Source organism: Chelonia mydas, chromosome 1 (genome assembly GCF_015237465.2).
Source record: "Chelonia mydas isolate rCheMyd1 chromosome 1, rCheMyd1.pri.v2, whole genome shotgun sequence".
Lineage (NCBI taxonomy): Eukaryota > Metazoa > Chordata > Testudines > Cheloniidae > Chelonia > Chelonia mydas.
Window position 1 is genome coordinate 102,831,230 of NC_057849.1, and position 72,089 is coordinate 102,903,318.

Genomic DNA, 72,089 nt, shown 5'->3' on the forward strand with positions numbered 1-72,089 from the left:
GAGGTTTAGGTTGGATATTAGGAAAAACGTTTTCACTAGGCGGGTGGTGAAGCACTGGAATGCGTTACCTAGGGAGGTGGTGGGATCTCCTTCCTTTGAAGTTTTTAAGGTCAGACTTGACAAAGCCCTGTCTGGGATGATTTAGTTGGGGATTGGTCCTGCTTTGGGCAGGGGGTTGGACTAGATGACCTCCTGAGGTCCCTTCCAACCCTGATATTTTATGATTCTATGATTCTATATGTACATCCATTGAAAATAGAAAAAGAAAGAACATTTAATACAGAAAATAGAAAGTTAGTAAAGACTATTTAACAGGGATTTGGAAATGAATGACTAATTATGTAGATTATCTGCCTGCCAGGCTTCTAAAACTTCATTCTCTTTTCCTGGCACAGTGACTATTCATTGTCATTATGAATGACTATAAATTATTACCACTATGAATAACAGTAAATAGTCATTGGGCCATGGAAAAAAAGTGAGAAGGACTCTATAGTTTGGTAGTTAAGGCACGCACGTAGGATGTGGGAGACCTCTGTTCAAGTTCCTGTGCCAGTGACTAGTTGTGAAAAGTGGAATAGCTTCAAAAAGAGAGAGATTGAGAAAGACACCCCCTCAGAATATCATAGAGTCCAGTAGTTATGACACTGTCCTGCAATATGAAAGATTCAAGTTTAAAACCCTTCTGCATATCAGCAGAGGTGGGAACTGAGCTCAGGTCTCCCACATCACAAGTGACTACCCTAATCACTGGAGAAAGGTTACAAGGGCAGCTCCTCCTCTGGCTGTGATGTGAATCTAGACTTTTAAAAATTCCCAAAACAAAACATTTGAGGTCAAATGGCATATTTCATTCAACCTAAAAGAGAATATTCATGGTTTTTTGTTTTTGTTTGTTTGTTTTTGTGGGGGAGGGGGTTGTGTGTGCACAATTTTTGGATTCATTTCAGCCTGAACAGATTTTTTTCCCCATTTTTATTTATACTGACAGCAAACCAAAAAAAAAAAAAAAATCAGTTATTCACCCAGGTCTAAGCATCAGACATTTTTCAGGTGGCTACAGATGCCTTAGAAGAGTTACACTGGGTGCATATTACCCTGAATTCTCAGTTCTTAAATTTTGCCCTTCTTTTTTCCACTGGAAAAAGGAAATAACATTTTAAAAGTGTTCCTTTCTCTTACAGACAGACACAGACAGACACACACACACACACACACACGTTCTCTCACTTTCTTCTTTTTTTCTACCTTTTTCCAGTGGAAAAAGATTTTATAAAATTAAGAAAAAGTGGGATTTCCCACCAAAATGACATGAAAAATTTGAAAAATGTCAACATTTATCAATTTTTGTTTCAAATTTCTTTAAAAATGAAACCATATGAAATATAATTTTTTTCCACAAAACAATGTTACCAAAACCTCCTTTATCAATGAAAAATAATTTCACAAAAACATTTCAACCAGCTTAATTCCCCTGAGCCTTACGGGAAAATTGATCTCAACATGTTTTCCATCTTTTAAAACCCAGCACCTTAAACTCTACAGTGTATAAGACACCAAATGAGTGACGTGTGGCAGTGGCCATGCTTTTGTGACAAATGTCAAATGCTTCTAATTAGGGAGTTGGGCAAGTTTAAGAAAACCTGCTGGGAAAGCAGATGATGCTAAAAAAGAGCTCTCTAAGTTCACCACTTCTACAAGGCAAAACTGGAAAAAGTAAAATCAATAGCGATACAAAATTGTTTAAATGGCTGCCAGTGGCCCAACTCTGTACAGTAGGCTCCAGGTAGCAGGTAGTAAACTAGCCATTTTACAGAGCCATTCTATAAATAATGAAAAAAGAATAACAACTCCAATATCTCCTGAAGAGTTTCTAAGCAATGGTTCTCAAAAAGAAAAGGAGTACTTGTGGCACCTTAGAGACTAACCAATTTATTTGAGCATAATTGGTTAGTCTCTAAGGTGCCACAAGTACTCCTTTTCTTTTTGCGAATACAGACTAACACGGCTGTTACTCTGAAACCTAAGCAATGGTTATAAGCAGAAAAATTGCTGGCAACAGCCGCGTATGATGCATGGAAAGCACATGAAAGAGGAAAGGTTTTATCTATATTGATTCCAAGCACACTCAAACATATTTTATACATTGTGTGAAAAACATACCTAGCATCTATATATCTATGCCCTAAATTTTGCTATTAACAAAGAAGAAGAAGAAGGACTTGTCTTCACTACCATGCTACTTTGGCACCACTGCATCAATGCTCTCTTGTCAAGGTAATTACTCCACCTCAATGAGAGGCAGAAGTAATGTGGGCAGGAAAGCATCTCTTACGTCACTCAGGGTGGGTGTGGTTTTTTCACAGCCTGAGTGACATAATTTACATCGATGTAAGCAGTAGTGTAGACAAGCCCTAAGAGAGAAGTCAGAAAGCCAGCACATGTGACAGTAAGGCAGTTAAAAATTAAGTTGAGAAGCTCAAAATCCATAATTTCTGTACACGTTTAAATTTTGGTTTATCGAACTGACCAGAAACACTTCATTTTGAGTCAGGTCAGTATTAAACTGAATTTTGTGATAGTGGTGCATTGCCTCATGAGAGTTGTAGTTCAGGAGCCTTATGCTCCCATTCTGCCCTATGAGCAGACTACATTTCCCATGGTGCTCATTCTGGGACGCTCTCCTAATGCTCCCTCTCCCCTTCCCTAGTCCAGGCACTCTCTGTGAGAGGGAAATCTATATTTCATTATGGAACATGTAGCCTTCCGGGAATCTTGGCTCATAGAGAAAATGCAGGCCTGAACTACAGCTCCCATAAGGCAAAGCACTGATAACAGAATGCAGTTTAGTTTTCAATCAGTTCAATAAAAAAAGTATTTCAGTTTAGGTCAAACTGAATTTAAAGATTTAATTTTGATTTTCCTGATGGTAAATCAATTTTTAAGGCAAATTTTCTGTGGCAAATTTTGATTTTGCTGAAATTGCATTTTCTCACAGAAAATCAGTTCAACATAAAAATTCCTGACCAGCTCTAACATGGGGTATGCAATTGATAAAAGAATCAGGCCCTGAACAAGTAAAGCACTTAATCACCTACACAACTTTAAGCATGTCAGTAGTCCCACGGATTTCAAAGGTAATTGAAGATATCAGCTAAGAGCTGGATTCTCTGCCTCTTTTTCCAATCTGTTAATTTTTTAAAAAAAGCTTAAATATAGTAAAATAGCATCAAGTTTCAAAATTTTGATCTTTTTCCAAATAATTCCAAAATTCATATCCGGGGTGTTGGTCTGGGCCCACTGATATTTGGTCTGGAGCCTTCAAACTAAGAGTTGATGAGTAAGTTAAATCCCTGCACAGCTACTTCAGCCAGTCTACCAATATCTAAGGGAGTATAAATAGATTTCAAATTGCACAAAATGAGCTCGAAGTCAGTATAAGTAGGTGTAAGGTAATATAGGGCAAAGGGTGTCTTCTTCCAGTCCCTTGGCGTGTAAATTCCACCAACGAAAGAGTGTGTGAGCTCTAAAAGATTTTAAATTAGAAATATATATAATTTACACATCACCTCTCAAGTTGCCTTTCTATAGTAATAAGTAACAATCCTAAGTTGGTATGACACACAGCCTCAGGGCATCATAAAAAGGATAATTTATATCAAGTTAAACTACCTTTAACACCTCTCCATATTTAGCCCCTGTACTACCAGAACTTTTCAGCATGCTGTGGGGAGCTTTAGGTACAAGACTACCATTCATGTTATGGGAGTTGCATGGTGTCATAAATATAAAGGGAAGGGTAAACACCTTTAAATCCCTCCTGGCTAGAGGAAAAACCCTTTCACCTGTAAAGGGTTAAGAAGCTAAGATAACCTCACTGGCACCTGACCAGAATGACCAATGAGGAGACAAGATACTTTCAACGCTTGAGGCGGGGGGGGGGGGGACACAAAGGATTCTCTCTGTCTGTGTGATGCTTTTGCCAGGACCAGAGCAGGAATGCAGGTCAGAACTCCTGTAAAATGTCAGTCAGCAATCTAGTTAGATATGCATTAGATTCTGTTTTGTTTAAATGGCTGATAAAATAAATTATGCTGAATGGAATGTATATTCCTGTTTTTGTGTCTTTTTGTAACTTAAGGTTTTGCCTAGAGGGATTCTTTATGTTTTGAATCTGATTACCCTGTAAGGTATTTACCATCCTGATTTTACAGAGGTGATTCTTTTACTTTTTCTTTAATTAAAATTCTTCTTTTAAGAACCTGATTGCTTTTTTCATTGTTCTTAAGATCCAAGGGTTTGGGTCTGTGTTCACCTATGCAAATTGGTGAGGATTTTTAAAATCAAGCCTTCCCCAGGAAAGGGGGTGTAGTGCTTGGGGGCGATACTTTGGGAGGGGGAGGAAAGACGTTTCCAAGTGGGCACTTCCCCTGTCTTTGTGTAACATTTTGGTGGTGGCAACTTTTAACCTAAGCTGGTAAGAATAAGCTTAGGGGGTCTTTCATGCAGGTCCCCACATCTGTACCCTAGAGTTCAGAGTGGGGAAGGAACCTTGACGCATGGTTTGACATGCACGGCGCATGTGGACTTAAACAACTTTCATTAATATTAACAGGGATCACATGTCCAAACTACAGTATACCAAAGTGAAAATTTCCCCTATTTAGTTTGGTGAAAAAGAAGAGAAGACGAGGGGGAAGCAAAAAGAAAAGGAAAAAAAAAAGCAAGTGCTGTTTTATCACTCAATTCATTTCTCTGCATTCAATCATTCTCTTCAGTAACTAGTTCAGCCCCAGGCTCACCTTACATGCACAAAAGAAAGGCAATCCCATTCAGAAGAGACCATGAGTTATTGATCTCATGCTGAATGTTACGTTCGGTTCAGCAGCACTGTCAGCTCCCTCACATGGAAAGCTTATGTTTCCCACCAACTCAGTTGCAGGATATTTAACTTGTTTGGAAATGGAGGGTCCAGGGGCATGGGTCAAGGGCAGAGGCATCTCAGCTTTCATCCTGGGACTTCAGGACACATTCTGGGTCATGATGAAGGGTAAACCTGCCAAGCATTAAGTGTCTGAGCTCTGAGGATCTTGTTCACCAGAGGGGCAGACAGTTCATGGCTGCTGTTCTTTCTCATATAGTCATTAGAAAATGAGTCATAAAGCCATAATTTGCAAATGTACATTAGATTTATTTTATCCATTCCCATTAATGAACAAGGTTTTTTTACTACCATGCTTTATGGTTCATTTATTTAGCTTAATGTCCTCATTTGCAGAAATATGCAGAGATTTGTTTTTAATCACTGAGAAGATTAAAGTCAAAACTTAAATTAAAAATGTAATTTTTTATAATCTGCTTCATTGTTAAAAGTACATACAGTGTTCCTTTATGTATGCTGATAATTATGCATTGTACTATTCTATGTGTAGACACCCTATAGTCTCAATTAAATGTTATAACTACTTAATGAAAGGCAACAGGGATTTCTCAATCAGTAATTATAACAATAACCCAGAATCAAAACTCTTGATCCACATTCAGAGTGCATAATAAGGTAAGAAATGAAATGGTTGGCCATTATGTCTCTAAGAGACCTTTTTTGTGACAAAAGAATAATTGTGACATGATGATAATTTCCCACAAATGATGCTGTAAAAGTATGAAGCCAGTCCCTGCCCCTCATACAATACTTCATTTTTCAGTTTCATCAGACCCCTGTTTTGTGGTGGTAGAGGTACCCTTCCTGTGTGAAAGAGGGAAACACACAATTTAAAAGAAGGGCAGTGATGGAGGGAAAAGAAATTTCTGAAATGATCACAGAAATAACATGCATTCAAGGAACAACAAGGAGAAAAACAATGAAAGTGGGAGTGCATATTTTACTGCCGCTCCAGGATTTCAGTAGCTGATGCATTTACAGAAAGTCTCTTACAGTCTTACTGTCTTTTACTACAATGCAAATTTATTCTGCCTGAGTAATAACTACCACAGTACTGTCATTCCCCAATTATATTGATATAGTCAGTCACACGCTGCTGAAATAAAGAGTCAGAAACAGGAAATATGATGTGGGTTTTTTTTTAATTCTTAAGTAGAGTTGGTAGAATTATTCACTGTGAATAATATTCATTAAAAATGTAGTCTTTTTCTGTTCTTTGCATAATCTATTCAGTAAATTTTTATAAACACATTTCATCCTATGTACTGGTCTCAGATTGTACACTTGTGATCAATCACATAACTTTCCTGGTATGTGATTGGTCACCTAAACTATATGAAGTTGTTTCTGTCCGGAATTAGATGACTAAAACTTTTCAGATAAGAGAATGAATGCTGAATAAATGAATAATTAAGAAGGCACCTCTACTGTGACTATTTAGATGAATACTAAATACATGAGCATTATCATGTAAAATTGTGAATACTAACAAAACAACAAAAAAACTATATGATCCCACAAAGTAGAGCAAGTCAAAATCCCTGATTGCGTCAATGAAAACTACGAGTCATTGCATTATTCAGTCTTATCTTAAGTACAAATTCTTCTACCAGTTCCATCAGATGAATCTGAGTAGAAATAAGGACTTGTTTCTTGTGACATGGAAATGTGGTTTCCATGCTCCAAATTCCATGCTCTCCCACCTGCTTACCATACCTATATAGTACACACAGTCAATCTACATGAAAACACACCCATATAATTGTTACCACTTCCTTCCCTACCCCAATGCCCACCTGTTTGTTTCATCCACCTTTTGTGTCTTTTCATTAATCAAGATTTAAACCTTTTACAATGGGGCCTGGCTTCTTATTACACGTTCGTATAGGATCCAGGATAACGGGGCCCCAGTCCCTGTCTAGGACATCAAGACACTACCATAACATAGAACAATAATATCAGCATTTACTTCAATGGCTCTCCAATTAAGGGGGTATTTTTAGCCAATCACACTTCAAAACCTTTTTCTACGATCTTGTCTAATTTCTTGAGATAAAAGTCATGTGAAGTGGAAAAGTTATTTTAGTCTCCTAAAATGCAGTATATGATATTCTATATCTGATAATATATTGTGCTACTATTCTATGAGTTAAATGTGACCCAACCTTCCATCACAAACAACTATTTTCCATAAAAAGAAAAGGAGGACTTGTGGCACCTTAGAGACTAACAAATTTATTAGAGCATAAGCTTTCGTGAGCTACAGCTAACTTCCAGATATTAACACTGGTCATTATGGTATTCTGTTCACATTTAAGTAAGGAGGAGCTAAGGAGTGAAGTCTGTGTTTTTCAGCTGAATTAAAGCATGTGAAAATATGGGACTAGCTAATGGTTAAACAATTTCAGAGAGAGAGAGAAAGGCGGGAGAGCAGATAGGAAACAACTCACAAAACCAGATCTACACAGATCTAAAGCAGCAGAGAAAACAGCCTTTGAAAGGATATCTTCCAACTCACCTGTGGGCAGTGATCAGCAGTCAATAGAGATAAAAGGCAGGATTTTTCTCTTAGTAATGAAACAATTATGTAACTAAAACAGGAAAAGAATGTCAGGGAGGATGTATAGTAAACACTCTTGTCTTCAAAAGGAAAAAATATGAGAGGAACATAAGAGGTGCAAAGAAAAGACTATGTGTTATCAGACCAAACCCTTAATACTGTGTGTTTTTTCTCCTGCCCCTGCTCCTATACTGAATCATTACTCTGGGATTAATTTAAATATTTACAAACTTTACTATCATCTTAATTCCTAGTGCCTTTTCTGAAGGCTGTAACTTTCTGATTCAGTCATTTAATTTAATTATGTCTATTTTTTTCAATTCATTGTTTTACTTGCTTTTTTGCTGTTTCTTGGAGCTTTGTTCTACTTGGAACCACCTACTATGTAAAGAAAGACTCTTTTAATTGTCTGTAGGCTAGTGCCCTTTTTAATTTCAGACTCTGACCTCTTGTGTTTCAGCTAGTTACTATCACAGATGGCTTGATGGAATCAGTTTGTTCATTCTATTCTCGGGATCAGTCAGTCATTTGATCTTTTACAGTGCCCTCCCTGTGAACATCTTTGGTCTCTTTAAAAAATCATAAAACTGAATGAAATTAAACCAAAATAAGTAACAAAAAGGCAATACCAAACATGCATCTTCAGAGCCAATTTAAATGTGGATAATGATGACTCACAAGTTAGCATCTAATCTGTGAATAATGTGAGTACCAGTGAGGTGCTAAGTCATATGGTTCTTCTGTTTCAAGGGACAGTCTTCAGCCCATAGATGTCAAGTGTATGTCAAGTAAAAGGTATTATCGTCTCATATGTGCTGTAGAGAACATGCTGAGCTTTGTAAGGAAGCAACAGAATCTTAAACCCAGTCAGTTGTTATGCTTCAATTGTAAGAAACTCATCACTACAGAGTTAATGCCTGGAGAGATCATGTTACAGAAATCATCCTAATCAAAGGAGAATCCATGAGTTGGTGGTAAAATGGTTTCAAGTTCTTACTTTGAATGACATGAACTGCAATTAGTTCTGATCAAAAATTGCCCCTTGAGAAGAAAACATGAAACCAAGAACACAATGAATGTTTGGATATATTTATGTGAATTCATATGCTCACACCTTGTGGGTTCAGTTTCCATGAACATTTGTGACTGGATTTTATTATCAAATATGTTTGCAGAAAGCATATTAAATATTGCACTAATATTCATGCAACGCAAATATGACATTTGCTGTCTATGAGCATTCATGCCATACACCACTGAGGTAACAGAAACAGTACTATTTCATGTATTTGACCATTCACGGCTATGCAACAAAGTTTAAACAATGAACAATAATCCATAGAGCTAAAACAATAAATATATAAAACTAATATATTCAAGAAAGGAATTGTTTGCTGACATTCTGCTACCCCAAAACATGAAATTAGCTGAATGAATAATTTATTATGAATTATTTCCTCAATTCTAACAACAGTCCTGTCTTGTCAGAATTCAGCCTGGGAAAATTACCTGGACTAATAGGATTTGATACACCTCATTGAATTCCCTTTTAGTTTCTTATTCCAACCCTCCCACCTTTTCCCCAGCTATAGAGGGTTAGACTGGGTCTTTTTGATCATTTGACTACACATTCTTAACAATTGTTAGATTGCCATCTGATAAACATTTCATTTTCTGCAAGATTTTAACAGTGACCCAGACACCAGAGTTGCACACAACAAATAACTGCATCACTAGTGTATTACTGACCAACAGAATACATTCACAGGCATATACACAAAACAGTGTTGTGTTATCAGTATAGGAGTGACTGTATTAACGTGATGATATAATAGTAGTTCTGGGGTGATTATTCTAATGCCTGTGGTATGCCCTCAAGCATACCCAGTGTGGACTAGATATTTTTAGACATTTAAGCACAATCATACTGGCTTACACAATCATTAAAAATATCTGTGACCTGTTTTGACGAAGCCGTATTTTGAGAACTTAATACAGACCAATACATTAATATTTCTTAAAGAAAACAACAGGAATAAAAAAGTTTACTGAAAATGAAGAAAATTATAGTTCACTACAAAAGCTAAACCCCCTCAGATTTCTTTCCTGATTTCCGACTTACACCAGCATCACTGCATCAAATTGTCATCCATATCTTAATTAACTCAACTTTGCCAAAATAAATTCTGTGTTTTATTTATTCACCCCCAGGGCAAAATCTCTCAGTGATATTAATGTTTACTGCAGCAGTGAGTGCCTAGAGACCACAGTCAGGACAGGGACTCCTCTGTGCTAGGTGCAGTACACACATGAAATACATACACATACTGAAGAGTTTGCTGGACTTATTTTCATACTGTACTGCAAATGTGGGAAGTTTTGAAATAGCACTGTCTGAAGAACATGTAAATACAAAAATGTCTCTGGCACAGCCACCTCAAGTGCATAGTTCCTATTTTTCCATTTACAAAGGCTCACTGATTAGTTATCCCAGTGCAGGTTTTTGCCATGGTTTAACGTCCTTTCTTGTAATTCTGCCAAATCAATGACACGACCAGCTTATAGATGCATTTTTGTGTGGTGCGATATAAAAAGGTGTTTCTGAAATCCACATTAATTATTTCCAATACTACCTCTTTGTTCACCAGTTCAGTAAATCTACTGTACTGAAAGAGCTCAAGCAAATTAATCATGTCCCTTACGAGTTATACACTATACTTTTAAATGACTCATAATCCTATCTCGTGTGCTTCCATCCAAAACAATTCTCCCAACTGTAGTCAGGCTTTTAAGTCAGTAGATCTGAATACTCCCTTGATCATTTCTTAAATACTTCAAGAAAAATACATTAAGCCACTTCTTTACTTCCTTACCCTTAATGAGTTATCAAAAATCTCTACCAGGGCTTTTCCGTTTCCCTGAATATTCCACAGTGCAATTTATCTGAGCTCAGTGCTTTGTCATCCTTTAATTATTCTAATTTTATAAGCATTTTATATGATCTGGAGCTCATAAAACTCCTGTTGTATTTCACTTTCCCAGCAAATATATTCCAGACTTTGGGTTATGCCCTACAGCTGCTCTCATGAACAGTGAGGCAAAGAATTCATTCATGCTAAATTACCTTCTAGAGATGTGCAGAGTTAGTCACACCACTCAAAAGAACTCCAACATTCATAAATCTGCCAGTTCTCCAAAATATGCTAAATTGCTGGATCAACTTCTTTGTCAATATATTTTGAAGTCATGGAAAAAGAAGTCAAACTTGATCCAAGGCTGGTTTTGAGTACAGATTCTAATGTTTTGCACGGCTCTACCTGTGGCTGTCAAACTTTAGCACAACCACTTTATCATGGCTATCTGTTCATTTTCCCTCATAACCAAGGTCCTATAAAACTGAATAAAAATTAAATAACCTCAGTGAGTCATGAGGAAGTTACTGGAGCAACTCTATTATCACCATTGCAAGTATCCAAATCTTCATCCCTCCAAAAACTCCATCCAGTATTTACTGTGGTGTTCCGTGCCTGGTAGGATTAGCCACTGGAGCCAGTGGCTATTGACCCTGCCATGTAACAGCATTAACAGCCTTTTGTAATCCCGACCCGTCTCAACTAATGGGAGCCAAGAAATGAAAATCAATCCCTTACTAGCACTCCTGTGTGTCACCTTCTTATTAATGGTGCTGGGACAGTTTTTGGAGTGGGGGAGCTGAGCTGCACATACACCCCTTATCCCTGTCCATGCCCCTCACCGCCCCCTACAGCTGGGGTCGGGTGGCCGGGACCCTGGGACCGGCGGCTGGGTGGGACCCTGCATGTGGGGCTTGCAGCGGGGACCCTGGGTAATGGGGGCATGGGGACACTGGGCGCAAAACCTGGGGGCTCTGCAGCAGCCCCCGCACTTCTACTTCCCGCACCTACGCCTCTTATTACCTCTCCTCCTGCCCACTGTCAAAATGGTAAATTTGCTAACAAATCTCCAACATGTACTCAGTCTTCTCCCTGCTTCTGAATCAACCTACAATCCTCCTCATTGTATATGACAGAACCACATTTTAATCTCAACTACTGAAATTTAAACAAACAAACACAAAGAAAAATCACAGGAAGGAAAAATCCATGGTTTTTACAACAATGTACTCAGATGGGCCATACCTGGAACATCCATACCTAAAGTGTCATGGAAAATACTTCTTCATAAGAGAGAGGACTTGTGCTACAGAGAAAAATAATTTATTAATTCCACCCCCTTTCACGCAGGAGATAATAAAATATTAGAAGCAAAGGGTAAATAAAAAGAAGATAATGGACCGTGCCAACATTTATTCCAAACTACAGAATAGGTAGAAACAATACAAGTGGCTTATAAAACAAAAAAGAGAGCCCACTGGGGGCCCAGGGGGGTGGGGGGGTGGGGAGAACTTGTTCTGGTGTTAGTTTTCCTGTGCTCAGTGCTCTGCCTGGTTTTCATACCTGGAGCTTTGCCTTAAACAAAACTAAAAGAAAGAATTAACATATTGCTTAATGACATACATAATTCACTATATACTAGTGAGGACAATTTATATAATCCTATTATTCTTATGGGACCATTAAAATGCTTATAAAGGAATAGAAGAATGGAGAGGGGAATTATTTCACATAAAAATAGCCCCAAACTTAAAAAGAAAAACCTTTGATGTAAGCTTTTGTGATATAATCAGCCTATTCATATGGTAGTGGACGGATTAGAGAGGAAAAGGTTAGCTTTTAAATATTAAATAACAGGGCTTTATATCAAGTGTGTGATCATGGGGTTCACACACTTTTAAAACCACACCTGCAATTTTTCCATGACTACAGGTGAGGCAAATACTGTTCAGCAGTAAGGCCAGCTAATTCCATGCTGAATCAGTTGCCCATACATTTAATGGTACTAAAGGTTTATTTGTACTGCTTAGCTGCAGAACCATGTGGGTAGAAGCAGGAGTCAGTTAAGTTGAGTGGGAGCCTGCAGCTCTCTCCCTACTCACCTTCTCTAAGGTTGCTGACTAGGTGGCCCAATTTTCCCTCTTTTCATCTCTCTAGCTGCAGCTATTTGCTATTCAAAGACTATGTCCTGTCTCTGCTAGCCTCATCTGTTGCCACCTGACAGAACCACTGTTCTGCCTGACTCCTTCTAGTGTTGCTGCCTGTATCTGGGTAAGAGACAGGTGGTAACATTCAGCTGGAGGAGGCAAAAAAGATACCAAAAGGGAATGCAATTTTTCCCCCTTGGTGCAAGGTACAGGCAATCCCCCTAACCAGGAGGAAGCAGAATAGGATGCAAAAGTAGAAAGTGGATGTGGCTCAGGATGGAAAAGGGAAGCTAAAGATGAAAAATAAGGGTAGGGAATGAAAACTACAGAGGGGCAAACTGTGATGGGAGAGAAGAGGAAACAAGCTGTGGAGCCTCTCCACCTGCCCTGAATTAATCCCCTCTCATCTATAAGACTATGGAAGAAAATATTACCATTCCCTCCAAAATCATGATTAACTCGCTGAAAGAAAATCTTTTCAAATTCTCCTCCCACCAAGGCGATCCTCAGTTACTTACTGAAAAAATGAAATAAAAAAGGCAAATAGTCATATTCTCCCAGGAGACAGAGTAAAGTAGAAAAGGGGATTTTAAAAAAAAGTATATAGAAGACAGTCAAACTTGAGAAAGTCCACAGAATCATAGGACTGGAAGGGACCTTGAGGGGTCATTTAGTCCAGTCCCCTGCACTTGTGGCAGGACTAACTATCTAGACCATCCCTGACAGGTGTTTGTCCAACCTGCTCTTAAAAATCTCCAATGATGGAGATTCCTCAACCTCCCAAGGCAATTTATTCCAATGCTTAACCACCCTGACAGTTAGGAAGTTTTTCCTAATGTCCAACCTTAACCTCCCTTACTGCACTTTAAGCCCATTGCTTCTTGTCCTCTCCTCAGAGGTTAAGAAAAACATTTTTTCTTCCTCCTCCTTCTAACAACTTTTTACATACTTGAAAACTGTTATCATGTCCCCTCTGAGTCTTCTCTTCTCCAGACTAAACAAACCCATTTTTTTCAATCCTCCCTCATAGGTCATGTTTTCTAGACCTTTAATCATTTTTGTTGCTCTCTCCAATTTGTTCACATCCTTCCTGAAATGTGGCACCCAGAACTGAACACAATACTCCAGTTGAGGCCTAATCAGAGTGGAAGAATTACTTCTTGGGTCTTGCTTACAAAACTCCTGCTAATAACAGCACAGAATGATATTTGCTTTTTTTTGCAAAAGCGTTACACTGTTGACTCATATTTAGCTTGTGGTCCACTATGACCCCCAGATCCCTTTCCGCAGTACTCGTTCCTAGGCAGGCATTTCTCAATTTGTATGTGTGCAACTGATTGTTTCTTTCTACATGGAGTGTTTTGCATTTGTTCTTATTGGATTTCATCCTTTTTACTTTAGACCATTTCTCCAGTTTGTCCAGATCATTTTGAATTTTAATCCTATCCTCCAAAGCACTTGCAGCCCCTTCCAGCTTGGTTTCATCTGCAAACTTTATAAGTGTACTCTGTATGCCATTATCTAAATAATTGATGAAGATATTGAACAGAACTGGAGCCAGATCTGATCCTTGCGGGACCCCACTCATTATGCCCTTCCAGCCTGATTGTGAACCACTGATAACTACTATATGGGAACAGTTTTCCAACCAGTTTTGCACCCACCTTATAGTAGCTCCCTCTAGGTTGAATTTCCCTAGTTTGTTTATGAGAAGGTCATGCAAGACAGTATCAAAAGCTTTACTAAAGTCAAGATATACCATGTCTACCGCTTTCCCCCCCATCCACAAGGCTTGTTACCCTGTCAAAGAAAGCTATCAGGTTGGTTTGACATGATTTGTTTTTGACATATCCATGCTGACTGTTACTTATTACCTTATTATTTTCTAGATGTTTGCAATTGATTGCTTACTTACGTGCTCCATTATCTTTCCAGGTACAGAAGTTAAGCTGACTGGTCTGTAATTTCCTGGGTTGTCCTTATTTCCCCTTGTATGAGCACTACATTTTCCCTTTTCCAGTCTTCTGTGCCATGCTGGCTGTTTTATTTTCCCAAAAGATGTCTGGGTAGTTGAAGTCCCCCATCACCACCAAGTCCTGTACTTTGAATGATTTTGTTTGTTGCTTTAAAAAAAGCCTCATCCACCTCTTCTTCCTGGTTTGGTGATCTGTAGTAAACTCCTACCATGTCATCACCCTTGTTTTTTAGCCCTTTTATCCTTACCCAGAGACTTTCAACAAGTCTGTTTCCTATTACACGTGTAACTCAAAATTCCACCTTCAGTGGAGTACACAATTTTACACAAGTATTTGTTTTCCTACCATGATGAAGAAAAAGGGAAAAGAAACATAATGAGAACACTGAAAGTCTTACAGTAGTTTGTTCCTCTTCAGAGTACATCTAGTTCAAGGGACTGGACTAGATAATCTGTTTAGCTCCCTTCCAGTCTTATATTTCTATTATTTCTATTCCCCCATTGCATTATTATTCATAAAGCACCATACACTGAGATGGGCCCAAGCTGAAAAGTTTGGGTCCAAGCCCAGTTTGAGAGTCTCCAATTTGGCAGGAGATGATCAGAGATGAATGGAAAGAAGAAATCTAGTCCATAAACACACACCACAATTTTTACAAACACACAATAGGCAGGATCCCTACACCAGGCAGATTACCATCTCAAAGCCCAACCCATAGCCTAATGAGATCAACTGGAGTTTTTCCATTGACTCCAATAGATTCTGTGTCAGTCCCTAATGAATGAACCACAAAGGTCACATTTCCCTCTGTAATTTGTTGACGAATGAATGGTTGGGGACCCACCCCCAACGACAATACGTGACAAAGCTGAATAAAGGGAAAATAAATTGACAAATGAAGTGGTAGGATGGAATCTCACTTGGTAAAATGAGTATTTCTTTTACTTTGTCCAAGAATTTGGCTTCTGTAAATTTTGTTATCAATGTCCATATAACTACCTTTTTTTTTTAAAGGTTCAAAGAAAATATAGGACCAAACCTACATTATTTTTCTGAAGATTCTTTTTGTTCTTATAAAGCTGGTCAGAAAATGGAATTTCCATCTCACAGGAATTTCCAACATTTGAAAATGGTTTATTCTTAATTGTGAGGAAAAGAAATTTCAAAATATTGCACGGAATGGAAGTGCTGAAATATTTCAATCTGGAAATGCTGAAATGACCTTATCAAAACATTTTGTTTCAATAACATCAAAACATAACAATATAAAATACAATATTAAAAAAAAATAATTACAAATTATACCATAATACAAAAGTAAAAAAGAAATGAGAAACTCAAAACAAAAGATATTCCATTTAATTTTCAATAGTTTCAAAAATTTTATAGAAAATGTTGAAATTGACACATTCTCACAAAACATTTCCATTTTGTTGAAACAGAATTATCCAATTGAAAAGTATTCCTTCAAGAAATGTACACCACTCCTAGTGACTTAACACTAGCAAATGGTGCTACAAATTCATTTTTGAACAACTGTGCCATAAGGATTCTCATTAGCTTTAATTTTTGTTTTTAAAATAACATTTAAAAAATAGAATAAGGCAAAATTATAGTGTATATAGTGTAGTAAGTAAGTAGTATAGTCATTAAATTGTTTATGAGCCCTCTAGTGGTACTCAGAGTGTTCTGTGTTTTTAGAAGCTGCAAGAAACCAGCATGTATGCAGCTAGTCCTTCCATATTTTTATATATTTAGTAAACACAATTATTTTGGACTCAGCTGTGCCCCTGTGGTTTCCTCATGTTGTTTTTATTTAGTAAAAAGCAAAAGGCATTAAAAAAACAGATTTTGTTTTTGTTATTTCAAACCACATCAAACATCCTATTACTCCTTTCTAGGACTCAGATTAGTTCACAGTTCTTCCCATAGTGCTCCCAGAGGGCAATAATTGACCAAAAATAAACATATTATTTATAACCACACTGTATACAGAGCATCATCACTGGTGATAGGCAGCACATCTTGCTTTGCATGGGATCTGAGTTCTAGTGCAAATCAAATGGGCCTTGGAACACAGCATGACCCTTTCAACTTTGTAGATGGAAGTCAGGTCTCCTCCTCCAGTAAAGGTGGCTGCCAAATTTCATGGTTTCCATTGGGGCTGAATCCAGGATGTTCTCAAGGAAGAAACATGTTCTGAGGGGCCAGGTGAAAGTGAAGCTGCAGGGCTGGGACTGTAGGGATTAACAGAGAGGAAAAGTGATTAAAAAACAGAACACGAAGCTACAGAGAAACAGAGGAATTTGGGAAGCAGGAAGAAGACTGATGGGAAATGTGGGGAGCAGAAGCCAGACTGAAGGGGGTTCAGAGAAATGTGGTGCAGCAGAGAAGGAGAATAAGATGGGTAGGAGACTGAGAAGGAATTGAGGGTCAAGGGAACAGAGAGAGTAGGTAAGAGACGGAGGACTTGTGGCACCTTAGAGACTAACCAATTTATTTGAGCATGAGCTTTCGTGAGCTACAAAGTGAGCTGTAGCTCACGAAAGCTCATGCTCAAATAAATTGGTTAGTCTCTAAGGTGCCACAAGTCCTCCTTTTTTTTTTGCGAATACAGACTAACACGGCTGTTACTCTGAAACCTGTCATTGGGTAAGAGACAGAAGACTGTGAGCGAGCATTGAGAAGGTTGAAAGTTGAGTACCTAGATATCCTGCCTAGACAGAGAGGGCGATAGAATGGCAGCTCACTACACTTGGAGGGATAAGAGAGGGAAAGATCCCCTTTAAAAAAATTTCCTTTGAAACTAGGGTGATCTCACAATTTCAAGATAATCATGCCTTTGACCCCTTCCTTGGTGTGCTGTACAAATGCCTATTCAGGTCTCAGGCCTTTAGTCTTCACCTGTCTGTGGGCAGGTACCAATGTCCCTCGTCTTTCCAGGTCAGGGTTTTAGGTTGCAGTTCCCTGCAGTTAACTGTGATTCTTCCCAGCAAGCAGATCTGAGTGAGTCCAGTCCCCAAGCTGTGCTCTCTCCAAGAGCTATGAACAATGTATTCCAGCAGTTATAAGTTAACACACAGCTCTTCCAAAGCAGAGTACATTTATACAGGATAAAAGCATACAGAGAAAACTTATAAATCAAAAAAAAAAAAAAAAAAAAAAGGGGAGGGGGGAGGATTTGTGCACACATTAAACATACCAGAAATAGCCCATCTTCTGCATGGGGCACTGGTAGGCCAAGTCCTTTCCATTTTTCAGCAAGACGTGGGGCTTCCCCTTGAACAAAAGGTCATGTCCATTTGCTAGATCAGAAAGAAGGCACTGAGAGGATTTAAATTCAACCTTTATATCCCCCAAACCTTTCCCTCTTAGCCCCTTAAAAACTGGTAAAACTCATTCATATTCCCCAGGTGGTCAGGCTTCAAAGGCTGGGTATCAACATAAGATTTTGCATTAACCTCAGAATTTAGCATTAATCACTCCCCTAGTGATTCCAGTCATTCTGCAGGAAACCCCACTCTCCAGTGGGCAAGGAACACACAAATTCACATCACCTATATTGGTTCAAAGGGGTATGAATATTGCACAGCTCATATTGTCAGGCCCAGGTCATTTTGATTGTTTTTGGTTTTGAGGTTTTCACACTTTAGAGATAAAATACTATATGGTTCCCACAGATAGTGCATGTGGTTGCAATATCTGTCACATGTGGATCTTAAATTTTCCCAGTAGTGAAAATATTTATGCCTCAGCAATGTACATTATAGAAATATCCTGCAGTTTCTTATCGCTATTGGTAGGTAATATATTTGATGTTACACCAATATGAATAAAGATTATTGTAGTATTTGATATTGTTTGAAATAAGAAACTTTGACTCCTCTCTATCCTTACATTTAAGATAATTATTAGAGCTGTCAATTAATCCAGTCAACTCAAGCAATTAACACAAAACAAATTAATTAGATTTAAAAAATAGACATGGTTAATTGCAGTTTTAATCATACTGTTAAACAGCAATAGAATACCAATTTAAATATTTTGAATGTTTCTCTACATTTTCAAATATATAGATTTCAGTTACAACACAGAATACAGTGTGCTCACTTTGTATTTTTATTACAAATATTTGCACTGTAAAAAACCCAAACAAAATACATTGTATTTCGGTTCACCTCATACAAGTACTGTTGTGCAATCTCTTTATCATGAAAGTGCAACTTACAAATATAGAAATTTGTTTTGTATATCTGCACTCAAAAATAAAACAAATGTAAAACTTTAGAGCTTACAAGTCCACTCAGTCTTACTTCTGGTTCAGCCAATCGCTAATGCAAACAAGTTTGTTTACATTTGAGGGACATACTGCTGTCTGCTTCTTATTTACAGTGTCACCTGAAAGTGAGAACAGGCATTTGCATGGCACTGTTGTAGCTGGCATTGCACGGTATTTACGTGCCAGATATGCTAAACATTTGTATGCTCCTGCATGCTTTGAATTCACTGTACATTTTGTATTCTGTGTTGTAATTGAAATCAAAATATTTGAAAATGTAGAAAAACATCCAAAAATATGTATACTAAATTTAAATTGGTATTCTATTATTGTTTAACTGTGTGATTAAAACTGTGATTAATCATGACTATTTTTTATTCTCATGAATAATTGTGATTATTTTTAAATTGTTTGACAGCCCTTATAATTATGAATATAACAATAACAACCAATATCATTTATGCAAATTTCAAAATTATGCTATACTCGAGACAAATAAGAGAAATCCTCTGCTCCAAAAAGCATACATAGCTAATGTTCTTGTCCATCATGCCCTCCTAGCTGATTGTCAGCAGAGTGTAAATCATACAGAAGAGAATGCAGGTTTGAAGCTTAAGGCCCAATTCTGATTCTATCCGCATTAGATGCAAAAGTGCCATTTACCTAGGCAAGAGCAGAATTGGGTCCTCCTCCTACAGTTAGATATAGGCACAATCCTATAGGACCTTACTCATATGAATAATCCTACTGAATTCAAAAGGAGTACTTGCAAAATTGAAAACATATCTCATAAGTAATAATTGTAGAATAGGTCATATTATTTTTTAAAAAAAATATTTTAAAATGTAGAGAGCTTGGAGTCTCGACACAGTGACGAATCTTGAAACACTAAGAAAGAACAGAAAGAGAAGAAGAACTTTTAAATCATTTCCCAGGATAATTGGAACATTCTGTATAAATATGATGCTCTTTTCTATTCTCACTACACTCTTAGAATTGTGCTGTAAGTGAATTCATTCAGATGCCAGTATCAGTTCTTGTTGTCGTCTTTGTCATGAGAATGAGATATCATATTTCTGAAGCCTGATCTATCATGTTCTAATTCTCTGCCAAATACAGTAGCATGAGAACAGAAAGTGGATAAGAGTAAATCCATTTTCATAAAAAAAGATTGTAAATGAGAAAAAATTGGCAAAATTAATCCATTCTGATGACAACTTTAGGACTGTAATGAGAACTGAAAATGGCACAAAATTCACCCAGTCCATGATAAAGATAATAATGAGAATAAGAAGTTCTATAAAAGGAGACAATTCTCATGAGACTTAAGATTCTATTGGTATGGCCTTCATCAGATGCCCTAATACAGAAGAGGATTCTTGAAGTTTTGTTGCCTTTTTTTAAAAAAAATAAAGGAGCAGCCACTTCAGTGTCTGCAAATTATGGTTTTCCAATATTTAGGGATCTGTCAGCATTTCCAGTATAAACCAATAATCCAGTGATATATGATGCATCCAAACATTTCCTACAGCATTACATTTCATACAGTAAGTGTCTATTTGGGAGAGATGTTTCCAGAAACTACAACCGAAAAATTGCCTAAATATGAGCAATTGGAATGCAAAAAGCAGCAGCAGCCATCAGAAGTTTCGAAGCATTGTTATACCTATATGATTTATAAAATCCCTGTTTTTCTTTTTGTAACGTGATGCCTTGCAGAACACTGAAAATATTGCGTTCAATCCTCATATGAGCCAGAACTGTGCTCTTTGCACCCAAGGACAGATGCAACATGACTTTATACCACCTCCCCAAACTTAGAACCAGCCATTGATCATGTGGGTCCCTGGGGCAAGCTGAGGTGATTTAAGGGATTGTCTAATGTGTACCAGTATGGAGAAGAGGGGAAGGGTTTATGTCATTGTAGTTCACTAGAACAGCACCAGAGCAGCACAAAAAGGGCTTAGCAAGGCTGGAGTCTGGCTCTAGACTTTAAAAACGTCTGGAAAAAACCCACAAACAAGCCCAAATAGAGGTTAAAAAAAATCAAGTGCAAAATAGATGGCAATATGTGTTATTCCTGGAAGTGTTAAAATTTAGGAGCCAAAGATTTAATGCACTTTCAGTTCTTACAAAATGCGTATGTGCATTCTTATTTGTAATGACAGTACAATGAACCAAGGCCCCATTGTGCTCAGCGTTGGAAGCAGGAGGAGACAAGAGTTGGAAGGGAGAGGAGTTGGAAGCAGCAGGAATGGGAGTGGAGAAGCCCAACACTAAACAAAAAGATGGTCCCTGGCCCAAGGAGTTTACAGTTTAAGTATAAGACAAGAGACAACAGATGAATACAGAAAAACAATGAGGAAAATGAGACAACATTGGTTAGCATGGCAGACTGTGGTGGTACACACCTGCAGCCTCACCGCGGTCAAGCTAGATGTGGGCATCACAGAAAAAGAGTTTTGAGGATGGTTTTGAAGAAGGATAAGGAGATAGATGTGCAGGTGCTTATGGGATATGCTATATATTCCTATTATATACTATATCCTGGGATATACTATACACACACACACTCCTACTATATATGAGGGACAGCATGAAGAAATCATGATGGTGCTTGCTTGAAAATTTAGCAAGTGGACAGTGGAGGCTGGCATCATGGGCCAAATGGAAACAGGAGTTGATGTCTCAATAGTAAATGTGAAATAACAGGTAGGGTGGGATAGGTTATGAAGGGCCTTAAAAGCAAAGGCAAGCAACTTTTGTCTGATGCAATGGAGAAGAGGGAGACAGTAGAGGGATTCAAAGAGAGGGATGACATGGGTGAAAATGATGGATTAGAAATATAATTTTATCAGCAGCAGAAAAGGGTGTTGCAGTAATTGACACAAGGATCATGAGAGCCTGAATTAGGGTTTTGGTTGTGTAGATAGATAGGAAAGCCTGTATCACAGAGATATCATGTAGAAAGAATTTTCAAGATTTAGATATAGCCTGGATGTGACAATCTGGAGAGAGGCCCAAGTAAAAAATGATGCCCAGGTTACAGGTCTGAGTGACAATCAGGATGATGGTGTTATCCAGAGACAGGGCATGAAGGAAAGGGAGCTGATGCGTGATCCTGTAAGAGACCAGATAATGTCCAGAGATGGGGAACTCAGAAACAGAGAGATCAGAGAAAGAGCAGTGCTTGGTGAAGACCAGCACAAGTGAATAGCCCTTTTGAAGACCAAGGCAAGTGAATGGTCCTTTCGGTATGTGGGAGAATTGAACCAGGACTGCTGGTCAAATGAAGACAAGAGGGTAAGGAATCATGGGCCTTCAGCATAGAAGCTAAAGTCAGAGAAGATGAATGTGAGAGATTATGAGGGGAAGAGAGAGAGAGAGCGAGATAGAGAGAGAGCCAGGAGTCGAAATCAGAGAGGAATGCCAATAGTGAGGAGTTGGGTAGACAGTAGATGACAGCAACGTGGAGGGGCAGAGGAGAGAACAGTTGGAAGGGGGAAGAGTTGGAAGCAGCAGGAATGGGAGAGGAGAAGCCCAACACCCGCACCCGGTCTTATCTAGGGCAGGGAGTGTGAGAAAAGAAGAGACCTCCAGAAGAGACAGCAGCTGCAGACAGTGTCAGATGAATGACTCCAGGTTTCCGTGAGATACGAATATGGATGGTTCTGATCTTTTTAGAAATGGAGTGGGTATTCTAGAAACAGCAAGAAAAGGGGAGGAAGAGGAGGGACATGAGGTTAGGAAGGGTGATATGAAAGGTGTGGGAAGAAGGCAGGGGGACTTAAAGTTGAGGCAAATGTCACCAGAAGAGAGGAGGCAAAGGAAGAAAACTTGCCAGTTTCTGGCCCAGTTCTTTTGGCCAGGGATTTATAAGGAGACAGCTAACTTTTGTGCTTCCTTCACCAACTACCAAAAGGTTATACCAAAGAGTATGGCACATGCACCCTTAGTTCCCCTGCCTTTAGAAGACACACCTTTCAAAAGGGTAGGATTTGACACTGGGACTTTTTTTTAAAAAAATATTTTCATTTCAGCTACCAAAAAGTGATGTAACTCTACTAGACATGCAAGTGTGATAGACTGAGAAACCTCCCTGCCACTAGGGAATTACAGTGGTCTTCACTTTCAGTCTTCACCAGTGAAAAGCACTCTGCTTTTTCAGTTTCCCACTGGAAGTCACCTCCTTTCTTCAGTGGACCCCGGGAAATTTCACATAGAGGAAAAAAGGGCCCCAATAATGTGACCTGTAGCACTATCGCATGTTGTCAACTTTCAATTGCTCTTATTCTTTACTGCAGATTTTTTGCTGGTACTCACAGCGCAGAAAGAACAAAAACTAAGAAAACTTGATAAAACAGAAATACTGGAAAGAGAGATTGAGAGAGAAAGGAATACATCCTGATTGTCTGAATGACCACTAAAGTTTTCTATTGGTTCCCTGCCAGCTGAATTAGCATAAAATACAAGTCATCCATTTATCTATGCCAGGACCCAGGGCAAACCAGGACCCAGAAATGTTAATCAATCATTAGATTATCAAAGTCAGAAAAAGAAATCCAACTACACTATTAAGAAAATGTCATACTTAGCCTAAATGATGCTTAAGGTACAGGATGAACCAGTAGCCAGAGGATAGGTAGATTAGATCCTACAGGCTGTAAATTACCTGCTAGAGCAAAATCTAAGGAAAATAAATCATATTCTCACTGTCCATGGAGATTGTGAAAATATCTTTAAAAAAAGGGGAAAGAGGCCTAAAAGGAGCGCAAGACTCAACTCCTATAGTTAGAAATGAAGAGGGAATATCTGGTAATTTAGAAACCATAATATGACACATATGAGGGACTATAGTAAGTATTCCAACTCTGTAGGGGTTGCACATTAATTACAAACATAAGAGCAGCCATACTGGGTCAGATCAATGATCCATCAAGCCCAGTATGCTGTCTTCCGACAGTGGTCAATGCCAGATGCTTCTGAGGGAATTAAGAGAACAGGAAAATCATCAAGTGATCATCCCCTGTTGTCCAATCCCAGCATCTGGCAATCTGAGGTTTAGGGACACCCAGGTCATGCATCCTTCACCTTCTTGGTTAATAGTCATTGATGGACCTATCTTCCATAAATGTATCTCATTCTTTTTGGAACCCAGTCATAATTTTGGCCTTCACAATATCTCCTGGCAATGAGTTTCACAGGTTGACTGTGTGTCATATGAAGAAGTACTTCCTTGTGTTTGTTTTAAACCTCTTGCCTGTTAATTTCAGAGGGTTAGCCCTGCTTCTTATGTTATATGAAGGGGTAAATAACACTCCCTTATTCACTTTCTCCTCTCCATTCATAATTTTATAGACCTGTAGCATATCCCTTCTTAGTCATCTCTTTTCTAAAATGAATAGTCTAAATCTTTTAAATCTCTCTTCATATGAAAGCTGTTCCATATCTCTAACCATTTATTTGCCCTTCTGTGTACCTTTTCCATTTCTAATATATCCTTTTTAAGACAGGGCAACCAGAACTACAAGCAGTATTCAAGGTGCAGCCATACCATGGATTTTTATAGTAGCATTATGATATTTACTGTTTTATTATCTATCCCTTTCTTTATGGTCCTTAACATTGTTAGTTTTTTCGACTGCCGCTGCACATTGAGCAGATGTTTTCAGAGAATTAACAACGACTCAAAGATCTGTTCCTTGAGTGGAAATAACTAATTTAGACCCTATCATTCTGTATGTATAGTTGGGATTATGTTTTCCAATGTGAATTACTTTGCAGTTATCAACATTGAATTTCATCTGCCATTTTGTTGCCCACTCACCAAGTTTTGTGAGATCCCTTTGTAACTCTTCATAGTTTGCTTTGGACGTAACCATCTTGAGTAAATTTTGCATCATCTACAAACTTTGCTTCCGTACTGTTTACCCCTTTTTCCACATTATTTATGAATATGTTGAACAGTATGGGTCCCAGTACAGCTCCCTGGGGAACACTACTGTTTACCTCTCTCCATTCTGAAAACTGACCATTTATTCCAACCCTTTGGTTCCTGTCTTTTAACCAGTTACTCATCCATGAGAGGACCTTTTCTCTTCTCCCTTGACTCCTTACTTTGCTTAAGAGCCTTGGTGAGAGACCTTGTCAAAGGCATTCTGAAAGGCCAAGTATATTATATTCACTGGCTCACTACTTGTCCACATGGTTGTTGATCCCCTCAAAGAATTCAAATGAATTGGTGAGGCATAATTTCCCTTTATAGAAGTCATGTGACTTCCCCAACACATTGTGCTCATCTGTGTGTGTGATAACTCTGTTCTTTACTATAGTTTCAATCTGTTTATCTGGTACTGAAATTAGGGTTACTGGCCTGGAATTGCAAAGATAGCCTCTGTACCCTTTTAAAAAAAATGGTATCACATTAGCTACCCTCCAGTCATCCAGTACAGGAGATGATTTAAGTGATAGGTTACACACCCTAGTTTGTAGTTTTGCAATTTCATATTTGAGTTCCTTCAGAACTCTTGGGTGAATACCATCTGTTCCTGATGACATATTACTGCTTAATTTATCAAATTTGCTCCAAAATCCCTTCTATTGACATCAGTCTGGGACAGTTCCTCAGATTTGTCACCTAAAAAGAATGGCTAGCTAGGGGAATCTCCTCATATCGTTTGCAGTGAAGACTAATGCAAAGAATTAATTCAGCTTTTCCACAGTGCTCCGTTAGTGGAAGCCCTGGATGATTGAGCTGCTGATTGTTTGGCAGGCTTCCTTATGTGCTTAAATAGATTTTTGCTGTTAATTTTTGTGTATTTTCTTAGTTGCTCTTCAAATTCTTTTTTGGCCTGCCTAATTATACTTTTACACTTGAATTGCCAGAATTTATGCTCCTTTCTATTTTCCTCAGTAGGATGTGACTTTGAAATTTAACTCTCGTTTTTACTCTCTTATTTAGCCATGGGGGCATTTTTTTTGGCCCTCTTCCTATTTTTTTTTAATTTGAGGTATACATTTAATTTGAGCCTCTGTTATGGTATTTTTTAAAAGTTTCCGAAAAGCTTGCAAGCATTTCACTCTTGTGACTATACCTTTTATTTTCCATTTAACTAGCTTCCTCATTTCTGTTTAGTTCCCCTTTTTTAAGTTAAATGCTATGTGGTGGTCTTCTTTTGCATTTTCCCCTCCTCCCCACAAGGATTTAATTACATTACAGTCACTATTACTAAGTTGTTCAGCTATATTCACCTCTTGGATCAGTTCCTGTGCTCCACTGTGGACTAATTCAAGAATTGCCTCTCTCCTTGTGGATTCCAGAACTAACTGCTCTAAGAAGCAGTCATTAAAGATATCTAGAAACTTTATCTCTGCATCCCATCCTGAGGTGACATGGATCTAGTGAATAAGGTGATAATTGAAATCCCCCATTATTATTGCATTTTCAATTTTTACAGCCTCTCTAATCTACCTGAGCATTTCAGTCACCATTATCATCATCCTAGTTAGATGGTTGGTGGTATATTCCTACTACTATATTCTTAATATTCCATCATGAATTTCTATTCATAGACATTTTATGATACAGATTGATTAATTTAAGATTTTTACTGTATTTGTCGCTATGCTTTCTTTCACATATAGTGACACTCCCCCACCAGCACAACCTACTCTGCCATATTCTGTACCCTGATTTTACCATGTTGCACTGATTATCATTCTTCTGCCAAGTTTCTGTTATGCCTATTATATCAATATCCTAATTTAATACCAGCCACTCAAGTTCACCCATCTTAGTATTTAAATTCACCCATGTTAGTAAGGGAGATAGCTTCTGTGGATAGAGATCCTGAGAGGAGGAACAGTACAAGTAGTCATCCCTGGGGAGAAAGCACAGGCTGGAGTTCAGGTAGTCAAGTATTTTGGAATTACTTTTTTTGTTTTTTAATAAAAACTGGACCCCAGGAGGGGTGACTCTTTAACCCACTTTTTACAGAGTATCTTTTGTTTGGAACTGAACTGGTGTTCTACTTCTAAATGTTTTACAGAAAAGGATGGCATGGCATCTGTTTCTCCTCTCACACTAGTATACATCAGGAGAAACTCAATGGAGTTTAGGTGAGAGGAGAATTAGATCTAAGGTCCCTGCTCTAAGAGTTTACAATCTAAATAGACAAAGAGCTGGGGGTGAAGAAAGAAAGAAAAGCAATATGATTGAATGGTGAAATGAACCAGCTTTTTATAGTTTCTTGTAACTGGACTTTTAATGCGTAATTTGTTCACTAGCTTAAGTTATTGGGGGAGTGAGCAAAGTGAGACATATTTCAAAGGTCTTTCCGAAGAGGTTCATTTTATGCAGAACTGATCAAAAAGCAAGACTTGTCAATTTATCCTGAATCAGGATAAAAAGTTGAAATATCTAAAACTTTCCATAGAAAGAGTTCAAAAATGTTGATCCAGAAGTGTCAAAACATTTTGTTTCAGGGTTGATGTTAATCTTGCATCTGTCTGAGCCTTGGTAGTGCCTCATGAGAGTTGTCGTTCCAGGTCTTTCATCCATCATTCTCCTCTCTGAACCTTGTCTGTGGCCAGAGTACATCTCCTATGATTTTCTAAGGCAGATCAGCCATAGGGAAAGACTATGGTACATAATGGGAGATATATTTGGGCCAGACAATATGGCTCATAGGAAAAATATGAATGGGCACTTGAAGGACCTGGAACTCCTGTGAAGCACCATGACAGTCCAGGCAGATGCTCAGATAAAAGAGTCAACCTGAAATGAAACGGCTTGATTTGGCTCAACCTGAAAAAAAATTAGTTTCATAGAATCAAAGAATATTAGGGTTGGAAGAGACCTCAAGAAGTCACCTAATCCAACCCCCTTCCCAAAGCAGGACCAACCCCAGCTGGGGCTTTGTCAAGCTGGGCCTTAAAAACTCCCAAGGATGGAGATTCCACCACCTCCCTAGCTAACCCATTCTAGTGCTTCACTGCCTTCCTAGTGAAATAGTTTTTCCTAATATCCAACCTAGACCTATCCCACTTGTTTCCATTTTCCCACATGTTTCCTTGTTTCCATTTTCCTGACTGAAAATTTTGATTAAACCCCATTTTTAAATGGAAAATTGTTTAATTTCAAAATGTTTTCATTGGACCTACTTTTAAAGAAAGGCTGGTGGATCTGGGAAGAAGGATAAAGGAGTTTGAGGCACAAGTGGTGTTCTCGTCCATCCTCTCCATGGAAGGAAAAGGCCGGGGTAGGGACCGTCAAATTGTGGAAGTCAACGAATGGCTACGCAGGTGGTGTCGGAGAGAAGGCTTTGGATTCTTTGACCATGGGATGGTGTTCCATGAAGGAGGAGTGCTGGGCATAGATGGGCTCCACCTAACGAAGAGAGGGAAGAGCATCCTTGCGAGCAGGCTGGCTAGCCTAGTGAGGAAGGCTTTAAACTAGGTTCACCGGGGGAAGGAGACCAAAGCCCTGAGGTAAGTGGGCAAGCAGGATACCAGGAGGAAGCACAGGCAGGAACGTCTGTGAGGGGAGGGCTCCTACCTCACACTGAGAATGAGGGGTGATCAGCAGGTTATCTAAAGTGCCTATATACAAATGCACAAAGCCTTGGAAACAAGCAGGGAGAACTGGAGGTCCTGGTGAAGGCAAGGAATTATGACGTGATTGGAATAACAGAGACTTGGTGGGATAACTCACATGACTAGAGTACTGTCATGGATGGTTATAAACTGTTCAGGAAGGACAGGCAGGGCAGAAAAGGTGGGGGAGTAGCACTGTATGTAAGGGAGCAGTATGACTGCTCAGAGCTCCGGTATGAAACTGCAGAAAAACCTGAGTGTCTCTGGATTAAGTTTAGAAGTGCGAGCAACAAGAGTGATGTAGTGGTCTATAGCAGACTCCCACCACCAGACCAGGGGGATGAGGTGGATGAGGCTTTCTTCCGGCAACTCGCAGAAACTACTAGATCACACGCCCTGGTTCTCATGGGCAACTTCAATCACCCTGATATCTGCTGGGAGAGCACTACAGCGGTGCACAGATAATCCAGGAAGTTTTTGGAAAATGTAGGGGACAATTTCCTGGTGCAAGTGCTGGAGGAGCCAACTAGCAGGAGAGCTTTTCTTGACCTGCTGCTCACAAACTGGGAAGAATTAGTAGGAGAAGCAAAAGTGGATGGGAATCTGGGAGGCAGTGACCATGAGTTGGTCGAGTTGAGGATCCTGACACAGGGAAGAAAGGTAAGCAGCAGAATATGGACCCTGAACTTCAGGAAAGCAGACTTCGACTCCCTCAGGGAACTGATGGGTAGGATCCCCTGGGGGACTAACATGAAGGGGACAGGAGTCCAGGAGAGCTGGCTGTATTTCAAAGAATCCCTATTGAGGTTACAGGGACAAACCATCCCGATGTGTCGAAAGAATAGTAAATATGGCAGGCGACCAGCTTGGCTTAACAGTGAAATCCTTGCGGATCTTAAACATAAAAAAGAAGCTTACAAGATGTGGAAGATTGGACAAATGACCAGGGAAGAGTATAAAAATGTTGCTCGGGCATGTAGGAATGAAATCAAGAGGGCCAAATCGCACCTGGAGCTGCAGCTAGCAAGAGATGTTAAGAGTAACAAGAAGGGTTTTTTTCAGGTATGTTGGCAACAAGAAGAAAGCCAAGGAAAGTGTGGGCCCCTTACTGAATGAGGGAGGCAACCTAGTGACAGAGGATGTGGAAAAAGATAATGTACTCAATGCTTTTTTTGCCTCTGTCTTCACGAACAAGATCAGCTCCCAGACTGCTGCGCTGGGCAACACAGCATGGGGAGTAGGTGGCCAGCCCTCTGTGGAGAAAGAAGTGGTTCGGGACTATTTAGAAAAGCTGGACGAGCACAAGTTTATGGGGCTGGTTGCGCTGCATCCGAGAGTGCTAAGGGAGTTGGCGGATGTGATTGCAGAGCCATTGGCCATTATCTTTGAAAACTCATGGCGATCGGGGGAAGTCCCGGACGACTGGAAAAAGGCTAATGTAGTGCCCATCTTTAAAAAAGGGAAGGAGGAGGATCCTGGGAACTACAGGCCAGTCAGCCTCACCTCAGTCCCCAGAAAAATCATGGAGCAGGTCCTCAAGGAATCAATCCTGAAGCACTTACACGAGAGGAAAGTGATCAGGAACAGTCAGCATGGATTCACCAAGGAAGGTCATGCCTGACTAATCTAATCGCCTTCTATGATGCGATTACTGGTTCTGTGGATGAAGGGAAAGCAGTGGATGTATTGTTTCTTGACTTTAGCAAAGCTTTTGACACGGTCTCCCACAGTATTCTTGTCAGCAAGTTAAAGAAGTATGGGCTGGATGAATGCACTATAAAGGTGGGTAGAAAGTTGGCTAGATTGTCAGGCTCAACGGGTAGTGATCAATGGCTCCATGTCTGGATGGCAGCCGGTATCAAGTGGAGTGCCCCAAGGGTCGGTACTGGGGCCAGTTTTGTTCAATATCTTCATAAATGATCTGGAGGATGGTGTGGATTGCACTCTCAGCAAATTTGCGGATGATACTAAACTAGGAGGAGTGGTAGATACGTTTGCAGGTAGGGATAGCATACAGAGGGACCTAGACAAATTGGAGGGTTGGGCCAAAAGAAATCTGATGAGGTTCAACAAGGATAAGTGCAGGGTCCTGCACTTAGGACGGAAGAATCCAATGCACCGCTACAGACTAGGGACCGAATGGCTAGGCAGCAGTTCTGCGGAAAAGGACCTAGGGGTGACAGTGGACGAGAAGCTGAATATGAGTCAACAGTGTGCCCTTGTTGCCAAGAAGGCCAGTGGCATTTTGGGATGTATAAGTAGGGGCATAGCCAGCAGATCGAGGGACGTGATCATTCTCCTCTATTCGACATTGGTGAGGCCTCATCTGGAGTACTGTGTCCAGTTTTGGGCCCCACACTACAAGAAGGATGTGGATAAATTGGAGAGAGTCCAGCGAAGGGCAACAAAAATGATTGGGGGACTGGAACACATGACTTATGAGGAGAGGCTGAGGGAACTGGGATTGTTTAGTCTGCAGAAGAGAAGAATGAGGGGGGATTTGATAGCTGCTTTCAACTACCTGAAAGGGGGTTCCAAAGAGGATGGTTCTAGACTATTCTCAGTGGTAGAAGATGACAGGACAAGGAGTAATGGTCTCAAGTTGCAGTGGGGGAGGTTTAGGTTGGATATTAGGAAAAACTTTTTCACTAGGAGGGTGGTAAAACACTGGAATGGGTTACCTAGGGAAGTGGTGGAATCTCCTTCCTTAGAAGTTTTTAAGGTCAGGCTTGATAAAGCCCTGGCTGGGATGATTTAATTGGGGATTGGTCCTGCTTTGAGCAGGGGGTTGGACTAGATGAGCTCCTGAGGTCCCTTCCAACCCTGATATTCTATGATTCTATGACTCTATGAAAAAGCTGTGGAAGCACGCAAGGGCTTGTCTACACAGTGCATTAATCCGCACCTGAGGGGTGTAAATTCTAGCTCATACTAGTGTGTCATGCACTAACTGGCCAGTATTGGGCCTCGTTGGCATGCACTAAAAATTCCATTGAGCACATGAATGTAGTCCTGTTTCAAACTGTTATATGCAGTAGGGAACTACTAGTGCATGCACTAGACACTCCTCTGGTGCAGACTAATGAACCGTGAAGACAAGCCCCTGATTATATCAGGAAGAATGTCTAAGGGGTATTATCTGCAGGGAAAGAAGCCTGGAAATGAGAGACTGAAAGGATGAGAAGGAGGTAATTCGTTATGCGATTTGAAGAAAGTGAAGGGAGAAAAGAGAGCTGTAGGCAGGGAAGGGAATTGAGAGCTGGGCTGGGGCGTGGTTGTGCAGAATCTTCAGGACAAGGGGATAAAATTTTAACCAGCTAGTGAAGGAAGACAGTAAAGTGATCTGAGGATGGACTGGATGTAATCAAAGCAATAGGCAAAACAGAAGATTTTTGTGGCATTTTAAGCAGATTGAATGGTGGGATTTAATGGTGTTATCTGGGATGCCAAAAAGAGAAAAATAATTGAGGAGAGAAGTAATCAGGCTCAGCCTGAAGAAGGGTAGTTAGTAGGCAAAGGAAAGGAAAGGACTGATATAGGATGAAGAGTAAGGATTTAGTAGAACTGGTCAAATGTTGACCCTTTGGAGTGGGGGATGGCAGAAATTTTTTTTCTTAACCAACAATGATTTTAAAAAACAAAGTATAGAATGTAAGTGATAGCGTGATGTAGAAAGAGAAGTCAAAACACTATGGTTTGAGCCCATGGGGCAGTAGAATTGCCTAAAATGATCAAAAGTGGGGAGGGTATAAGAGGAATTTAGTTTTCATCATGCTCAGTTTGAGCTGGTGGCAAGTCATCCAGGAAGAAATGTCAGAGAAACAGTAAGAGATGCAAATCTAAATGTGGAGGAAAAGATTAGGAGTTAAGTAGATTTGAGACTCAACAGTGTATAGGTCAGAGATGAAGCCATGCAATTGGATTAGATTGCCTGGGATAACATGTAGCAGAAAAGGGTCTTGAGGGTCACCAGCAAAGAGTGGAAAGGAGTCGAGGACAAAGCCCCAAAGATATTCTGAGGGAGTGGTGGAAGAGGTACGAAAGCATCAGGAAAGTACATTATTTGATGAAGAGGAAGAAGAGTAACCAAAACTATCTTGCTAAAATAGAAGAACTGACTGTATAATTATTGTGCACAGTTTGCAATAATCAAAGGCATTAATTAAAAAAGTTACAATATAGAGAAATGTTGGACCATGTTCAAACAGAAAAATAGGATAATGCCAAATTATCTGTAGCAATTAAAAAGATAATTGTATATATAGTGAACCCAGTTGAAAACCCTAATCAGTAATATCATGGTATCCTCTTCAAACATTCTCTACAATTCTCTGTAAAGTGTAGATACATAGGCTATGTATTTAATTATATCTGAGCAAGGGTAACTTAATATTAAGAGCTGGGTGGAATTGATTAATACACTTTTGTTAACATACAGGCAAAATCCTCCACAGATTTGCCTAATGATTTTGCAACCGAAATATTTCTAAGTTTATTAGAATAAAAATAGTTCATCAAATAAAAGGAAGTTTTTCTTCACTCAGCACACAGTCGACCTGTGGAACTCCTTGCCTGAGGAGGTTGTGAAGGCTAGGATTATAACAGGGTTTAAAAGAAAACTGGATAAATCCATGGACGTTAAGTCCATTAATGGTTATTAGCCAGAATGGATAAGGAATGGTGTCCCTAGCCTCTGTGTCAGAGGGTGGAGATGAATGGCAGGAGACAGATCACTAGATCATTACCTGTTAGGTTCACTCCCTCTGGGGCTCCTGGCATTGACCACTGTTGGCAGACAGATACTGGGCTGGATGGACCTTTGGTCTGACCCAGTATGGCCATTCTTATGTTCTTATATTCTAAGGGAGACTGAAAAGGATTATCACGGAAACATAAAAAATGTAGAGCAACATTTTTGTGCAAAGAAGGCCCCAAACTGACTTTAAAATGTTGCAGGTCATCACACCGCAGGGAAAAATGTACCATGCAAGACCAATAGTCTCTTAGGTCCACACCAATTTTGAGGACTTGGTGATCCTGGGCTGTGGCAGAGCAAAGACAATTTTCTGGATACACCAGGCAAAACTACATGTTGGAAAGACCAGAACTGGACTATCCAGCCTGTACGAGAGTTCATAGTCCAACTGCAAAGAAATATGGTTGGTAGAGGCTGAAATATATGAAATCCTACATCCACAATATTTTTGCATATAGAAATGCCCTCTTATTTGGACCTCACTCTAATCCCTGGGTTTGGTTTTTAGCTACTTTAAGTAAGTAGTCTTGAACACAAAAAACTCTGAAGAAACCTCATGGTTATTGTCATAAACTATGTGTGTGGGGGCAGGAACGGAGGATAATTTATTTAGTAAATGGAAGCATAGACTCCAAAGCATAATTATACAGCAAGAGGTCTATGGCCATGGAATACATTGGGCTCCGACTGTATCATGAGTCTAATTTTCTGGAGCAGAGTACCAAAAGTCTTGACTAGTGATCAGTCAACTTCAAGTGAGTCAGAGGCTCAGCTGAAATAAATGTACAGAATTTCAGATGGTTATCCAAAGCCCAACAAAACAACTTTACAGTGAAAAGTCAGACTCTAAATCTTGAAAGAACAGACTTTCTAATGAAATGTCCAGTGTTTGCTGGTTTCAGATTATCCAAAAAGTGGAAGAACAATGACTGTTCTCAGAATATGCATGCACCTTTGGTTTCAACTCAACACCATGAAATGCAGAAGTGAGCCAAATTATTAACAAACGTTATTCAAATTCCAAAACCACTTTAGTTTGGGCTCAAATTTATTTATTTTGGAGTTTTGGATGATGTTTTGGTTTGCTTCTTATTTAATCTCAACTGGTTCGCCCCAAACCACTTTATTATTGATACCACCCTTCCATATACACACACACACATGCACACACATATTTTAACTTTGAGCATATGCTTAAAAGTCCCATTGCATAAATATATTTCTGAATCAGGAACTACAACGTAAAAGTTCATAAATATGTTCTATCAGGTCATTATATAGCACTTTTAATAGTTCATAACTATGGGGCAAATTCTTCACTCACTTACTCCCATGCACCCCACTGACTAGGTTAACTTTGAGTAGGTCAATGTTTATGACGGTGCGTAGAATACAGACACTGCACAGCCAGCTAGCATTGCTATAAATAGTATGTAGACTGTGAGGCGCTACTCATGTGAGTAGAGTAGAGACACCCCAGAACCCTAGGGTATATATCCTACATGGCTCCCTATATGCCCAAGTAGCGCCTTCAACATCTACACTGCCAAAGCCTTTCACTACCGCATGTAACTACACATTGCACTGTGGACACAGCCTGCATTTCATTGTGACATGTAGCTACATGTATTCTACATGCTGCCTTAATGTTAAATTAAGTTAAGTTGAACTTGTTGTAAAAGTATAGTCCATATGACATTCACATTAAACCGAGTTCATCGTGATTTCAGTTCTTATAATACTAACAATTAATAAGCATTAGGTCATGATTTTAAATTGTAACAAAAATGAAAAGAAAGTGAACATGCATCAAAGAGAGAGAGAGAGAGAGACTGCAATACTAACTGACAAAAGTGTTGATGTACTGATATATTGTAGGTATTTCAGGTATGTGCATGATGTTATATACCATATGTTTTGCTGCTATCCTTCATACAAAATAATGGACAGTTTGACATAATCTTTGACATGCTCTGCTTATGTGTGTATTTCACATTTAAACATATTTGTCTGTTGATATACAAAATTCCTTAGTGAACGATAGTCCATATTTATTATTCGTTATGTCTACTGTATATTAGGGATGTAAAATCTGTTAATCTTACTTGTTCAAAGCTGATTTTTGAAAAAAGTTTTTGTTTTATCTAATTATCTAATAAATTAATACAACAAGAGAGCTCATTAAATTCAGAGCAAGGAAGAGGAAAAAGGTGTCACTAGAACTTAATTAGCAGGATACAAAGAAACCAATTAACACCTATGTCTCAAGAAGAGAAAAACTTTTTCGTGTGCCATAGTCAAAAAATAAATTCACAGCTGGTTACACATATTTAAGTGGCATGCAGCTAAATTTAATTCTTGTGTTGATATTAAGGTCAAAGGATCATGTAAGGGAAAAAACAACTTTCCTGGGCTAGCAATTGTGGTTCGATTTTATTACTATGAACACCGTCTGTTTAGGTATTCAGATTAACAGCAGTGTAGTTATGGAAAAATACGCTACAGAAATGGCTCAGAATGATATAATCTCTTTCTACCAGATGCACCACACTAATTTGTGCCAATAATAATTTTAAATATATAATTTGTAATTAGCACCTCTGCTAAGCAAACAGTTATTTTCTTTAAAAGATAATAAAGGAACTGCTAAAAGTAAGATCCTTCTTAAATATAGATGTTGCTATTTTTTCTCTATTTGGGGTTATGGCAACAAAGGTGCAAAGGCCATTGGATTTAAAGTAGCATAGTAAACCATATATAAGCATATAGGATGAAAATGATTTTTTAAATTATTATTATTTATGGGGACATTAATCAGTCGATTTAGGCTTCAAAATATAATTTCTTCAAACAATATGTCTACACAGCCACAGAGGCTCTTAGGGCTCAGGCTGCAGGGCTGTTTCATTGCTGTGTAGACTTCCAGGCTTGCGCTGGAGACCGAGCTCTGGGACCTTCCCACCTCGCAGTGTCCTACAGTCTGGGCTCCAGCCTGAGCCTTACACAGAAATGAAACAGCCCTGCAGCCCAAGCCCCATGAGACTGAGTCAGCTGGCATGGGCCAGCTGCAGGAGTCTAGTTGCCATGTAGACATACCCAAAGAAAGATAAATCTTGAGCAGCATTCCAGTATGTATATATGTGTTATGTTTATATAGTTATTAGAGTTAAATATTCTGCTCTTTGTTACTCCCATTAATCCCACTGAGATAGGGTTGCACTGGTGTAACTGAGGGTAGATTGGGGGGCCTGAGTATCTAAAGGGATTTACCAATTTTAAGAAAACACTAGATACATCTTAGGCAGTATCTCTACTCCAATCACAGAAAATTCCAATTAAATCAAACTTGTAAATTACCTGATAGCGTCAAGCAACATAAGCATGAAATGGGGTTGCACTGGCATAACTGAGGGTAGATTGGGAGAACGGTCAGTTTTTCAACAAAAAAATTGAACCAGAATTATTTGCCAATTTTTTTTCATGGAGAAAAAAAATGTCCCAATAAGCTCTACTTATATAATAAATTTCATTATATATATTTTTGTTAATGTTTGTTTTCTATCTGCATGGAATTTTCTATTTATTTCTCAGTTTTAAAATTTGAGCAATGTCCCTTAACCCTTGAGCTATGGGTTGTTGAAAAGAACTACATTTTTAACAGTCTGCATCTGAAACAGCAGAGGTTTAAAACATTGCATGAGCAAAAAATCATTAGGAATCAATGCCTTTACTTGGTTTAGTGGAGAGCTGTGCGGGATAAGTAAAATGGTTGAAAAGTCAATGTGCAGATTTTTTGCATCCTTCCCCTGAAGTTTGTTGAAGTCAAGGGCTGTCAAGCATGACAATCTGACAATGGAGTTCTAGATTCCGACTCTCCAAATGTATCCAAAAAGTTAAGAATAATTGAACAAATAATTGTTGCGTAAACAGTTCTATATCCTTGTGGTGCCAAAGAGGGCAATTTAAAACCAGAAGCCTACTGTGATGCTTCCCAAGAGTATCCAGGGTTCTGAGGCACCTCACTACCACCTATCTTTAATATGCAGAAGCTTTGTCTGTGCCTGATATGGTCAGCTCCCCAGTCCCATTGGCTGCAGGTTAGAGATAGGCACACTCCTGCCCTTCAGCCTTCTGGACATCTCTCTAGCATCTCCAGGTGCTATTCCACTGGATATTTGCAGGATTCACCAATTCACAGCTTCCAAAGAAGCAGCACATACCAGTTCCACTTCATATCACTGCTCCACTTAACTCACAACACTTTGATTTGTTTATAGTGAAATAAAATATAAGTTAGCATAGAGATTCAAGTAATAGCAAGTAAAAATATTGGAAACAAATAATTACATATAAAATAAAATCATAACACACCTTCTGGAGTCTAGACTTAATTAACAACATACTCTCATGTCTACTAGAGTAATGTTCACCCAAAATCCTTTTCAGCCAAGCTGATGTTACATTTCTTTCCTGAGACATGTGTGCTGTTAGCCTCATAGATTCCTACACCAAAAGGGATCATTTTGGTTATCTAGTCCTACCTCCTTCATAACAAAGGCCATAGAATGTCCTCCAAATACTTCCTAGAGCAGATCTTTTAGAAAAACATCCAATTTTGATTTAAAAATTGTCTGGGATGGAGAATTGACCTTGACCTTTGATAAATTGTTCCAATGGATAATTACACTCACTGTCAAAAATTTATGCTTTATTTTCAGTCTGAATTTGTCTAGCTTCAACTTCCAGCCATTGAATTGTGTTATATGCTTATTTGCTAGATTGAAGAGCCCATTATTAAATATTTGTTCCCCATGTAGATACTTATAGACTAATCAAGTCACTGCTAAACTTCTTTTTGTTAAATTAAAAAGATAGACTCAAATTACTCAGTTATACTACACTAGAATACAAGACCTGAGGCACAATCATGGCTGGTGCAGGTCAGCTGACTCGGACTTGCAGTGCTCAGGCTGTAGGGCTAAAAATTGCTGTGTAGATGTTCAGGCTCTGGCTGGAGCCCAAATTCTGGAACCCAAGCAGGGGGTTGGACTAGATGACCTCCTGATGTCTCTTCCAACCCTAATCTTCTCTGATTCTATGAGCCTCACAGGGGAAAGGGTCCCAGAGCCTGGATGCCAGCTTGAGTCTGAATGTCTACACAGCAATTTTACAGAATGCAGCCCAAATCCTGTGAGCCCAAGTCAGCTGACCCTGGCCAGCTGCGGGTGTTTAATGCTGTGTAAACATATCCTAAAAGGCATGTTTTCTAATCCTTTAATCTTTCTCATGACTCTTCTCTGAACTCGCTCCAATTTTTCAACAACCTTCTTGAATAATGGACACCAGAACTGGACACAGTATTTCAGCAGCGGTCACGCCAGTGCTAAATACAGAGGTAAAATAACTTCCCCACTTTTCCTCAAGATTCCATTGTTTATGCATACCAAGATCACACTAGCTCTTTTGACCCAGCATCACATTGGGAGTTCCTATTCAGCTGATTATCCATCATGACCACCATATATTTTTCAGAGTCACTGCTTTCCAGGACACAGCCCCCATTCTGTAAGTATTTCCTAGATTCTTTGTTCCTGGATGTTCCTTGCCCTCCTAGGTGAAGGATTCTGTGTCTCTCTTTGCACTTTATACCAGCCCAGTCCTGTGTCTTTTTTCATAAACACTGTTAGTTTCATCCTGTGGGTTTTCTCTCTCTCTCTCTCTCTTTTTTTTTTAGATTTTGAAATCTCTCAATTCTCACATGGCTCAATATGAAAATAATCATAGAGTATGAGACCTACAATAGCCAGATAGAGAGCATCTCCAAGTCAGATCACCTCCTGGTGACATGCCTTAACTTTAAGACCTTAAGAGCATAATTTTCAGTATAGATATAGGACTTGTTAAATATTGTCATTCATTTTTCAATGACTATGATGACTAGTGGGCTACTGGCTCTCAGTAGAGACCTCACATACCACCATTCCATGAAATAGTACGCAGATATCTAACCCAAGGTATCTGTATAAAACCATATGGCCCCCCTGTGCACTCTGCCAATTGGCACCAAGGGGTCCGTGGGTTACACCTACCCACCCCTTTCAAAGAGCAAGAAAGCACTCTGAGAACATCACTAATTACTCTGTAAAGGTACTGATTAGTTAGATCATTTAATTCAACATATATAATTAAAGAAACAGACTTTAAATATAAATATATATAAATGAATCTGTGACCCCCAAAGGCACGTAGCCAAATTGCCCTAGGCAACTGCAACCTGCTCCCATTCACTCTGAAGCTGGAAGAGATCAGAGATATTTTCTTCTGTTCTTGCTGTCCTTGGAGTACTGGACATGAATCAAGCCAGCATGAATCCAACTTCTTGCACAGCAGAATCTCTCCTATACACCGTCTTTTGTTGAAGGAGTCGCTTTTCTTTGGAGCACTTTATGTTGAGCGACATGGGTAGTGACTCACCCTCCCTAAACACACATACTCCATGGCACACAATACAAAGTACCCTACTTACAGAACTTTAAATTAAAACCAATAGTAATGCCACTTAAAATCAGTAGCCATTTCAGTGCTTTACATAAAGACATTGCTAACCATTGCAGTCAGGTCCTCTCTTCCTTCTCTAGGGAACACCGGCATTTTTTCCCTAGGATGCTTTTGGGAGCTTTCTTTGAGGAGGTTTTTAAGTCCAGATTGGAGCAGCACCTTTTCCTCACTACCAAGGTGAGGAACTTGAAACTTTCACTTTAGGGATATATTCACCTTATACTACTGAGTGCGTAGCTGATGGACTTTGGGGCAATTCAATGAGGGTTGGATTAATGACTTTGGGGATAAGTTAAATTGTTCTGTACCTATTATATTCTGCTGTAACCCTGCCTAAAGGTTGTGGCTAGAGTTTGGTATGTTTGACAAATGGAAATGTTTATTTCAAACTCAGTGAATTCAAACAGCTCAAGGGATTTTCTCAAACTTTCAGAAAGACTCAGGGCAAAAGGTTAATGTTTCAGAAAGGTAAAAAGTGTGTGAAAATGAAGTTTACTGAAAACTGTCTTGCAAAGTGCATTCTCCTAGGAGCTGGCTGTTAGTATATCTCCACTGTCCTCCTTTCTACACTGTTTTGCAGCATCTAAACTCATTAAAATGTATGAGCATTAGTATACTGAATAACTACTGAATGTCCTTCATGAAGCTTTCCTTTTTGTTGCCAGGTAGAATTCTATTCTTAAATATATTTACTGCACTAAGGAACTGGAGCACCTTTCAGAATTGTGCAAGGAAGACACAGAGCCCTGATTTTTGTTTAAATTAAGGCCTCCTGTATTCTGCTGTAGAAAAGTAAACAGGTCCTAGAGTAAATGAGAAGCTGGCCCATGGTCTCTATCTACTGAAATGTTGCTGTTTATCATCAATGTAAAGAATTGTCTTTTTGAATGTATTTTATGGCATTCCAGGCAGGCCAACCTAGAGATGGACAAGTACAAATAAAAAGGGAACAATAATTCTAAGAGTTCTCTGTGTTCACAAATTCAGTATTTTTCATATGCATTAAGAAACCTACATACTTATTCTGGATAGTTCAAGGTGAATTAAGAGATGCTTATTAACAATTCTCATAGCTGGAACTAAGAATACTGGCCAGCTTGTGAGTTTTCACATACTACATGCTCCATATAGGCTCTAGTCACTATATTTTGTGCAAGATTAAATTCAGCTGCATACATATAAAACATGTCTTGATATCATTCTACACAGGCAGGCAACAACATTTATGAGCCAAGTATATTTGTCTCTAAATAATTCTACAATACAGTAATCAGTTTTAGTTAATTTGATGTCACCCCTGGAGTTATACATCCACTGTTGAACAATACTTCTATAAAATATCACCAAAGATGAAGAATACTATCCCAATTATATGTGGAAGTTGAAGACACTCAGCATATAGTAGGGTCAGGACTCAAATGCAGATCTGTTTCCTTCAGTCCAGAATTCCTGATCTTTTGCCTGCTCAGCAATATACTGATCCTAATGTTCTCTGAACATCTAAACTAATCACAGAATATCAGGGTTGGAAGGGAACTCAGGAGGTCATCCAGTGAAAGCAGGACCAATCCCCAACTAAATCATCCCAGCCAGGACTTTGTCAAGCCTGACCTTAAAAACCTCTAAGGAAGGAGATTCCACCATCTCCCTAGGTAACCCATTCCAGTGTTTCACCACCCTCCTAATGAAAAAGTTTTTCCTAATATCCAACCTAATATCCAAGTAATGGCAACTTGAGACCATTACTCCTTGTTCTGTCATCTGCTAACACTGAGAATAGCCTAGATCCATTCTCTTTTGAACCCCCTTTCAGGTAGGAGAAAATAGCTATCAAATCCCCCCTCATTCTTCTCTTCTGCAGACTAAATAATCCCAGTTCCCACAGCCTCTCCTCATAAATCATGTGCTCAAGCCCCCTAATAGTTTTTGTTGCCCTCCGCTAGACTCTTTCCAATTTTTCCACATCCAGTCTTTGAACCCTGGTACAGTTTTATACAGTAAAAGATTGTTGACTCTTTGTGTTGGTGCACCACATATTTCTTATACTAAATATTGCCAGTGTCCCTTTACCATTCTGACACAGACAAATAACAAAAACAAAATATGGACATTCATCGGAACCCAGAATGTACACTGCTTGCTGAATGAGGAGTATAGAAACATGAGAAGTTGCACTGATTTCTCCATAATACATCTGCATCCTAACAAATGTCAACTAAAGTAATATCAGCAAGTCTTATTTTAGTAAGAGACAGGGAAATATTTTAAATTGCTTCTTCAACTAACAGTGCCAAATGCTTTAAGTACTTCTCAGGGATTATTCTTCTAGAGGTTGTAAACTGGAAAATAGAAGTGTTTTCTAACATCCAAGGGCTATCCCATATTTCCTCTTACAATGACATGGTCCAGTAGTTAGGGCACAGGACTCAGAAAACCTGGGATAAAATCTTGACCCATCAAAGTCAATGAGAGTTTTGCCATTGTTTTCAGCGAAGCCAGGATTCCACCCCAGTTTCTACTCCTGATTCTGCCACTGACCTACTGTGTAATGATAGCTAGAACACATCATCCTTATGCCCCATCAGAATCCTTGTATGTCTTTGTCTATTTGCTCTATAAGTTCTTCAGGACAGTGACTGTCTCTTACTTACTAACACAAAGGGGAACTTCTACTATTTGGGGCTTCAAGTCTTTACTGAAATATAATAATGATTGCCTCCAATGAGCCTTAGATGAGGCCCACAGTGCAAGACTCTTTGGAAGAGGGGCAAGGTTGATTGGGGATCCTCCTTTTGAAAGCAATTCCATGTCCTTGCGTATTTATTTGCAGGGTTTAATATATTCCTCCAAAGGAACTAAGAATTTTACTTGCCTCAATACAATAATCTTCAAGTGGTAGTGTAATGGGAATAGATTGCGTACAGCTACTATTACATTCCCTTTTCTTACACTTCAGCATAACCGTGCTGACACACAGGCCAGATTTCCACCTTCTCAGGATGTTTTGGAAAACATTATACAGAGTCAAACCCCAGGACTAATTTATTATCAATCTTGAATGTACTTGTTAGCAAAAGTTCCCAGTCATCTTCAAAGGGAGTATCACAGAGTTGCTTGCTAAACCAATCTTTATATACAAACACAAAACATTGTAAAGAGTATTCAATTATATTTCCTAAATAACTTAAAACAAAAGGCTATTATATAGTAAATCTACCAGTGTTTATTGCTATACCAGCTTCCTTGAATCTGGTATGGTTACCATGCACAAGTATAGAATGGAAGTTTGGTTTGCAGCTTCAGCATTACAGTGTAACATTCTGTATAGTATTTACTCTTGTATACTTTAGTGAATATATGTAAACATATTCTTTCCCCTCCAATCTTTCAGAAATTATTCCTCAGTTTATAGTATGTGTCATAAATATAAAGGGAAGGGTAAACATCTTTAAATCCCTCCTGGCCAGATTTACCTTTTACCTGTAAAGGGTTAAGAAGCTAAAATAACCTTGCTGGCACCTGACCAAAATGACCAATGAGGAGACAAGATACTTTCAAAGCTGGAGGGCAGGGGGGAAACAAAGGGTTCTCTCTGTCTGTGTGATGCTTTTGCCGGGACCAGAGCAGGAATGCAAGTCAGAACTCCTGTAAAAAGTTAGTAAGCAATCTAGTTAGATATGCATTAGATTCTGTTTTGTTTAAATGGCTGATAAAATAAGTTGTGCTGAATGGAATGTATATTCCTGTTTTTGTATCTTTTTGTAACTTAAGGTTTTGCCTAGAGGGATTCTCTGTTTTGAATCTGATTACCCTGTAAGGTATTTACCATCCTGATTTTACAGAGGTGATTCTTTTACTTTTTCTTTAATTAAAATTCTTCTTTTAAGAACCTGATTGTTTTTCATTGTTCTTAAGATTCAAGGGTTTGGGTCTGTGTTCACCTATGCAAATTGGTGAGGGTTTTTATCAAGCCTTCCCCAGGAAAGGGGGAGTAGTGCTTGGGGGGATATTTTTTCGGGGGGAGACGTTTCCAAGTGGGCACTTCCCCTGTTCTTTGTGTAACACTTTGGTGGTGGCAGTGTTTAACCTAAGCTGGTAAGAATAAGCTTAGGGGGTCTTTCATGCAGGTCCCCACAACTGTACGCTACAGTTCAGAGTGGGGAAGGAACCGTGACAATATGGCTAAAGTACTGTGTGTGCTACTTGGATTTCTTCAGAGGCTGCAAAGGAAATTACATAGCTTCTCAGTCAAAAAACTAAAAAGCTTGTCTTATCTGCCAACAAAAGTCTGGTAGCTCCTTATAGATAGCAGCATTCAGTCCATTGGTTAATAGATGCCTTGTTTCCTTAGCTTGTACTCAGATAAGAAATCTGCAGCTCAGTGTTACAGGTTTAGAGACCTCAGCCCTGTCAGACACATCTCATGGTCTTATGTTGATTAGCTATGTTCATTATGCTTTCTGTAACTCTTGTGTTATTATTTATAAACTCACCCACCCCTCACCATTGGCTCAAGTCACAGGCTGTAAATGTATAAGACATACAAAACTGCCTGCTTACAAGGGTTATTTTCTATATAACCTCAAGAAAAGTGAATCTGTGTCTTTTCATAAGTCCATACCTCCTCCCAAGGGCTTTTCTTCTTTACTTTAGAATAAAATAAAATATTGCTCTATAAAATACGCAGGTTACAGGAGCACCACCTGCATCTAAAGAGGTTACATTTTATTTTATTTTATGTATAACTATTACACTATACAATGCACTACATAAGGTGCCAACTAAACTTCACAACAAATCTGTCTAAATATTAACCATTCACTTCCAACTTCATACAAATGGTGTTCTCATTTCTTTGAATCCATATAATCAATTTTTTTTTTTGGCTGATAACTCATGCAGGCCTCAATACCAGTGCTTTATGCTGGTCAGAAACCTACTTTTCCATTTTTGTAGAATCATGAACTTGAGAACTTTGATGGGAGATAAACTGGGCTTTATCATTGTACAGAGGCCTTCTGGTGACAAAAGAGGAGGCTGTTTCCTCTTGCCTATTCCAATTACTTTACTGATGTCCAAGTCCCTACACATGTTGGCCTACAGTTACAAGCTTAATTGTGTCATAAGGGCCCATATCTAAAATAGTTATTTGTTGAGCATTGTCAGTGTACACAATGCTGTACAAAAGCACAGAAGAGATAACCTCTGTCCCAAGGAGTTTACAATACAGACCTTAACTCTTCCCTAAAAAAATTAAATTGTGATGAGCATAGCATTCCTTCACACATTTGGTTGTTTTCCTTTTCCCCATTAAAGGGTGCTGAGTGTTCTTGTTTGGATGACTGATACACGTCCTTCTAGGTTTGCATAATCGATAAATAATAGAATTTTTAAAAGCTGAAAATTCATCTGTCAAATTTATACACACAGAGAGTCTTAAATGTTAATGCTACAGTGATCAAAGACTTCTTTCTTCCCCTTTCCCTAAATCTGAAACCATTGCATGATATTTGGGAGGGATAAAACACAAAAAAAATGGTTAGGTACAAAACATAAAGGGGAAAATCAGGGCATAAAAGAATCAGATTTATAGTAGCCTCATTACTTTGATTTAATACATTCAAAAAATTAAATGAATTTATTGAAGTAAGACTGAACAATGTACTTTATTATTTCTTGCTGGCTTACTGCCAACCGCTTTGGGGAAAAAAATGAAACTCTTGAGCTTTCAATGCCTACTACTATAATACTCCTATTTATTAAATAATGGCGTCCAAAATGATGAAAGGATTGATTGATTGACTCCACCCACCCACATGCACACTGCCACCAATATTTCTACTTCTTTTGGGGGGGTAAATTTATAGGCTGCCACTCCCAGGCTCAGCTTTCTGAAGTACAGGCCTAGCTTTATCAGATAGCCTTGAAGGAAAAGAAGTCTCCTTCTAAAAATGGAAGATGGGTTTCTTGGTGTCTCACTTTTCAGTTAAGAGATATTCATAATCTCCCAGGAAAGATAACTATTGGATACAATAATAACTTATGGACATAGTTAAATGGCAGTCTAGTAATTTGTTAGTGAAAGACCTGATGATGAAACAAACAAAACCAAACTCCGCTCTCCTCCCTGCCCCAAGTGACTGTTAATTTGGGATAAGAAAAGTTGTTCTCAGGAAATTACACTATGACTTACATCGTGTGGCCATTCTAAACTCATGACTGGTTGTCCCAACCTATTCAATTGTCATACTCCGTTTCTCAAGAAGAAGTATGAGAATTTAGTGCTTCCTTACCTCAAACTGTCTCTAGTAACTTCTATCCATCTCTCACTTTGAAGAGAAAAATTAATCAAGAGGGTTTTTCCCCTCCAACATAGACATATATCCCAATGTATTCCTCAGAATGTGTGATAGTCCCAGAGAGTGATAACTATTATGAAAGGTTAAGTATTATAAGAAACTAAGTGCTATGATCTGAACGGATTAGCATTTCTTAATACATAATTAAATTGTTACAGAAATGTTAATAATTAAACAAAAAATATGCCTCAAGTAATAATATCTATATCTTTGTACTGCAGTTCTACATCCTCAGACCATGTTTTGTTAAATCTTACCTTCAGTTCTTGAAAGGATTTGTTTATACAGATTAATGCTACACTTGGCTTCTTCATTAAGGGGAGCTATAGCTGCATAGTTATTCTCAACACAGCACGAGATATAAACAAGTTCAATAGGCACATGTGAAATTCTTTTTGTGATAGGTGATGGACTTTATCATTTCTCTCTTCAGAAATCAGTGATTAATGTCAGTAGCATGATCAAGCACGAGTCTATCCAGTTTTTAATAATAAAAGCATCATCTTCCAGATGTAGTTATCCTGTTACTATGCTCCACCAACATCCCTTCAGTTTCTAAAGACTTTGGAATAATTTGTTTTCTCTAAACTAATTTGTATCTTGTCAAAGTGAGATTGCAGTTTTACAACTACCCAGGGAATAACTGATCCCCTTCCATAAATAACAGAGTCATCCGCATAAATACGTACAAAAAAGTCCCTGTAGACTTTAAATATATTATATATGGATAGAAAAATATAGATGCAATTAAAAAAGTGAGTTATGCAAGAGGCAGGCTTCACTTGATATATCTCATCCTTTCCAACACTAATGTTTCTATACCAGCATGTAGACAAAGTTATATAAGCTCTTAGATCTGAGATTATTACAGAATTAGTAAGAGCAGCATTTTTGAAAAATCCCCCAAACTCCTTACTGATCAAAATCTACAAGTAAGGGGTTTGAGGGAATTTTTAAAATCCTTCTCTCTAATTGATCCCCAAACAAATAATCTCAGGATGGCCACCCAGGAAACCAGTACATCTGAAAAGGGTGTTTTCAATATTAGTAAAGTACTCTTCTGGTTGTTAAAATGTTGTTTCTGAAAATGCTGCCCTCCTAAATTATTGAGCCCAAGAATACAGTGCTTTGGCAAAAGGCAGGATGTCACAGCTACAATAAAGCAACAATGGTTCATGTAGTGAATTTAAATCTTTAGAAATGTTCCACAAGTGGGAGTGTCTATTCTTTGAGACTGGTCTTGCATACTGGAAGGATATGGAAGTGGCAGTTTGTATAAAACTTAGCCTCCCCACCAAAATCCCTACAAAGCACAGGGCAGAGAAGAGGATGAATGGACAGGAGGGGGTGGTCCACTCTCAGGCCTCTAGATAGAAGTAGGAAAGGGACTGAAAATGTTATCAAGATGACTCCACATCTTCCTTGGCTCCTGAAGGAGACAAGGTGGAAAATGTCTCCCTGAGTCTGGATCCCAGCATGGAGTTGAGAAAGGAAGTGGAGCACAAAGAAAAGGAGGATCTCTCTATCTCTCTGCAGGCACCAAGATGGAGAACATTCCGGAGGGTATCCCCCAGCTCCTGAAACCTGGCATGGAGCTGATAAGAGGGGATTGGAAAACTTCCCTCACTTGTGAGAGAGATGAATGGGGAGACAATGGAATCCAGGAAATTCAATGAGAGCTCAGGAAGAGGAAACAGGTTGTTCCTCACTGGAGCCGAAGGACACAAAGAATAGGTCGTCCTCTGGGTCACTCACATTACAGTGTATGTGGCAGAAGCAGTCGAGGGTAGAAGGTCTGGTGTTCTCACTAGATGGAGGGACAGGAGGAGACAAGATGAGCAGTACCAGGAAAGAGTGGGGGATGGTATGCTCTCACACCCTTTCAGGGAACCAGAAGACTCAGCAAGAATAGGGAGAAAGGCAGATGGCTTGCCTAAAGCTAGCACACGATGGGTCTCAGTGCCTAAATGAATGTCCGCAGATGTCTCCTATCAGGCTAACATCCACTCCCCTGAAGTTTGATTCAGTCATAATCAGCAGCAGAAGAGAGAAAAAACAAAATTGGAATGTTAAAACAAAAAACAAGCCACCACCCTGGAAAGCTTTTGAAGGGGAACTCAGAACAAAATCTGACATTAGAAACTCTCTCTCTGAGATTTGGTTTAAGTGGGGATTTTTTGGCTGATGACAAGCCTTTAAATTCAACTCCAAACGCCCAATGAATTGAGGTAGATCAGGAGAAGGCCAGCACTCCTTTTTAATAAAAAGCATACAGATTCCTAGATATCCATAGCAAACTTCAGTAGTAGGAAGCATTTGTGGTTTTACTGAACAGACTTACCAATTTGTCCAGAATGGTAAAAGTGACTGTCAAGGTGAGAAAGCAAGCAACATTGTAAATGTCAAACAGTAGAAAAGCCCTGGATTCCAGTTCCCTGACTTAAAGCCATGCTTCAAGCAAGTACTGTTCAGACCCGCTTTCCTCCTTTGGGCAGAATATGGAGATTTGTGATTTCATTGTTAAACTCCACTAGTAGTATTAGGTAAAAAAACAAAAACAAAACAAAACAAAAAAAACATAATCAAGAGGCACAATTTGAGGGCCTGACCCAACGCCCATTGAAGTTAATGAGAATTTTTCCATTTATTTCTATGAGGTTTGGGTCAGGCCATGAGAGATCAATTATTGCAACACTAGTGGTTATATTGCAACACTAGTGGTTATAAATTCTGTGCAGAGTTTCAGTGTGGACTGCAGTGGTGCCTAACACTGGGACTTAGGCATCTTTGTGGGTCACAGTGAGACTGATTTGATAGTTGAGTGGCTAAAGCCCTTTCCTGAGAGATGGGAAACCAATGTTCAGATCCCTTCTCCTCATCAGGCAGGAGGAGAAATTCGACCAGTGGTCTTACCCATCCTTGTTGAGTGTTCTAACTGCTGGGTTAAAGATTGTAAAGGAGGAATTCTTCCTTCCCTACCACCCCAGCTGTTTTGTGTGGAGTCAGGTCTTCACTGCCACTGTTCTTGCAAGAAATGGCTTAAGCACCTGACTCCAGAAGAGAATTCCCAGCTGTGGATAGAAATTGGAAATAATCTAAGTCTGGGCTGGAGGGAGGTGCCGAACACCCTAAGAGGGGCAAAGCTTAGAACACACCCCTCTCTTCAGCATCTGCTGCTGGCTGACTTAGACAGCTCTCTGCCTAGCATCCTGGCTTTTGTAGATCCCATTCTTCAGTGCCTATCTCTCCACGTACATTGTTCAGGGAGCCTCGGTGCCTAATTCAGGGTTCGTGGATTGCCCAGGGTGGCTAGGTGTCTAAGAATTGGTGTTGCAATTCCTAAATCCCTTTGTAGTTTTTCCCCTTATAGCTTACAAAAGAAGAACTGTTGGAATGATACTAACAGTAGAGGCAAGCGTTTGAAATATCACACAGACAGTTTATTTGTGAAAGTGAACCAGCCTCAACCTGAGATGCTAAGAGAGAAACCCCCAAGATATCACTAACCAACCATTTAATGGGCAAGAGCAGGCACAGGGAGGAAAGGGAGACTGGAACCAACTCCCCTGGAACCTCTACGAGAGTTAGAATCTATTGAAAGGATAGAAGAGATGAGTAATTATGAGCAGTAAGCTAGTGACCACGCCCATCTGGACACATGCTCAAGCATGGATCAATATGAACAACCATTTCTTCTTCAATGAATGATGGAGTGACTGGTAAAACTGTAAGAATACCATTTCTGAATACATTTCCACCAGCTAACACTGGGCTGGGTGAATTCAGTATGGACTTCACTGTAGAGGACAGAGAAAGTAGGTGAAAAGTTTCAAGGTGATGTTTCACTGAAGAAGATTAAAACCCAAACAAAAAATCAAAGGTAGCTGTGATCTGAGACATCTCACTTACCAGCAAACAGCCAATATTACTAGACCAGTTATTGAACCATAATACCACTCAGAAGCTGGGAATGAGTGACAGGGGATGGATCACTTGATGATTACCTGTTCCGTTCATTCCCTCTGGGGCACCTTGCACTGGCCACTGTCGGAAGACAGGATACTGGGCCAGATGGACCTTTGGTCTGACCTAGTAGGGCCATTCTTATGTTTTTATGTTCTTATGTTCAGTTACACTAGTAAATAACTTTCAAGAATAACCCTAACATTAGTGGTTTTTGGCAGCTGAAAGGAAATGTCTTTCATGGAAGGAAACACTGACCAAGGCTTACTCGTCCCCGCGTGACTCTCTTTTAAAAATATCCAGTGTTTGCTTTACTGGCACTGGGAGGACCTCCCTAACAAATTTAAGCCATGACTGATCTTGATTGACTTTGTTTCTATTGTGGGGAAAGATCAGAAGAAGAAAGAGAGAGGCAAACACAAAAAGTACTTGGAGCAACATACGCTCATTAGAGAATGATAGAGGTTCTACGAAAGACAATATGACTCAGGACAGAATGATCTTTCTTTTTATGAACCACAGTGTATCACAATGTAAGCCTACATTTTTAGCTTTACATTTTTATCCTTCTATTTATAACAAAGATTTGCCTAAATCATGACATTTGAATCTGAACTTCCCCCAAATCTGATTTTATTTAGGTCTGCATCTGAATCCAAACTTTTCCAGATTTGAGGAGTGTGGGGAGAGGGAAGGCAGAAAGTTTCAGGAGTTCTGGTTTGGGCCACAAGGTATTTTCTGGCAGAGATAAAAATAAAATTCAGATCTCTAATGTAGCAGCCCTTCCCCATGGACTTCACCTTGAGATGGCAGGAAGGCTTTCATGCCTGCATGATCCTGAGAACTATGCAGGCAGGAGCATAACTCCTGGTAGGATCACCCATGCCAGACAAGTTGAAGGGAGAAGTCTGACTTAAGGCAGTCTGGTTGGTAGTGGGCTAACTTCCCACTTCTGTAAAAAAAAAAAAAAGTTGTTTTGGAATGGCAGTACTGCTCAGTTCAACAAACTCAATCCAACTCGATTCAAACAGATTTAGAAGAGAGATGGCAACACAAAATGGGCACACTCTCAAGGAAACTATTCCGCTCATGAATTTGCAGTCTCTTAAATACATTACCAAAATTGGTACATGGAATATGCAGACACTATATGAGCCTGGTAAAACAATCCAAGTATTGCCAGTAACATACACAGAGATTGTGTGGGTCTGACACTGTGAAGCCCAAAAGCCTGATCCATGGGCACCAGTTTCAAAAAGAATTATAACAATATGATTTCCATTGAAGTTCCAGAAAGTATCTATAATTCAGTATTATGCGGCAACAAATTAATGTAGCCAAGCAGCCAAACACACTTTTGCAATTCTAAAGCCAATCTGGAGAAACAGAAATCAAACCTTCCAAACTATACTTTGAATACTTAAAACCATTATAAAGTCCAACTTACTATACAGTGCTGAAAATTGAATACTTATTAAGAACTTACTGTCTAAATTCCAAGCTTTCATAAGCTACCTTAGACAAATCCTCAATATCAGACGGCCAGAAAAAAATCACAGAGAACTCTGGAGGAGGACAAAACAGAAACCAATAGGACAGGAAATTATGGCACAAAAATGGAGATGGCTACAACATAAATGGAGGAGAAAACTGAACAACATAATAAGGCAGGCAATGGACTGGAACTTCCACATCAAGAGACAATGACAAAGGATTGACAAATGACAAGGATAACATGGAAACGTGCAATAAAAGCAGAATTGAAAGCAATCAGAATAACTTGGGAAGAAGCTAAGACTGCAGAAGGGGACTGGCAAAGATGGAAGGCAGTGCTGAAGGGAAGACATTGGCATGAAATAAAGAGAGAGGACATAGCAGAGCCAATTTTCATATAATTTGCCATACTTCCTTTCAAACTGAAGGTGCCAAATGTATGTTTCACTGTGCTTAACAACAAAACTTAGGTCTTTTATAGTGCTTTTCATCAGTAGATCTCAAAGCACTTCACAATCTTTAATGTATTTATTCTCCCAACATCCATGTTAGGAAGAGAAGTAGTATTATCACCACCATTTTACAGATGGGGAACTGAGGCACAGAGAGACTAAGTGGCTCATCCAAGGTCCCACTGAAAGTCTGCATCAGAGCAGGGAATTGAACCAAGGTCTCTGGATAGTAACCTAGCCACTAGACCAGCTGTCCAGTTTCACTTCCCTAAGGGTCTGTAAATGTTAGTCCACATTTCCAGCCAGCCCAGTCCATTCTACCATTGCCTAGCAGCTCTAGTGATTATAGTTCCACCATTTTTAAAAGTTTGCTCTGCTACCTTAGCTTCTTTTAACAATCCCCTCCTCATGTAAATTATGAATAGAGTACATGACCAACTTCTGCCCTCAGTTGCACCCAAAGAACTACTATTGAAGTCAGTGCAGTTACAGGAGTGTAACTGAGGACAGAATCTGTTCCACAAGTATGTATGAACATGGATGAATGCAGAAAAAAATTAGTCTTCCTACATACTATGAATGAAGTTAAAAGTCAAACAAACTGAGGCACAGTTAAAGATATGTTTTTTTCTAGAGAATTCCTCATCAGAAATTGCATAAATTTGATTTGGAATTATGCCAGTTCCTACTGTTACCACTTTACCCAAAGACTATAAATGAATATATAAACTGGACAAGTCATATATTCTCTGATAACATTGTGCCTGCAGGATGCTAGTGAAAAGTGGCAGAAGCTTCATTAGATTAATTTGGCATTGTCATGTTATGTTAATTATCCTGATCATTGAGTATTTAAATTAAAATGAAGACATTAAAAGGTAACTAATTACTGAGAAGGCTATTTCTGAAGATGAATTATGAGAGGGTTTAAACAAAGAGAGCATAAAACAATGGGTTTCAATTGTCCAACATTTTGTCAGTGTGTTTATTTCTAGTGATCACATTGGAAAAATCAGTATGATTTTGTTTTTCAGAAAATGTGAAAAATGTAAAGCCTCACTCAGCTAATTGCATCTTTTACTGCATTTTATCAAATATAATGGCATTATTCATAAAAAATAACTTCTGACTCATCTGTACATTAGCAAGCTTAAGTAGAGGTCACAGTCCATAATGCAGCTGATTGATAATAATGAATTTCTAAGTAAAAGATGAAAGTAACAAATATTAGAAGCTCACTGATAATGAATTACAAAAACTGCACTTCATACAAAGCATAAAAGCATATCTTATATTATAAGATTTCAAAACAAAAAATTATAACCATTCAAGGCAACTCTTCTTGAAGAAACTAACAGATAGACAATCTTATTGTTTTATGATAAAGTATTGTTCTCATGACAAATTATTCCCAGGTATCTGGACAAATGTTATTGCCTTCCTTTTATTATTCTTTCAATCTCATCTGCTCCAGTCCTCCCACAAAAGTACAACTTATGAAAGTTACCCTAATTTTCCAGCTCCATTAGAAGAGATGTTTTACACTGCTTTGGTGGAAAGAGGTTATAACTGATTAATACAGTTCATGCTTCCATTCCCACTGCCACTGATGGAAAACAAGTGTGTGAATTTCACAATCAAATGCACATGGTCTACAGCAACCAGCCTGGTAAGCATGCCCTTGAAGCTCATTCTCAATCCCAGCTCTTCCCCACAGCAATTTGCTGCAACAGTACACTGCCAGACCAAGCTAGCAAGAATAAGAATCGCAAAGGATTGAACAGCAGAGTACTAGGACTTTAGTTTGGAAACTCTGATATTGGGAACATTGACTTTCCACTTCACACTTCATATGTTTTGCTGAGTTCACAAGAAGCTACAGAAATTTGTACTGAATATTAATTGCAAAAGTTTATACATCTCTGTGCTGACTGCGTCAAATATACTTGCCAAGATATTCTGCCCTGGAGAAGGTGTTTTTTGTGTCAGAGGAGCTTTGCTAGCAGAGGATTCCTGGGAGACAGGCTAAACCAGTGCATCTTCTGGCTGTCACATCCCTGTCCCATCCTAGATTCCCTGTCCCTTTAGGACAGGACCAGACAATTCCAGACCCTCCCAGCTAAACAAGGTTTGCAAATAGTGTGTATTGTGTCTTCACTAGGATTTTCTGGCCATGCAAGCTAAATAGTCAATTAGTCTCATGGTTTACCATGCAGGTTGGTAATTAGAAGCTGTAATTTATTTCACTTGGGATGAAAAACACCAACAAATATATACGTTATTCAAATCTTAGAAGGGTTAGGCAAAAATCAGTGGAATCATTTCATACTGGAGAAAAGCAAAAGTCTTCCTGAGAGAGCCTAACATATGTCATAATGGGGGGGAGGGTTGTTTTTTTTTTGGGGGGTGGCGGCAGGTGGGGTCTGCTTCTTTTTAGCACAAACAAAAAAAACCCACATTATGAAGACCCTTCTCCTTAGTAATTTAAATATGGGCTATACTTAAACCAAAAGTAGCTATATGACAGCAATTACTTTTCATAAAGCTGTATTGCATCAGGAATCCAACCATTCATAGGAAACAAAACCAACTAACTTTAGCAGTCTTGAAATGAAAGAATTGATCTGGCAGAATCTAACAGTCTCATAGGTAAATAATAGAGGGGTTTTTGTTTGTTTGTTTTTTAAGAAAGGCCTCGCTGCACACGTGATTGGCAGGGAACACACGTTTTCTTTGTGTTCTTTTTTTTCATTCTTCTGCTGCTGTTAGCTAAGTGTAGGAGCCTGAGATGTAAAAAATAATTAGCAAATTTGCAGTCTTTTAGAGATCCACTACCTCTTCATACTTCTCAAGGTATGAAGTTTCCAAAAAACTTATTTTTTCAGCACTGCTGGTAACTCAGAATTACTTAGAAGTTAATTTTCTGATGAAGAAATACAAGCTTTATGTTCAGTCTTGCAATACATTTTGATATGAGTGTTACCCAGTAATACTAAATGAAATTTGTCATGCATCCTTAACCACATGGATTTTGGTTTACTTTTGCAGCAGGTAGACTAGTGTTTAAAAAGAAAACAGAGCCCTGGACTCATGAGAGGCATAAGTGACTCTGTTCTCTGGAATAGCTGGCCCATACTGTTCTCTACAAATGGCTACATATAATCATATTCTAACTGGTAGCAAATGTAGACCAACAACTGAGTTTTGTACATGTCTGGTTCTATAACATGAGAATCCCACAGAAGCCAAACATTTGCTTACTTGAATAGGTAAAACCTGCAGACTGATGGTGATTCATTTGAGGTTCACTATGGATTTGTTACCAAATGATCACAATAGTGCAAGTCACACAATAGCACTTCTGGGTCCCTATTGACCAAGCCTGCCCCCATGCGATTGGGAGAACCATGCTAATGACTTTATTCTTGTTGCTAACATACCTGAAGAAACCATTCTTGTTACTCTTAATATCTCTTGCTAGCTGCAACTCCAAGTTGTGATTTGGCCTTCCTGATTTCACTCCTGCATGCCTGAGCATTATTTTTATACTCCACCCTGGTCATTTGTCCAATCTTCCACTTCTTGTAAGCTTCTTTTTTCCGTTTAAGATCAGCAAGGATTTCATTGTTAAGCCAAGCTGGTTGCCTGCCATATTTACTATTCTTTCTACACATCGGGATGGTTTGTCCCTGTAACATCAATAAGGATTCTTTAAAATACAGCCAGCTCTCTTGGACTCCTTTCCCCCTCATGTTATTCTCCTCATGTTATAATCCACAAAGCTCCTGCTCAGAGAGATGCCTAAACTCACCCAGAACCTAAGATTTTGCAATACAAGTTCCCTTGGTGACTATGTTTCTGCCTCTGAACAAGTGCAGTGCAGTGCCGTGCCAGGTATTCATATGCCAGTCTCCTTTTTTAGCCCCAGAGCAATTCATGAACCAGAGTAGATAGGCATTCAGCCACCTAAGTTGCATGCGAGGCCCAATCTGGTAGGCATGCTTGGGGCCACCTATCTCCACACAAAGCAGCTTGGGCAGGGGAAGGAAGGGGACTTCCCTCATAACCTTTAGCCAAGTGGTCAGGACACTCACCTGGAATATGGTGGCTGGGGCTGCTCTACTCCCATGTGTGGGTTTCCTGTTGACTAGGGTGACCAGATGTCCCGATTTTAAAGAGACAGTCCCGATATTTGAGGCTTTCTTTTATATAGAAGCCTATTACCCCCCACCCCCGTCCCGATTTTTCACACTTGCTGTCTGGTACTGTTGACTCAGAGCCGACCCCACTTGGTCACATGGTGCCACCAGGCCTCTTTCCTGCACGGCAGTTGGTGAACCCAAGCTAGTCAAGTGATCTCAGAGGCCTGGTGAGCTGTGCTGTGAGCTGTGCCATGTGAGGAGAGGCAGGAGCAACAGCTGGGTGCTGCAGGGAGGGTTTGCTGCTTTCCAGGAGGGGACACTGAAGGTAAGGAGGGGGGCCTGCCCGGGAGGTTCCATGACTTGAGCTGTTTGGGGGGTGGGCAAACCTTTAAATTGTGCCCCCCCGGCCCCCATCAACAGTTACATGTCACCTCTGCGACCTAGGCAGCCTAACGCTTATCTTCCCCTGGTTTGTGGTTACTAGCAGATATAGGTGCCTCCCTGCAGCCCAAACTTAGGCACGAAACTGCAAAAGCAAGACCTCTCTCAGCAGCATCTCCCATTGGCTAGAGTAGGCAGTTTCCCACCTAGTGTTCTGGCTGTGTGGATCTCATTCTAGGTGCCCTCTCTCCCCATTCATTGTATAGGAGCCTAGGTGTCTAACTCAGACTTTGTGGATGTCTGTGTTGTTCCTGTGATTTTCTAGGTGCTGAAAAGCTAGGCATTACAATAGCTAAGTCCCCTGATTAATTCCAGGCCTTACCTCCCATTGAAATCAATAGGAGTTAAGCTCCTAATCACCTTTGAGGATCTAGGCCAGAGCTTATAGCACCTATACTCCACTAGAATTGCTCTTTCCAAGATCTCCAATTACTTTTATTTGGCCAGTTCTAATAGACTCCCTCAGTTCTCATCATCCTCTATCATCTTTGAAACAGATGAGACAGTATAATGCTTTAGAACTGTAAAAAAGGAAATCCCTGGTGAGGTTTCATCTCTCACTTACACACTTTTTAGCTGGAGTGCTAGAGGCAGCTATAGTCTAAGTTGCGTAAGCATTTACATTGTACAATCCAGACTTTAATTGTGTTTACCTTCCAAAATTTACTCTTTCAGAGCTAAAATTCCCTAGGCCTGGTCTGTGGTCAAGGATAATTTTTTCTGGAAAGCGTGAACAACAACAACAAGACAACAAGGTGCGCTGGGAATAAGATCAGGGTTCAATATTTAGAAAACTGGCAGGCTTCTTTTGTCTCTGGGGTGGTCCCGCTTTCCTCCAGATCTTATAGCTCCATGTATCTAGATTTAGGAATGTTTTCTCCAGTGTTGTTCCAGTGTTGCTCCAGTGTTGTGATGTCTTCTGCAGTTTCCACGATATGCTATGCATCCGATGAAGTAAGCTGTAGCTCACGAAAGCTCATGCTCAAATAAACTGGTTAGTCTCTAAGGTGCCACAAGTACTCCTTTTCTTTTTATTCTTCTATTACCCCATGTTTGATTTACTGTTGGTCTATGCAGTGTGTTATATGTTATATACATAGCAATCAATCAACCAATCCTTTGAAGTCTACAAGGTCTACAGGGAAGGCCCCTAATTTGGTGCATAACATTTACTAATAGAATGAAAACTAATTTTACTTTACTTCTTTCTTTCTAAATAAAATCTCTATCCCTTTTCCTTGCATTGCTAGGCTTGGAAGCAAAAACTAATCACTAAGGTCAAATGCTTGTCACTATTTTGTTTCCTAGACATCACGTGTTATTCACAAGAAAGATATGTGGGAACAACAATTTCTACAATGTTTAGATTCTCATCTGAATTATAAGCTCACCAATGGGCCCCAGTAGCTCTGTTCTAGATCAGAACACAAAACATAGTAACTGGTTCTGATACTGTAACATTTTATTAAAGTCATCAAAATTTGAGGGGGAAAGAACTTGGATAATAAGTTTTGATTTTTGTTCCATCTCTGTACTTCATGTCTGATAACTTATTTAAATAACGAATCTGAATCATATATGCACCAACAAGTTAGATTTCAACTTTCTTAGATAGTTTTAATGATGTATGTAAAGGAGTTTTGGAATCAACCGAGCAGAAATCCCATATTCTTCTGCTTTGACATGTAAAACATCCTTTAAATAAAACTGTATCTGTTACATTGACAGACACAGCTAAATGGACACTTTTCTAGATACAGTACAATCAGCGCTTTGGTGAGCATAAAGCCTGCTCCTTTTCATCTCCAGCAAATGATACAACAAGTGAGCAATTAAGTCTTCCAAGTACTGCTAAAAAGTCACAGATCAAAACAAAAATAAGTAAATAAAAACCAGCCCCTAGAAATGAATGTATTGTCTCCCACTTAACTCAGACATTCCTTTGAATATTACAGAGTGAACCTTGTTCACTCTCACAAGAGAATGGTTCTTCTATCTAACAAGCATGTTAGGCTCTTGTATTCTGCTTACCGTCTCTGGCAAAGCTGGAGAGTGAATGATTCCTGCTGTAACACAAGTTCAATTATGCTCTTTGTAGTTTGGCACTAATATTTCTAACTGGAGCTCAAAAGTTTGGGAGAGTGGGTTCGTAGGTGTATTCTTGATTTTAAAGTAGTAATAGAAGATGAAAGAAGCCCTCATATTTCCAAGTAAATATTTTTAGATCTATGAAGTAGGCCATTTGGTCATCACTCCAGTTTAGCTGGATTAACTTTTTTAGGTCTCATTTGTGTCTATGTCCTTAGCAGGTTGTTACACTGCCTCTAGAGCAGACAGGAAGGCAGACTGTTACTAAAAGTCACAATCTGCCTTCCTGATCCCCCTGTGTCAGGCCTATACCTATAACAGCTTATATATGCCCAGGGGCATCAATGTAGCTATGCTAGTCAGTAGATGGGGAGGGAGACAGAGCCCTGGTTCCATCCATTCCTCACCCTATGTTTTTGTAAGGAGGTGATGGAGTGGCTACATAGAGACTGCTCTTCTCACTGTACTGCTACCCACAATATGGATAGCCAGCAAATGGAATCTGAGGGCACCTTACTTCGCCGTAGCCCTTTTCACCATGGCTCCCAATGGGCTCTTAAGGTTACACAACAATGGCGTGGGAAGAATAGGTCCAAGAATCAAAAGCCATGGAGTGGAGGAGAGTGACGACAGAGCTGGACAAAAGTTTCTTAATGAAACCCACATCCAGGTGAAAATTGCCTGGTTTGGGAATTTGTTATAAAAACTTTCAGCTCTGCACAGGCTTGCCAAAAGATTTGTCAAGGTTCACAAACCTTTCAGTGAACTTTGGCTGAATCTTAAGTGAGCCAGGACACTTAATGTTTTTGAATGGAAACACTGTGGTTTCACAGCATTTTGACCTGCAATGGGGCAAAACTTGGCAGTTTAGGCTGAGTTGGGCTTGAAATTTTGTGGTTTGTTTCATCTCAAATCTCAAAGGAAAACACTGGAGATGTCAGATCACATGAACTGAAACTTTTAAAGGTTCACAAAACTCACTGTACCAACACTGCTGTGTCTTGCACAGCTCTAGCAAGAAGTTCATTTTCATGGGCTCTCTGTCTTTGTGGCAGCTATGGCATGCCCAGCCATGGTGCTGGTTTCATTTAGTGGCATTTAGTGGCTTGCACAACTTAGAAGGTCATAGCTAGTTGTCACTGTGTTTAGAAACTTTGCAATGGGTAATCTTAATGCATGGGGTTTTGTTGCATCACTGTCATAATTGTCATAAACCATAGCGGGGAATGTACAAGATAGCTTAAGTACTGTGGTAGAAGGTTAAAACCCTAAGTTTAGAGGTAAATATAAATCACTTGGTAGATGACAGTCTTGAGATTCACAGATAACTCAGAAGTGCAAAGACCATCTCATTTCATAAATGGCTATTCCATTCACACTGTCACTTTTAGTGCTATTTACATTTCCCCTCTAAAAGAAGATAATTTCAAATATGTTTGAAGAGGTACTAAATACAGCCTGAAGAAACACTGCCACCTGTCTCAAGTTATTAATTTAAAGTACCAAAAAACTTAATCTTAGGGTATTTGCACACTTTTTAGGTACAAAAAGAAAGATGACGTACTTTATTTGTTCATTTTGGTAAAGGGCATGAATCTGGAACTGTAAAGCGTGTTCTTCTAACTCTCCTCACTAAAACCACAGAATCTCCATTTCCTTTGAAGTTTTCAAGATGAGGTATCCCATTATGATTTATTTTGGAGGTCTGCTTCCCCTCCCAAGATCATCAATTAGATGGTTGTGGCTGCTTCCCTACCTGTTATCTTTCAGAAGGGAACTAGACTGTAGGCTGGATAATCCCCTCAGAGTTCTGCCAAAGATCCTCTAGAAGCAGGAAGATCTCTTTCCTACCCCAATTGAGTAGCAATGGACAAGAAAGTCTTGTCATTGCTGTAGCTACTGGATGTAAGAGCCAGGGATCTGAGAAATGCTCCAGAAACACCGGAGTCCCTTGCATGGTAGGTAGTGGCAAAGAACTGCAAGAGAAAAGATATCTAGGGTATTTCTACACTAAAAAGAAAAGCCTGTGACACTGAACCCCAGAGCTTGGGTCAATTGACTCAGGCTTGAGGGGCTTGGACTCTGGGGCTAAAAATAGCAGTGTTAATGTTCCCACTCAGGTTGGAGTCCTAGGGCTCTGAAACCCGGCCATGGGGGTGGAGGGTCTTGCAGCCTGGGCAGGATCATTTCCACTGTTATTTTTAGTAACACAGCCCAAGCCCAAGACAATTAACCCCCAGCACTGAGCCTCAGAGTATTAGTCTTCTTTGCAGTGTTGACATATCCTAGTGCGAAATCTAAGCAGTCCTTTTTTGGGGTTCGGGATGGACCGGGGATGGAGAGAATTCCATGTGTTTAGGAATTAGAAAGTACTCATTAGGAGCCAAGGAGGAAGAGTGACAAATGAAATAATATAAAGTAAGTGGTATGAATGGTTCTATTTATGCTGCACCAATCACCATGTTTTGTTTTGTATAAACAGAATATATAGTCAGGTCACCTTCAGGACCTTTCTAGAGACCAATCCGGGTGGTGCGCAATCTGCAAGGAGGCTGCATCTTTTTGGAATTTTCCATTGATGATGATGAATCACTATGGTTTCTACACCACATCTAGCATGGGAGTATGTTTAAGTGAAGTAGGAGGAGAAATACCAGAGTGAAAAGCAGATCAAGAGGAAAGAGAAGGACTAAAGACAGGCAGAGCCAAAGTTTCCCAAGTATATATGTACAAACTGGAAGGAAGGAGAGAAGAGAGATGGAGAAGACAACAGTGGGAGGGTTACCAAGTTTGAAATAGAAGATAAGATGTAGAGAAAGAAAAGACAGAGCATGCATTGCATCCTATAGAAACAGCACCTCTATTCAAGAAGAGTCAATTCAGCCACTGGAAAAGTGCAAATAAGTAGTCATTGGAGTAGGGGGACACAAATGTGGGTTTCCTACATGAGTGCCCTCACCACCTGGCTATAGAGTCATTCTAATTGTGCCTCTGGTCCTATGCATACTTAATTGTTTATACACACTGGAACAGATTCAACGGGGAAGATTGAGCAAGAGTTGCCCCCAGAATATCCGCAACCGTATCCACAGAGTACGGACAAGCTCCTTGGAGGTGGGAGACCCACATTCAAATCCTTTCTCCATATCATGCAGCAATGGGAACTGAATGCATGTCTGCCATATCTTGGGTAAGTGGTGTAACCACTGGGCTAAAGGTTATAAGTGAGGCTTCTCTTCTGGCTATTTTGAGTGTCAAGCCTGGATCAAACGAAATGTTTCATTCAACTGAAACAAAACTTTTATCAACTTTTTCAGTTCTCAGAATTATGATTTGCAGTTACAACTGGAATTGGCCATTCCCCCTCCCGCTCCTTGGTACTGCCAATTAATTGAAAAAAACCCCAACAGTTATTTGACCAGCCCTAGGTGCATTTTTCATAGTAGGAGCCAGTTGTGTTCTTACCATGTCACTCCCGTCCATAGGGAACGAATGACTTGAAATTAAACAAAGATCACCAAGATGGGAGCCCAGAGCACTACCACCAAAATAACCCAAGAAAGCAAACTTTACAGTCCCTTCTTATGGGGCTGAGGTTGGGAGAGGGCTGAAAGTAAATTCTTCCCTCCCTCCAATAAAAAACACAGTGTCTGCAATTTTCTTTATTTATTCCTGTTATTCAAATATGTCCAAATTATAACCTATTCTGGTACATTAAAAACAAACACAAAATCCCACAAAACTTTGCTAGAGGCAGGAATCACTTTTGTAGTATTACCTTATCACTGCTTCATTGCTCTCCCCCCAACCCATAAATTGTATTTACAATATGTGGGAGCTGCATGCAAATCAGAGATTTTTATAAACATTCTAAACACATGTTGTGCATGCCCCCTTCAAATTTACCAGTAACAGTACAATATTTCTATCAAATATTCTTGGGAAGTTTGCCAGACTGCATCAAAGTCATGGTTTAATAATGCTTCAAGCTTTGAAACTTCCAGGACTTTAGAAAGCACACACATAATTCTGTAGATAAACATTTTATTTTTTCTGCTTTTCATCTAACAATTTAACACATACCAAAATATAATTTTTCAATCTGAACGTTTAATTTAACATTTTTTCAATGCCTTGTGGTGTATGATACATTGTACGTCCCTCAGGACATGCTGGTGAATGATACACATACATAAGGATTGATTTTAAAATGACAGGCCACAACTTTATTAATATTAACCAACGAAGACAGGTATACCAGGCATTTTATTGGGTCCAGTTCATGTTATATATATTATATGCAGTAAATACAGGTTGGTCCTCTTCAGTCAAATTTCTAGGACTCAGCCATCACTGATTTCTACTGCCTGTCCCCCAGAAATGGGTCTGAGGTTATCTCCAATCTGTGAAGTCTTAAGGTCTCCCTACAGGAAAATAGGTCCGCCAGGAATCTTCTGCATCTCTTAATCATGTTCAATTCTGGGTGCTGAACCCCTTCAGCCTTTAGCCACTGTAATGGCCTGGCACCCACCTCTCACAAATGCCCCCTCCTGGTCAGGTGTGTCTGCAGTCTTTAAACAGTCCTGGCCCTGGTATCAGGCCATACCTCCAGGGATTCCTCCCTGGAGACTTGTTGTCCACTCTGCTCTGTTCTGGCCCCAGCTCTCCTGTTGGGCCACTAACTAATTTAGATCACCTTCTTAGGGGGTTATCACTGTCCGATTGTAGGCCACTTCCCCAGTGGCCTATGGGGGGAGCCAAGCTTGCCCACTACTCCGGGTCCCAGCTCAGGGACCCTAAGAATAGCAACCATGTGCCACCGTGTCCCTTTAACAAAATTGCTTTCAGTTCCCTGAGCCACTTCCCCGTGGCTCCAGCCTTCACCAAAGCTTCACACTTTGCTCAGGACTTGTCTGTGTTCAGACCCAGCTGCCAGCCAGGAGCTCTTTCTCACTCCCCCAGCCCCTCCCAAATCTGAGCTGTCCATGGTGCTGCAATTCCCTTTGTCCAGCCAGGAGCACCATCTGCACTCCTCTGACTCCAGCAGGGAACTGTCTCTGGCTCTGCAGCTCCTTTTTATTTGACCCTCCTGGGCCCTGACTGGCTGCTCCCTGCAGTCTCTCTGATTAGTTAGCCCTTCTCAGTCTCTCTAGGTTGCTTGGTGGACTTAGCGCCTATGCTCCTTTCCTGGGACGGGTGTGGCAAGACCCTGAGGCCTCCAGCAGGGAGACTCTGAACCTAGTCCACCCATCACAGCCACAATGGACACCAAACATTGCAATGAACTAATAATTTCCATATAATTTCCTAACATTAAATTCCTATTCTTGTTCCTTTTAACCAATAACTGGGTGTCTGGAATGCTATATGGATGGTTGAATGCCCTGGACATCTTGCCAATTTGTCTCAAAGGGGAAAAAGGACCCTTCCTGATCCCTAAGCACGTTTTCATACCCACAATATCCTGAACCCACATCTCAGCAATATCTCAACTGTAAAAGTGAGGACAGGGAAGCAAAAGTGGACACCAATTATAGATTTAGTTGGGGGGGTGTGCTGAAACCTGTGATAACCAATCAACTCTCCCAAGCCATGTCCCACTGGCCAACAGGAAGCAGAGAGAGGTAGAGAAAGCTCCTTCACTCCACTAAGACATAATCCGCATGTGTACTCTGAGGCATTAGAAGGAGTGCAGGGAGGGGAAAGTCTCCATTATGTCAGAGCATACATTGCTTCTGATGACCGAGGTGTGGGCAGAGTCAAGGGTCAAAACCGAAGACAGTTTCAGGAAGCAAGCCAAAGGTCAGAACCAGAGTCAGGTGCCAGGCCAGGAGTCAGAGCCAGAAACAGCATTAGAGGTAACGCAGAGGAGCTGGAACCTGGAGTAGGGCAGGATAGCAGGAACTGGGAGTAGACAGGGGTCTGGGATAGGAGAAGGGAACCAGGAGCAGGTTCCTGGGAGCAAGCAGGAATGTACAGCTCAGAAGTCAGGTAAGCAGGAGGGTTCATAGTAGCAACCAGCCAGAGATTCCTCTAGTTGCTTGGACAACCTCTCATTGTTACTTCCTGGGAGGCTAGATAGTGTCCCCAGTTGGGAGCTTTGGGGTGGGGCCATCATTGGACCCTGCCCTGGTTATTCAGGTAAGCTTCTGAGTGGCAATCACAGTCTGGGAACCTACCAAATTCACGGCCATGAAAAACACGTCACGGACCAGGAAATCTGATCATCTCTCCTCCCGCCCCACCGTGAAATCTGATCTTTTGTGTGCTTTTACCTTATACTATACAGATTTCACAGGGGAGACCAACGTTTCTGAAATTGGGGGTACTGATCCAAAAGGGAGTTGCAGGGGGGTTGCAAGGTTACTTTAGGGAGGTCGTGGTATTGCCACCCTTACTTCTGCACTGCCTTCAGAACTGGGTGGCCAGAGAAAGGCGGCTGTTGACCGGGCACCCAGCTCTGAAGGCAGCAACCCGCCAGCAGCAGCGCAGAAGTAAGGATGGCATGGCATGGTATTGCCACCCTTACTTCTCTGCTGCTGCCTTCAGAGCTGGGTGGCCAGAGAGTGGTGGCTGATGACAGAAGGTCCAGCTCTGCAGGCAGCAGAGCAGAGTAAGGGTGACAATACCATACCATGCCATTCTTACTTCTGCACTGCTGCTGGCAGCAGCTTTGCCTTCAGAGCTGGGCTCCCAGCCAGCAGACGCCGCTTTCCAGTTGCCCAGCTCTGAAGACAGTGCCACCGCCAGCAACAGCTCAGAAGTAAGGCAATTAGTACCGCAACCCCCCCCTACAATAACCTTGCAATCCCCTCCACTACAATTTTTGGGGGGTCAGAACCTTTACAATTACAATGCTGTGAAATTCCAGATTTAAATAACGGAAATCATGAAATTTATTATTTAAAAAATCCTATGATTGTGAAATTGACCAAAATGGACCGTGAATTTGGTAGGGATCTACTCATAATCCTTCACACTGTTCCCCTGTCCTCAGAACCACTGAGGTTGGCCATTATCCTGCCTGTCCAAGCAAACTTTATCCCCCACTAGGACCAAGTAGAGCATTGAGATAGGTCTAGCTATAGTGAGCACTGCACATCCTAACTGACAAAAGGAACAGTAGATTAACGTATGGACCTGGGTATGAATGAGGATGATTCTGAGACTGTTTTAGCCCATGCTACCATATAGCTTCCTGGAATGTTCCACATGTAAATTACACTCACTGAATTGGTGGCTACTCAGGTCCATGACATGGTTATGCTAAAAAAGGATATGGAAGTGTTATTTCTATATGTTTTATGGATTTTGGCCTTAAGCATCAATGTATAAGTGTTTAATTGATGAAGCAGAAAATGGCAACTCCAAGCATGTTTATCTTTATAGAAACAGGACACAAAGATAGATAAAGATATTCACATACAATACCTAGTTTTGTGGAAACTGAAGTTTGCAGCTGATTACATGAATAGTTCTAAAATTAGATCCAAAGAAGACTACTTATAGATTAGCTGTATATCACTCACAACTTCTCACTTTTTACATGACAGTTATGCATATTCCCATTTGGTGGATTTGAGAATTTTCAGGCACATATTACAATATCCAAATTTTCCATACCAATGAGATTGGCACATTTTGCAATTAAAAACAGTTATTTTGATACTCAGGATATTACATAAAACAACTAAACTTTCCATTCTTATGTCTCTCAATAAAGGTCAAAGATCTTAATTTCATCAATCTAAATTACTATCACCAAGTATTCTTAAAGATTGGTAGGAGTTTGGTTCACTTTACAATAGGTCTTTACTTAGCAATAAGCCCTTTGGTTTCACGGTCAACAGGAGAATGAGTCGTTTTAGTCTTATAAATGGCATTTTTTGCCATCCTTTTGACTTCTTAAATAAAGGCTTGTAAAATCCTTCCCAGAAATCAACTTAATATTCATTTATTTGTGTTTCTGATACCCACATTCATTATATCCAGGCATATTTTACAGGATTTTGAATTACATTGATTACTCATGATAGACAAATACTCTTTTCCTTTTCTCCCTCCTCTTTTTAAATGGAATCAGCTACATAAGTGCCAGTTTAACTTCACAACTCAATTAGTTGTGCAGAAAGAGATGAGTCTCACACTGTGCTTGAAACTGGCAAGACTTGGGCTCAGCTCTGAACTCCAGCAGGGGTAAATTCCACAAGAAATGTAATGTGAGGAGTTGACAAAAACAGTCTGTCCCATGTACATCAGAAGGTATTGTGCAGCTGGCTGTGAGATTTTGTTCCATGCAAATCACTGGCTGTGTCTGTGGTTGGCCTTCATGGCAACCATTTTTTTCTAAGGTCAGATGTTTCACAAACAGATTAAACAGGACAGTAAGGTAGTGGCCCCAGTGTACATCATTTCCATGCACGGAGCTGCAGTTCCCAATCTATCAATCCGCCTCTAATTTTGACTCAATCCAAAAAACTAAGAAAAGCTGTTTCAACTTGCAACATTTAAATGCTCACATTTCCAAAAGTACAGTAGCACTTTTCTTAAATCTTATTTTGATTTTTAAATCACATTTAGATCTACAAGCCAAGATAAGAGATTGAGCCTGCAATAAGTGAGCACCCTTAACTTCCACTGAAGGCAAGGGGAGTCAAAGGTCAGGAGAACATCATGGTGAGATCAGGCCCCCAAATGGAAGTTCATTAGCTTCATTCATTTTTGAGCAACTAGAAAGCTACAGTTCTAATTTCTCACAGAGAGAGAGAACGTGTAGGCTTTTTCATCCTGCACAAAATTTATTAATTCATTTGTGGGGTAATTCAAACTTTTTCAAACTATTTTTAAAAAAAAATAATGTTTAGCCTGAAACAAGGCATGGAAAGTTTTAGCTCAAAAAGAATTATTTATGTATTTATTTACTTATTTTTAGAAAATTATGAACAACTGGAATTGTGGAGTTAGAATAACAACTAAAATTCAACTTTAAAAGGTTAGAACTTGTGAACCTAATTCATCTCTCTGCCACACTAACTCTCTGCTGTTTCAGCTCCAGCCACTTATACTGGCATAGAATTGTAGTAACATAATGGTGAATCAGCCCCCCATTTATTTAAAAATAGCAGCAAAGGTCCCATGTATTTAAAAACAGCAACAAACTCCACTTGCCTTGGATAAGTTAAAATTAAACAATAGATAATTAAAAATTAAAAATATTTAAAAATCTAATTGAGCCTGAGTCTCCTGAGTCCCAGTCTGGTGCTTTAGCTGAAAGGACATCTTTCCTCACTACATATAATTAAGGCTAAGACCTTGTCATGGTTATTTTTAGTAAAAGTCAAGGACCGGTCGTGGGTAATAAACAAAAATTTGCAGAAGCTGGGACCTGTCTGTGATTGTTGCTGCTGCGGCTCCATGGTTTCCCCCACCACCCTGGTGGCTGGGAGCTGTGGGGTTCCCCCTCTGCTCACGGTGGCTGAGAGCTGCAGGATGACCATAGTTCCCAAAGAGGAAATGGGACACCCCAACCACATCCCCTTCCCCCCACGCGAGGCTGCCTGTCACTGGAACCCTGAGGAGGACCCCCTCAAGAGTCTGTCACCTGTCACAGGAACTTTGTGGGGGGGGGGGCTGTCGCTTGTCACTGCTGTTGCCTGTGGCTGGAACCCTGACAGGGCACCGCTGGCTGTCAGCTCCAGAGTCCTACAGCCCCTGGGGCTGAAGCAGAGAATGTCAAGGACGTCTCTGGAAGTCAGGGATTCTGTGACTTCCATGACCTCCGTGACAGAAACGTACTCTTACATATAATTATTCCATAATAAACTGTTAAAGAATGTAAGTGTATAACATATTAAAAATTGAAATGTTAGTAAATGGAATATTCAATTTTAAAACTGTGACTAAAATAGTAAACCTTTGGCTGAACTTAAAAGTGTATCTCAAGTCAGATGTTCTGGATCAACTTCTGCTAGTGAAAGAGCTATGGTTTCCAGCTTACAGTGAGTAATTCTACCTGAAGAAACTCTCTATGTAAACTGGAAAGCTTGTCTCTTTCATCAACAGAAGTTGGTCCAATAAAAGATATTACCTCACCCACCTTATCTCTCTAATACTGTGGGACCAGCACAGCTACAACAACAGTGCAAACAACCCATTGCTTTGTAATTCTGTACTGATGTCTATCACCGAAAATATATATTATACATGTAAATCAAAAATAATCTTAGAAGCAGTAACTGTGATTTATAAAATTCACTGTGGATAATGCCATAAAGTGGCAGATTAGCCACTGGGCCAAGGGGGCCCGTCTACAGGGCCCGTGGCCAACTATGGGTGCCCAGAAAAAATCCACTGTTGAGTGTGTGGGAGGGGTGGGGGAAGCCCCCAAACTGCAACCCCATTCTCCGGCAGCAGCACCGGGTGGGCAGGATAGGGGAAGCCTCCACACCCCGACCCCACTCTCGGGCAACAGCACTGGGTGGGCAGGGCAGGACGGGGGAAGCCCCAGTGCCCCCTAATCCCATCCCTGGTTGAAGCCGGGGAGCAAGAGAAGCCCCAGCCCAGCACCCCCTGACCACATCCCTGGCAGAAACCAGGGGGCGGCAAGGGAAACACCCTGCCAGCACCCTGACCCTGTCCCTGGCAGAAGCCGTGGGGCAGCAGGGGAAGCCCCCGTGTCCGACCCGACTCTCCAGAAGAAGTGCTGGGCAGGCGGGACTGGAGAAGCCCCAGCTCCCTGATGCTGGTCCCTTGCAGAAGCGCTGGGGGTGGCAGGGGAAGCCCCAGCATCCAGACCCCTGTTGTGGCCCTGGGACTGGCGGAGCTCTGGCTACCTGCCGCAGCCTCAGGGCTGGGGGAACTCTCACTCCCCCTGCGGCCTGGGGCTGTGGCGGGGGGACAGAGTTTCTCCAGTCTTGGTGCCACAGTGGTGGTGGTGCGGGGGAGGAGCAAACAAGTTGCAGGGCTAAAGTGTGGGAGTGGAATGGGGGATTCTGGATGGAATAGGGGTGGGGCCCAGGGAAAGGGTGGAAAAGGCTGGGGCTGTGGGCGGGACCACAGGTGGAAGGGGTGGGAAGGGGCCCACTCTTTGCTCTGGCCCAGGGCCCCAGGAAACCTTAATCCAATTCTGATGCCATTCACATAAAACCAAACAATTAAAGTGAATTTCTGTTTCCTAGACAAAAACAGAAAAGTATTACATTTCGCTTTCTCTCATGACTCTCTTTAGAAGTTACAGAGATGGCAAAGTTCAAGTTTTTTCAGTGCACATATTTTTTTCAAGATTTACTTTTAATTTTAGAATAAACTAAACTGTTCTTAAAAAAGAAAACTTTTATAAATCACAAACACTTTAAATCTTCATGAGAAATTTTAAAAGTATCCTTTAGTTATACTTGAAAATTTGAGATATGTTACATTGCATTTTATACTGCTCTCTTGACTCTCTTATAGTCAGTTTCTAACTGTTTAGACCCCTCTCTAAAACAGAACTAAATTTAAGATACAGATGCCACACATGGCACAGAAATGCTGTATAGTTTAAAAAAAGGGGAGATAGTGGCATCTGTTAGATATGAAACTTCTGGCCCAATTGTCCTCTCACCTCAGTGTAAGTCAAGAGAACTCTGAAATCAGTGGAGTGACAACAGTTTTACACCAAATGTGAGACTGTGAGAGGACAGTCAGGCTCTTTATTAAGTAATTGAGTTTCTGTATACACTGTTTAAAGGCTACCTCTGCTGTAAACCTGGTCACTTGCTGTATGATATTTAAAAGAGGAACTCAGATACAATTATAATTCATAAGTATTTAAGCATGAACAGTGTGAGATTAGTTTTTCAAAGGGGCAGGTAATATACAGAATTGTTCATTTTATAGAAACTAGAGAGAAGAGAAAGTTCTGTCAAATCACCTCGTCTGTGCCTACTGCTAGTGTGAGTTTGTTCCATACAGAATGTGGTATTGTGTAGTGCTTCGTATAGTCTACTTGATCAGTGTTTCAAATAGTGGTGCCTCCTGATTTTTTAATAATTTTGGTCTGAAACTTTCCGAATATTGTGCAAAAGTGGCCTGACAATCTAATCCAATTAAATTGTTGTATATCATACATGTATAAACAGAGGTATTATTGAATGAGAGTTATGGACATTTTATTTTTTTTAAATGTAAAGTTCCCTCTATCTATCTATTCTTAATTATCAATAAAAAACATATAATTAAAGTCAAATAATCAGAAACTGCTATATTGAACGGTTATTTATAGGAAGCCTTTAAACTCTCTTTCTCTCTCTCAAACAAGAAATCATACAGGATAGAATGACCGTAGAGACATACTGCAGACTAAGTGTGGACAATTTATTTGCTGTAATCCTGCATTCCTGTAATGTTTCTGTGTGTGCCCTTTGGAGTAAAGTGGAAACACAAACAGGAAAGTGACTTGCTTTGTGATAAATGAATGTGTCTGAAAACATGAGACAGCAAGACCAGCCAAAATAACTGATTCAAACCTGTCAAGAACAACATGAAAGAAAATGTGAGAGAATTTCTTACTAATGCTAACTCAGTCAAAGCTTCCGTCCTGATAGCCATAGAAGCCAATGGTCAGAATTAAGATATTGAGCTGTTATTCATGCCTGGAATGAGATAAAGGGTTGGGAAATAGGAATACTTCTGTTCTATGATGTGGTATTATATTTAGCAAACATGTAAATAAAATGGCAGCATCCATTACCAGGGATCTGGTACACTGGCACTTCCCATCATATGAATGCTGAGCTCACAAAAGTCTTCTGCTCCTTCATGTTAGCTTCTGGAGGGTCAAGATAATAAATTTGTGATGGTAGCCACAGCAGGGATTAATGTGTCAATGAAGGAATTTATACAGTGCAGCGGGAAGTTTAATCCTCATTCGATTTATTCTTTAGGTTTTAAATTACATTCATATGTGTATATGTGCACACACAAATACATAAAAGAAATAGTTCTTTATTCACTTTTTAGTAAATTTGAGGAATGGAAAAAAATGAACATTTAAACCTGCCAGTAAAAACAAATATTGAACAATCTCTTCAGTTTAAAACAAAAACACCCCCAAAATCTCTCTCTTCTTCCCAACTCTCCCCACTCTCCCCCCACCCAAAATAAGATATATATTGTCTTAATTATACAGGCCCAGTTTGTGGCCTGTCCTATGTTCTGACAAATGGGACATAAGGTCCATCCTTACACCACACCACTACTTTCTGTGCACACAGAGAAGCAGGAACCACAAAGTCATTGCATAAGTGAATGGAACTCAGTGGAGACTGGGCAGAACCTCCAGTTTAGTGGTACCACGCTGTGACAATGTACTCCCTCCATGGACCAGCATCTTGAGCCAGAAGGAGCACAATAACGCTTAGCCCTTTGCTATGGACTAGACAAACTG

At 39.9% G+C, this 72,089-nt stretch overlaps 1 long non-coding RNA gene across 1 annotated transcript; it reads right to left on the reverse strand.

Annotated features, from left to right (window-relative positions):
* Nucleotides 1-15,848: 15,848 nt before the first annotated feature.
* LOC122463756 lies at nt 15,849-53,585 on the reverse strand. Its single transcript, XR_006287372.1, has 3 exons — nt 53,500-53,585; nt 17,740-17,842; nt 15,849-16,774 (listed from the first exon to the last, which is right to left on the reverse strand). It is a non-coding gene; the product is annotated as an uncharacterized LOC122463756 (long non-coding RNA).
* Nucleotides 53,586-72,089: the final 18,504 nt, after the last annotated feature.